This window comes from Carassius auratus, chromosome 14 (genome assembly GCF_003368295.1).
Source record: "Carassius auratus strain Wakin chromosome 14, ASM336829v1, whole genome shotgun sequence".
NCBI classification, from domain to species: Eukaryota; Metazoa; Chordata; class Actinopteri; order Cypriniformes; family Cyprinidae; genus Carassius; species Carassius auratus.
The window spans coordinates 2672741-2739931 of NC_039256.1; the positions used below are offsets into that span (position 1 = coordinate 2672741).

The window sequence follows — 67191 nt, forward strand, 5'->3', positions numbered from 1 at the left end:
ATGATCTTGGTGATTTAGCTAATTTATTAGATACGGATCGCAGAGGAATGTTACTGGTAGAAAGCCACACTTTTTGACCCACGACGTAAACGGGAGGCTTTGACCGGTGGCGATCCGGTAGATCAAGGCCAACGCAACTAAGGCCAACGCACTAAGGCGTTGGCCTTAGTGCGCTCCCTCATCCAGAGCAGAGTCTCGCGGGCTCTGATCCAGGTGCGGTGGCACCTCTGGACAAACGCATGAGCGGAGGGAACCGCGACTTCAGATTCCAGACTGGGAAAAACTGGTGGCCTGTAACCTAAACTGCACTGGACCAGAGAAAGGCCTGTAGCTGATAACTGGTAACGAATTGTGAGCGTACTCCACCATACAGAGTTGTTGACTCCAGGAAGAAGGATTCTTGGAGACCAAACATCGCAACGTCCTCTCTTAATCTTGGTTGGCTCGCTCAGACTTTCCGTTACTTTGGGGATGATAACCCGAAAACAAGCTAACTGACGCTCCTAGCAATTTACAAAACTTTTTCCAAAATTTGGATATAAATTGAGATCCCCTATCAGAAACCACGTCTACCGTGAGGCCATGAAGCCAAAAGACGTGATCGTGGACAGTGATCGCTGTCTCCTTGGCTGTCGGTAATTTGGGCAAGGGAATGAAATGTGCCGCCTTCGAGGATCGGTCCACTACTGTCAAAACGACCGTCATGCCATTAGAGGGCGGGAGGGCGGTAACAAAATCTAGTGCGATGTGGGACCAGGGTCTCGAAGGGACAGAGGTTGGAGGAGCCCATCAGGAGGTCGGTTAGATGACTTACCACTGGCGCAAACAGAGCAAGCCAAAACTAAATTGCGGCCGTCACGAGCCATACGTGGCCACCAGAATCGTTGTTTAACTAACCCATTAGTTCGATTATCCCTGGGTGACAAGCCACGTTAGAGCAATGACCCCACTGGACGACTTCGGACCTTAGCTCCTCCGGCACAAATAAATGGTTCGGTGGACAACCGGGCGGAGGCGTTACCCCTTTGTAAGGCCGTCTTGACCTTCGACTCGACCTCCCATATGAGTGTTGAGACCACCATTTTCTCAGGTAAAATACACTCGGGAGTCACCGGGCGGGCGGAGGGATCAAAAAGACGTGATAAAGAATCGGGTTTGACATTTTTGGAACCCGGGCGGTACAATAAAGTAAAATCAAAGCAGCCGAAAAAAAAGTGCCCACCGAGCCTGCCTGGAATTGAGTCTTTTGGCAGTTCTAATGTACTCTAAATTCTTATGATCAGTACAAACCAAAACACTAGAGTTTGTTTTGGTTGCTACAGTAACAGCCGTGACACGGAAGTCTTAACCTACTTCCAGAGCAATTTTAAATTAATGTTGAATTAGGTGTTGATTTTGAAAAGTTAATCAACCTTGATAACATGACCTTTCACCGTCGTACCTTGCACCATTTCTAATGGAAACCCCTCTAGACTGTGTCTTTTTACCATGGGGAACGCAAAATGAGATTTCTACCAAAGGGGACTCTAAAATGTTAGAACCAGCAGTCTTGTGTATATAGTGTGGTTGTGCTTCGGGTGATCCTTGAAAGTGTCCCAGCTCTGGGTCCTTTCTGACACCATCCCCTTGTAGCCGCACTGGGTTGTACATAATTATTAACTCAAATGATATATAGGGAATTTGAATAATTAATCAGGAATATGATTCATATATATATATATCTCATATGACAGTTACATTTGTATCATTGATTATGAAAAATAGCTCAATTGCATTTATCAATAACTCATTACAGGGAACTGTAATTTACTCATTAATATGTCAATATTCCATTCTTCATATCAATTATAGTGATATCTCTTACTGTAAATTAAAGCAAATCAAACAGTGGTTTGTCCAGCAAACGGCCGTAAGATTAACTTATCAATTTTCAATAAAGCTATCACTTATAATTCAAGGAAAAATATTATCTGGCCATGAAAACATTATCCTATCATTATGATGAATTTAGTTGCTCAAAGTAAACCGCGTGTAGCTAAAGATCAGACACTTCATTGACTCGTAATGTGAGCGGTTCAGAGGCAATCATGAATATATATTGGTTTTTAATAATTGAACTAATAATACATCAAACTACAAATCACACAGAGTAAATACGCCTACGACAATACAGACAGTAAACTTTGTACAAGACATAACGGAATCCAAATGAGGTAGAGAGAGAGAGAGAGAGAGAGAGAGAATGAATGAGAGAGGAAGGATGAGAGAGAGGTGAGATAGAGCGTGATCACAGACTAAGCTCAGTTATGCAAACTCATAGACAGTAACCCTTTGAAAGACAACAACAAATCAAATCATAGACAACTGACAACTCTAAGCAGCATTTAAATCTCCATAGAAAATTATACTTGCAGGGTCCAGCCTCTGTGGCGTGTGTGGTCTTTTGAGACCAGCGTGCGTGTGTCTTCCGGGGGTTGCTGCGGAATCGCGCGGTATTTGAAAGGTCCAACAAACAATGTTTCAGAATTCGTCTTCCTTGTGTGGAGAGGCGAATAGTTGAATAAACTTAGTAAAGAAAAGAAACAAAACAACAGAAACGAAAGCTTCTGAAGGAGCCATGGGAACGGCTGTCCTCTCAGCCTCCGTGCTGAGAGGGACGGCGATAGGAGAGCGGCCCGAGGCCGCTCAGAGGGACGAGCGTCGAAGCAGGAGAGAAGAGAGTAAGAAGGAGGAGGACCTTCCTGGGTCAGCTCTTATGGCCTGAAATGGTTCATGTCGGGTCTCGGGGCTAATCACCTGCCTTTCTGGTGTGTGTGTTTATCACTTGTCAGCTCACCGTGTCTACCTGTTTGAGTTTTCCCCGCCCTCCTTGTTTCTGTGTTGTGAACCTTAATTGCTCGCCACCTGTTTTCTATGTTCTTCTAATTTTACACCTTTATCATTCCCTGTGTTTCTCTGCCTATTGTCAGACTGTTGTTACTCGTTTCAATAGCTCGGATCTTCTAGCTGTTCTTAGCACTCACCTTTGTCGTGTCTTGTCCTCAGGCTCCAGTGTGTTTAGCTGTTTTCTCTGCCCCCTGTTCCCCAGCGCAGAGCTCTTGGAAGCTTCAGTGTCATCCCTCCGGTCTCAGTGGTCGTACAAATAACTGTGGAACGTTACTCATCGGTTTGATTCATCTGCTTCGACTATTCTTCCAGTCACTACGAGTAATCCTGTGAACGTGACTCATCTGATCTGCCTCCTCTGCTTTAAATAAAGCCTTGCGTAAACCCGCATCTGAATCCTGCCCATTTCTCCTGACATAACAGTCTGACCAGATCATGGATTCAGCGGGATCTGATCCACTCCGCTCGGCTCTCGTTCAGCAGGGAGTTTTGTTGGGACAGCATGCCACCCAGCTCGGCACCACGGCGCGGAAAGTGGACACTCTCACTGCCCGGGTCTCCGAGCTCATCGCACGGGTGGACGGTCTTCGGCGAGAGGCAACGAGCGGATCCGTTCTTCACACCGGTATGTTCCACGAGCCCGAACCTCATGCCAACAATCCGCCGGTCTATGATGGCGATCCTAACGCCTGTCAAGCGTTCCTCTCCCAATGCTCGCTGGTGTTCGCTCTGCAGCCCCGGCGTTACGCAAAAGAAGAGGCCAAAGTTGCGTACGTACTTACACTTCTTTCGGGCCGTGCCCGCGAATGGGGGATTGCCGTGTGGAGATCGCGGGCTTCCTGTTGTGCAACCTTCGCGGACTTCAGTCATGAGATGGCAAAATTATTTGATCGCTCAGCTCAGGGAGACGAGGCGGCGGCCCAGTTATCGCGTCTGTTTCAGGGGAGGAGCTCTGTCACGGACTACGCCATCCAGTTCCAGACTTTAGCGGCGGCCTGTGGCTGGAATGAGAGCGCGCTGCGCGCCCGCTTTCTTGAGGGGTTGGATTTCGCCATTTCATACGAACTCGCGGCCATAGAGCTCCCGCGGGAATTGGATAACCTCATTAATCTCGCGCTCCGTATTGAGGGCCGTCTCAGCCGCCGCCGCAAGCAACGGCAAACTCCCGCCCCGTGGCGCCACCTAGAGTCCTCTTCAGCCAGTTCAGCCGACCGACAGCCCTCGGAGGAGGAGCCCATGCAGTTGGGTCGTTTACGGCTTACACCACAACAGAAGCAGGAGCGTCTGTCGTCGGGGGCGTGTCTATACTGCGGCGGGGGAGGTCACTTCGCTCTGCACTGTTCGTTAAAGGGCCAGGGGCCACCAGTGAGGCGGAGCGTCCTGGTGGGCACGGTTCTTAGTTCAAGCTCTCCTGCAGCACGGACTCAGCTGCCGTTCCAACTCTCCGTCCAGAGTCAATCTCACGCTGGACTCGCCCTTGTGGATTCAGGGGCTGAGGGGAACTGCTGCTTCTGCCCAACGATGGAGAATACCACTTATCCCCTTAGTTAGTCCCGTATCAGCATGGTCATTAGCTGGCCGTCCCCTTACCACCATCACTCACATCACCCCCAAGTTAAACCTTCACATTGCTGATAGCCATAGCGAGCTGATTGAGTTGTTTATTACTGATTCCCCTAAGGCCCCTTTAATTCTGGGACACCCATGGCTGCACAAACACAATCCTCACATTGACTGGGTCAACAATTCCGTGTTAGCCTGGAGTCAGTCTTGTCACGTGTCATGTTTGGGTGCTGTTTTTCCTCCTGTCTCTGTGTCTTGTCTTCCTCAGGAGGATCCCTCTGACCTGTCCGGTGTTCCTGCGGAGTACCATGATCTTCGGGCGGTCTTCAGTAAGGCCCGGGCCACCTCGCTACCCCCGCATCGCCCCTACGACTGTGCCATTGATCTTCTCCCGGGCTCTTCTCCGCCTAAGGGTCGTTTATATTCCCTTTCGGGTCCTGAAAGAGAGGCCATGGACAAATATATACGTGAGTCACTTCAAGCTGGGCTCATCCGCCATTCCTCCTCTCCCGCTGGTGCAGGTTTTTTCTTTGTTCAGAAGAAGAACGGCTCCCTGCGCCCCTGTATTGATTACAGAGGTTTGAATGACATTACTATTAAGAACAGGTACCCCCTACCTTTAATGTCTTCTGCTTTTGAGTTATTACAGGGAGCTCGCGTCTTCACCAAGTTAGACCTGCGCAACGCCTACCACTTGGTGCGCATTCGGGAGGGGGATGAGTGGAAGACGGCGTTTAACACTCCTTCGGGACACTACGAGTACTTGGTTCTTCCGTTTGGTCTTACCAATGCTCCAGCCGTTTTCCAGGGACTCGTCAACAGCGTGTTGGGTGACATGATCAATCAATTTGTCTTCGTGTATTTGGATGATATCTTGATTTTCTCCCCTTCTCTCCAATTACACACCCAGCATGTCCGACGGGTTCTCCAGCGCTTACTAGAGAATCAGTTGTTTGTCAAGGCGGAGAAGTGCGAATTCCACGCTGAGTCAGTTACGTTCCTTGGCCACATTATTTCCACGGAGGGGATCAAGCCAGATCCCGCTAAGATTGAAGCTGTCGCCCAGTGGCCGGTCCCTGACTCCCGGAAGGCTCTGCAGCGATTCCTGGGTTTTGCCAACTTCTACCGGCGATTCATCAGAAATTTTGGTCAGATCGCTGCACCACTCACAGCCTTAACCTCCACCAAGGTGTCCTTCAGATGGAACCGGGAGGCGCAGGTAGCCTTTGACATTTTAAAGTCCCGTTTTGTCTCTGCACCTGTTCTGTTAGTTCCAGATCCTGAGGCCCAGTTCATTGTGGAGGTTGATGCTTCGGACGTCGGGGTTGGCGCAGTTCTATCTCAGCGTTCCCTCCACGATGGGAAGCTCCACCCTTGTGCATTCTTCTCTCGTCGTCTCAGCCCTGCAGAACGTAACTACGACATCGGCAATAGAGAACTGTTGGCGGTACGATTGGCCTTGGGTGAGTGGCGTCACTGGTTGGAGGGGTCAGAGCAGCCCTTCTTGGTCTGGACGGATCACAAGAACCTGGAATACGTCCGTTCGGCCAAGAGGCTGAGCTCGCGCCAGGCCCGTTGGGCACTCTTCTTTGCCAGGTTCAACTTCACCCTCTCGTACCGGCCGGGCTCTAAGAACACCAAACCTGATGCCCTCTCTCGTCTGTTCGATGCTCCAGGGGGGGAGGTTGCGGCCGAGGCCATCCTTCCTGAGGGGGTGGTGGTCGGGGCTCTTTCATGGGGTATCGAGCAGCGAGTTGAGGAGGCCGGTCGAGGGGTGCAGGTGCCGGGAGAGTGCCCGGCGGGCAGGTTGTCGGTGCCGGCTGCGCTGCGCTCTGAGGTCCTTGAGTGGGGTCACTCATCCAGGTTAGTCTGCCATCCAGGTATTCGGAGAACGTTGTCTGCCATCCGACAGCGTTTCTGGTGGCCTACTATGGCTGCCGATGTTAGACAGTTTGTGTTGGCCTGCCCCACATGTGCCCAAAGTAAGCCGGTCAATCGTCCTCCTGATGGTCTGCTAACCCCTCTCCCTATCCCTTCCCGTCCTTGGTCACACATTGCCCTTGATTTCGTCTCTGGGCTTCCTCCGTCGAAGGGTAACACTGTGGTTCTCACGGTGGTGGATCGCTTTTCCAAAGCTGTTCATTTTATCCCCCTGCCCAAGCTGCCCTCCGCCCGGGAGACCGCCCAACTGGTGGTGGACCACGTCTTCCGTCTCCATGGATTTCCGGTGGATGTGGTTTCTGATAGGGGTCCCCAGTTCGTCTCCCGGTTCTGGAGGGAATTTTGTAGACAGATTGGGGCCTCCGCAAGTCTGTCTTCAGGGTTTCATCCCCAGACCAATGGGCAGTGTGAGCGGGCCAACCAGGATCTAGGAAGAATGCTCCGCTGTCTAGCATCCAACAATCCGAGTTCCTGGTGCCAGCAGCTCTCATGGGCAGAATACGCTCATAACACACTTCCGGTGGCTGCGTCAGGTATGTCCCCTTTTGAGTGTTCTGTTGGTTATAACCCACCTTTGTTCCCCTCACAGGAACCCGACGCAGCGGTTCCATCTTCCCTGGCTTTCGTCCAGCGCTACCGTCGCACCTGGGAGAAAGCCAGGAGGATTCTGATCCAAACCTCTGGCCGAACCAAGACCGCAGCTGATCGTCGCCGGTCCTCTCCTCCTGCCTATGTGTGTGGTCAGCGGGTTTGGCTTTCTACCAAGGATCTGCCTCTCCGGGCGGGGTACTGTCGGGTCTCGGGGCTAATCACCTGCCTTTCTGGTGTGTGTGTTTATCACTTGTCAGCTCACCGTGTCTACCTGTTTGAGTTTTCCCCGCCCTCCTTGTTTCTGTGTTGTGAACCTTAATTGCTCGCCACCTGTTTTCTATGTTCTTCTAATTTTACACCTTTATCATTCCCTGTGTTTCTCTGCCTATTGTCAGACTGTTGTTACTCGTTTCAATAGCTCGGATCTTCTAGCTGTTCTTAGCACTCACCTTTGTCGTGTCTTGTCCTCAGGCTCCAGTGTGTTTAGCTGTTTTCTCTGCCCCCTGTTCCCCAGCGCAGAGCTCTTGGAAGCTTCAGTGTCATCCCTCCGGTCTCAGTGGTCGTACAAATAACTGTGGAACGTTACTCATCGGTTTGATTCATCTGCTTCGACTATTCTTCCAGTCACTACGAGTAATCCTGTGAACGTGACTCATCTGATCTGCCTCCTCTGCTTTAAATAAAGCCTTGCGTAAACCCGCATCTGAATCCTGCCCATTTCTCCTGACAGGTTCATGCCTCTGTTCGCGTGAACAACCAATGAACATCCGCGATCTGAAGCAGGAAAAAGTTCCTTTGTCTCTGTGGAAACACCCATCCTAATAACTTAAGGCTTGTCAGATTTCAGCAGTGATATTCCAGCAAGTTCGTAATTCCAGATTAATAAATTTTACACACCTTTTATACAGGTGGATAGTTCCAAAAACACCAAACAGTACATATATAACTGATAGAAACACGAAATTACATTCAAATGCAGAAATACACACATTTAATCATTTTATTAACACATGATAAAACTGCAGATAATCCAATTTATATGGGAAACATCTAATGCACCAAAAAAGCAATACTCTATACATTTAGACTACATTTGAGTACATTTTACCATTCTTTTTCTAAGAGTTAGCTTTCCTGTCCTGTTTCCCAGTGGGATCATAAAGTTTTACGACCTGGTCAGGAGTAGGGTTACAGAATCATGACTCTATTTGAGAACAATAAAATTAGGAGAAACATTTCCAATTTACAAGTCAGTAAAATTATAATCCTCGCATAACAAGGATTAACCATTGTACGCACAAACATATTCAAAATACGTATTAATAAAATGACTTTAGGAAAACTTTAAGAAAGGTTTGTTTGTGTGTGTGTGCTTATGTGTGTGTGTTGTGGAATGTGGGGGGTTTCGTGTCTCCTTTGAGGCTCGCCCACGTGACTCTGGAATTTCTTGTCATAAATAATTTAAATCCAGCCAGGCATTTAGTGTAAAATTGTTTCATTTTATATGCCTGAATTCAACCCATGAATTGATGACCTGCATGTCCGTTACACCCTCCATGCTCTCCCACATGTGCACGTTCTGTACTGTCCTGTATAAACAAAAACACCAAATATAAATCCTCATAAAGTATCAACTTTGATATTGTGAAATCTTTTTAACTGAAAACTGAATACAAAATAAATCACATTTTCACTTTACAGTTCAGTAAAAGTGTGGTTGGAAACAAAGTGCACAACACTATTCATTAAACACTTAATGTATTCAGATGAAAGTTTACTTATTCACAAGCAGTGTTTTCAGAGCCCCCAGTTAAACCATTTTAATCAGAACACTAGCAATACAGTGGACTAAAACATGTAAAATCTAATTCAGTAAATTTTAATTAAACTAAGTAAAATCAAAACCTATACAAAAGGTCAATGAATCTCTACCAGAAGTGACAGTGCAATGTAGCAAATGAACAATTTCTTACCAATGTTTCAAGAATAAGCTGGATCCTTGATGACTCTACATGGGGAAAGAAGAAATGGTTTACTGAAAAGTTCTTAAACATCAGGATTTCATTTTATACAATTTCTTTAAACCAGTGGTTCTCAAACAAATGTATACCAAGTACCACTTCAGAAATTTTTTTTTTATTAAATATTAGTTATTTAATAATAGTTCCACCATAATGACCAACATTAAATTTCAGCAGGGTAGTAGTCCTAACTATTAAGCTACAGCTCTACAGTTAAAAATTAGGCAGTTTTATTTTAATAAGAATATTTATTGTTGTCAGCCACTTTACCATTGCAAATGCAGTTTGAACATGAACACTGCACTGTGCTTACATACAGGTAAATGAAAACTTAGTTTACTTTTAAAATGTGTTATAACAAAAGTTACATAACTGTACTGTAAAAACCTTACTCAAAGATTAGATGTATTAACATGAATTAATGTTTAATTTAGTGATTCCTCTGTGTAACCACTAGAGGGAACTGGACACATTGAGAACCACTGCTTTAAACAATCAGAACTCTTTAAAAAATAATTTTAAACCGTTAATTCATTACAATTGTACTGACATTTGCACTTATGTTTCAGAAAACACTTTATAGATAAAATATAATAATAAAAACATATATAACACACCTAATGCATGGTATACATACAAGGAAAATGTGGAATATATCTAAAAGAGATGAACACATAACTTACCAGCAACACATTAGGTGAGCATGTAACTTGAGCATCTGTGATAAAGCAATACAAAAATACACACACAGGTTTTTACTAATCTTCTGCAGGTTACATGTCCTTTAAGCTACCCATTTGTAAACTCTGGTAACGTTATACTTTACTATTTTCAAAATATAAATGATAGCGATTTTCTTACCTCATTTTGCCAGTATGTTGGTAGGAAAAAAACATTTCGGTGCATTGTAATACGCACTGGGAACGCCAGAGCGTACTTTGTGGTTTTGAACTTCTGCCCGCCTGCCCGCTCTGCTGCTCTCAGAGGCAATTTACGAACGCACCCACAATAGCCTAGTTTATGTACCTGTTCGTTTTTTTTTTTTTTTTTTTTTTATAAAAATGACTAAATTCACACTTTTACGATGTTTTTGGGACTCAAACTGTTGGACAGCTAATTCAGAAAAAAATACTTTCAAAATTTAAGACTTTATAAAGCTGTGATAATTCTTTTTAATACTTTTTAAGGGTCTTAATTTTCCAAAAATTGATTTATCACCTTTTAATACTTTTCAAGACCCCGCGGATACCCTGTGTAAGGTCTTATATAGACAGGTGTGTGGCTTTCCTAATCAAGTCCAATCAGTATAATCAATCACAGCTGGACTCAAATTAAGGTTTAGAACCATCTCAAGTATGATCAGAAGAAATGGACAGCACCTGAGTTAAATAAATTAGTGTCAAAGCAAAGGGTCTGAATACTTAGGTCCATGTGATATTTCAGTTTTTCTTTTTTAATAAAGCAGCAACACTTTCGACTTTTTTTGTGTGTTTTTCTGTCAATATTGGGGTTCTGTGTGTACATTGTGGAAAAAAAAAATAATGAAAGGATCTTAGAAAATGGCTGCAATATAAAAAAGACTGAAAAATTTTGGGTTCTAAATAATTTCCATACCAACTGTATAAACTTGTGTTAACACAGCCCTAAATAACTGTGTTCATAAGCAGGAGGGAAAAGAAAAACATGTAAAAGAATATAAAGATTTAGGTGGAAACTTTATTAGATCATCATATAAAAATATATAAATACAGTGAAACCTTTACAGTGATTTTCTGGTAGATACATTTACAGTATCAATCTCATCAGTAATCAGACTCTTGATTTCTCAAACTAAATCTTGTAAAAACTTATTTAAAAAGTTTATATTTAAGTTAAGCAAATTTAATAATGATACATTAATCTCGTTCTCCCAATATAATCAAAGCTGGGGTGCCCAAAATCTGTCCTAGAGGGCATATGTCCTGCAGAGTTCACCTCCAACTTGATTGAAATCAAAGAAGCACAAATCACTTTCACTGACTTTTTCATTAACTGTTCCCGCCTGGTGGAATGACCTGCCCAACTCAATCCGAGCAGCTTAGTCCTTAGCCATCTTCAAGAAATGACTATCAACACATCTGTTCCATCTTTATTTGACCCTCTAACTCAAGCACTTTTTAATTATATTTTATTTCTATTTTATTTATTTATCTTCTTAAAAAAAAAAAAAAAACCTTTTTACCAAATGTAAATGTAAACGTAGTTGGTCCAGGTGTGTTTAATTAGGGTTGGAGCTAAACTCTTTAGGAAAGTGACCTTCTAGTTTAGACACCCCTGATCAAAGTTGTCCATATTGCACAATGAATTTGCATTGTTTGCAGTATGTATTGGGTTTCACAGGATCTACAATATAGTCATTATTTAGTAAATCCAACATGATTCCAAATTGCCCATTTTCTGCACTTTTCATGTTTTCATGAGCCATTACTTATAAAACAAGACAGTGAAAGATGACACACATAACAGTGTGATGCTGTGTGTCTCTGTGTCTTCAGTCTCTGGTAATTGTGTGACTGTGACGTCTCTGTAGCGGTTCTTTATTCACCAGCAGCTGATCCTGAGGAAACTGTACTGAAGTCTGAATACTGAGAGTCCTACAATAAATCACACAGACAGTTACATTTGAGTATGAGACATTACTGCTGTCACATCAGCACATCCAGCTAAATACACATTATATTCATATTAAAGCCAGAGATATGACTGAACAACTGATCATAGATTAATAACAGTAATTGATCAATGACTCCCCTTTTCATGACTTACACACAGAAATACTGGAAGAGATGAAAATGTTAATATATTCATAGATCAATCACATTACATAATTAAAAAATGTACAGTGACTAAAGTGGAGCTGAATTATTATTCTATATTCTCCAATTACACACATGAGATCTTTTATTAAACTTAGTTCAATTTAGAAGCTCAATTTAGAATAAACTTACAATAGTATAATGTCTCCAGTTTAAAATGTGGATCATCCTTCAGTTCAGAGAGTGACTTCACTCCTGATTTTCCTAGTTTATTCTCAGACAGATCCAGTTCTCTCAGGTGTGAGGGATTTGATCTCAGAGCTGAAGCCAAAGCAGCACAACCTTCATCTGTGATGCCACAATATAACAACCTGTAGAGAAAAATGACACAATCTGAGTCATTTTTCAAGTTTTTGTAGTTTGTTATTGACTCTAGTTTCATAGCAGGAGAGGCATTATAATGACAATCATTGACACAAACTGCTGTTGACAGAAGGAGATTTATGCATGTTGATGTTCAGTGGTTCTGTTTGAAACTGTCATGTGCTTCATGATTGAACAGACAAATGTTCAAAAAGAAAAGTCAAATGTTAGATATTGTTCCATATTGATATAAGGACGGATCTGTCTGGAGAAACAGTCATTTGCTTCTCTAATAAACACCTATAGGAGGCCATTTACTTCACAGGAGCCACGTGTTCCCCATTACAGATTATTTATTAACTCTTGCAATATTATTTGGTCTCATCTAGCAGCTTATATACTGAACAGAAATGTGGTGAAATCAAAGATATTGAAGTGTACCATGAGCAGGTGTGCCAAGTAAAACGTTTGATGAAGGAGATAACAAATAAAGCTTTTAATGATCATGGGAGAAACGGGCACATCCAAACACAATTCTGGAACTAAACAGACAGGGTATTTAAACACAAGGAAAATAATGAGAAGAAAAGGAACAGGTGGGGCGTAATCAATTAAATAAACTAGGAATGGAACATGACCAAATAGAATCATAGTGCCCAGATGGCACTGACTGAGGTTGAGCTGCGGGACTGACTGGCACCTGCGGAGATGGGGTTGAGGGACTGTCTGGTTTGAGAGGAGGCGGGAGAGGGAGGCTAGGAAGGAACACAGATAGACACAAGAGATTCAGGGCTGGGCGGAACCAGCAGAGATGCAGGAGATTCAGGGCTGGATGAAACCAGTTTATATGCAGGAGACTCAGGGCTGGACGGGAGTGGGGCTGGAGATATCATCCTCAGTGGGGCAGACAGTGAACAGGGATCCATTAATCTCCAGCACCCCCTCCACGAAAACGGTGAAATCCTCTCTGGGACGGTTCGCTGTTAGGTGTGCCTTACACCGCTTGCTCAGGCTGGTGTAATAATAAGTACAGAGCAAGTGGCAAAGCACGCCAGATCAAGAAACTCTCTGGTGTGGTCCTCCAGCGAACGGTCTGACTGCTCCAGGCATAGGAGATGGACAGCTGGTAAGGCCATTCAGGGAGAGGCGGAAAACAAACCAAAAAAGAAAGAAAAACGCTGTGAAATGTATTCTCAGTTTCGGTTCGCTATTCTGAATGATCAATTAAAAACAATTGTCTACACATGCACAAGATGATAATGCGCTTTTTTTTGTCTGGATAATCACTCATTTACTTCCAGCTTTATGGTCTTTGGTGCTTTTAGTCCACTTTGAGCCTTTAAATAATGCTTTGCCCTGGTTATTATACATTATGCAAGTTCATTTTACAAAATTTAAGCGTAAATCAATAAACATCTCTGTTTTAAATATTTTGAGGGTCTGATAATGTTTGAAGCTCTAGTAAATGTTTGTTGGGCTAAAAATCTGGAGCTTCGGGTCATATAATGTGATGGAAATTAATTGTAACGACTGGGACACAGGAGACGAGAGATCCAAGAGCTGTGAAGTTTATTGGATAATCCAAAAATCTGAATCAAACAAGCAGCGTGTCATATCCAAAACTCAGTCCAAAAACAAACAAACAAACAAACAAACAAACAAACAGGAACATGAACTTTGAAATACAAGGACCGCGAGGAAACCAGGTGACGGAAAATAAGGACTCCATGAAACAAACAGAAACAGACCGGTTTAAATAGGCAGGGTAATGACTATGAAGTGAAGACACCTGAGTGCAATTAACAGGAGTGCAATTACTGTGATGAAGGGACAAGGTTTTGTGGGAATTGTAGTGCCTGTGGTGAGGTGCCTATGGGGAAGTGAGACCACTAGTGGAGACCCAGGGAAACACAGAACAGACACCGTGACATGAATTAAATGAACCAGTCCAGTCCTCAGAGTCATTTGTGCTGTGATTTAGTGTATTTATTGAAAATTTATTTTAAAAGTAAATTTTAGTCTTATAATTTACATCCACGTCTTACTGATGACAAAGACATGCAACCAGAGAGATGATCTTACCTCAGTCTTTCCAGTTTACAGTGAGGATCCTCCAGTACAGCAGACAGCAGATTTACTGAATCTCCTAGTTTATTCCCAGTCAGAACCAGCTGTCTCAGGTGTGAGGGGTTTGATCTCAGAGCTGAAGCCAGAGCAGCACAACCTTCATCTGTGATGCCACAATAACTCAACCTGTACAAAACAATGACACACTCTTCAGTCTCTCAGATCAGATCAGATCAGTTTAGCTGTGAATCCATTATTACTGAGAAAGTCACAGTGCACAAAACATCATTATAAAACATCTGAAGGTTGTCTGACCAGAGCATGTGAGCAAAGAAGAGCGGTAATATTTCTTGCGTAGAGTGCCTTTCTGAAAATTCCACTCCGGTCGCTCAATACGTTCAGTGTCGCTAGCTCAACTCTATGCTAGGGATCGACCGATATGCATTTTTCAGGGCCGATACCGATCATTACAGATCAAGGAGACCAATAACCGATATTTTGAACCGATATGTGTCTAGTGTAAAAATGAAAATTTATATCAAAATTAAGAATAAAAAGGCCTCTGACAAAGACTCTCTTTAAATTATTTTAACACATCTTTAATTCTGAGAACTGTTCATAATAACAACATTAATATTAATAATAACAACAAACATAAAAAGTGCTGGGAGCATCCATCAGCAGCATTCTGTAAACTAAGTAAAACTTGCATCCATCAGCAGCATTCTATAAACAAAGTAAAACTTAAAGCAAATTTAAACAGCAACAAATGAACAAATAATGGAAAACGTAATTTCTCTGAAGTTTTATAAAGTAAATTAAAATGGGTAACAATTAGTAGTCCCAATTCAGCAGCACCAGGTTGTGGTGCAGGAAGCAGAGCTGCTCCGCATGCTCTCCAGTGAGCCTATGGGTATTTTACTACAGCTAAACAGCTTAGGGAAAGGGAGGTATTGGCATCAATAATTTACATGTTAGAAATGTGCAATAGCTTTACCTCTCATAATTATTTTCTGATGACTAAAACATAGCCTAAAATAATAGAGGTGACTTCTCAATTAATAGTCTAATGCACATCAATGGATTAACTAAAAAAGCACACACGCACACACACACACACACGTGTGTATATATATATGTGTGTGTGTGTGTATATGTGTGTTATATTTAGCATTTTATTTGTAACCCAGAATTGCGTTAAAATCACACACAACCCATATTGTAATAGTGTTTCTTTTTATTTTTGATGTGTAAAATGTTTGTTTGGCTGTTTATCAAGGTGATACAAACTAAGTATACAGGACAGTGTCATCCAGAAACGTGCAATGTGAGATTATTGACAATTTACATTTTTAGCATAGGGTTATTAGTCAACTGAGATCTGCGGCCGCGGAGATAACTAAATCAGGAATAGGGAGCTCGCGTCGCGTCAGGGCGTCAGAGCTCGCGCTTGATGCCCTTTCAGCTTTTCAAAATTGCATAATGGTAATTCTGAATCTGTATGATAAATTATTTTGCAATCATGTTAGAATAAAGCAATATTTCTCCAAATATACGCAATTTTTTTTACTAAGAGCACTAACGGAACGGACGCTGTTCAGTGAAGCTATGTGAAGCTATCTGGGTCTTAGTCTAGGCCACAGAGCGGTGCGCTCTGACTGAGGTGGCTGGATCAGTGCCAGATCGCGCATTTCAAAATAAAATGGTTTTATCGGCAAAGCGATTTTGAAAATGGACGATGCCGATAACAAAAAAAAAAAGCTTAATATCGTCGCCGATAATTGGCCACGCCGATAATCGGTCGACCCCTACTCTATGCCCCATGATGATTTGCAAGTTCGAGAATCTTTGAAATAGGCTAAGCAATAGCTGAGCGAGTGTTTTCCGCTGCTGGATTACTGTACTATGCACACTGCATGAGCCTGAAGCCTGAGACTTTGTCCAAACTAATGTTTATAAAAGTAAATTCTGAAATGCTGTAAAGACTGAGAGACGTTTTAATCAATTGCATTTCTCCATGTTTTTGGTCTACTTTATCTTTAGAAAGTATTTATTTTAAAACCAGTTTGTTTTTATAGTAATGTTTTGAATGTTCTTAATGCACAAAAGTGGCAGCTATGTTCACGAAAATAAAGTAATAAAAAAAATATATATGCTTTTTAAGTTAATGCATTTTAGTCCACTCTTGCTGAGGGGGTTGTGAGCGGAAGCATTTACTTGGTGCATTTTTTTTTTTTTTTTTTTTTTTTTTGGAAATGAAGGGGATTTCTATGTTTTATTCATTCAATAGCCTACACACATAAACATAGTGCAATATATAATAATAATCTTTGTTCCCAAATGAATCAACTGTTTGAACGAATCGACTGAATTAATGATAGAAAGACAGTTACTTGACCCCACCTATTTAAATAATTTAATTCTATATTCAGAACTTATTTTAAAACATTCATTAAATAAAACTGTTATTATGAATTTAAATGCTTTAATGCCACCTCTGAGCCACATTAAACAGTCCATAAATATACCCAAATGGCACATTTGTGCTCTTCTGTGCAAGCCGTTCTATTCGCCGCGGGAGTTTCACTCGTTCATTCTGGTGAGTGTTACATTCCTCCTAGGGCTGTGCAAAAAATCGAATGCGATTTTCATGCACATCTCATCAGTAAAAACGCTCCTTTAATTAGAAGTATATCTCCAGCATGTGTGTGTGTGTGTTCAGATCAGGGTTGCCAGGTTTTCACAACAAATCCTGCCCGGTTGCTTCTCAAAACTAGTCCAAAACTAATCGCTACTCCAGGAGGTTCCCAGATAAAAAAAAAAAAAAAATGCTAAAATATACGTTTTGTTTTTTGGCATGGTTGTCTTGGTAAAATTTGCATTTTAGGGGCTAAATATCACGTTATTGGTATTGGGGTTTCTTCAAACCGCGGACATGAAAAACAACCGCAGACTTGGCAACACTGGTTCAGGTGGAGCGGCAGTTACTACACAGAGCCGTAGTCTACCGAAAACTAACACAAATAAAATTGATTTTGTGTAGATTGTCAGTGAATTACAGCTCGTTTTGAGAAGCAACTGGGCAAGATTTGTTGTGAAAACCTGGCAACCATGATCTGAACACACGTGCTTCTAATTACAGGAGCGTCTTTACTGATGAGATGTGCATGAAAATCGCATTTGATTTTTTGCACAGCCCTAATTCCTCCACAAGGGCACATAAGTCTGGCTTTACAGAAACCCGCTGATCAGATCACAGAGACAGAACAACAACTGCCAAAATACAGACCGCACATTACATGTTACACAACAATAAAGGAGGCATATCGCTCTGTTCCACGAGAAGCTTTGGGACATTCTGATCACCTTCTGGTTCATCTTATACCGACCTACAGGCAGAAACAAACTATCTGCTAAACCTGTATTAAGGACTGTAAAAAGATGGACTAATGAAGCAGAGCAGGATTTATAATCTTGTTTTGAGCTCACTGACTGGAGTATTTTTGAAGCTGCTGCCACTGCACTGGGTGAACTCTCAGAGATGGTAATATCTTATATCAGTTTCTGTGAGGATATATGCATCCCTACCAGGACTAAACTAAATTATAACAATGAACTATAAACAGGATAAATACACACTGGAAAATGAGATCAAAGTGGCACAGAGGAATTATTCTGGAAAAATAAGGACTCCGTTCACTTCCAACGACTCCGCATCAGATTATTCTTGTGTCTTGCCCTCTATATACCTGTTTGCCAGTATCTGACCCATGCCTGTTCAGACCACGTCTCTGTACAATAAAAGCTTGGATATGGATCCCCACGTCTCATCAGCTCCCACGTTGCACCGCTATTATTACTGTACTATAAATGTTAACTGCATGCATTTTAAACTTTTTTAACATTTTTGGGTCCTTTAAATAAATTAAATGCATACCGTTCACAAAATGAAAGTTAAACATGGTGTGTACAAACAGCTACCCAATGTATTTTTCCCTTACCAATTATGCAAATGTACAAATGACTTACTTCTCATAAATGTTTGTGTTCAAATATTTTTTAAATGAAATATTTACCTTGTGTTGTGAGACATGGGCTGCGATTGATCTTCATAAATACCCATTTCTCAATTGTGCACATACCCAACATATTTTATCATCTTACTCAGTTAACTTTGCATAAAAAAATAATAATAACAGACTGTAAAGAATGACTAATTCAAAGAATTGTTTTATCTGATAATTAATGAAAAATAATTTGTAAAAGTATTCATGCACTGCTTAAAGACAATTATTTATGCAACAGATCTTTCACAAAACAGATAATGCAAACACCGATCTTTAATGAATGCAAACCTATCATAATTACATTGTTAAATTGTACAGTTAGTTATAAATTATGTTATTAAATAAAGTTAATAAAACATACATGCAGAAATCTCTGAGCAACTCGAAACGATCGTTTGACAGTTGTAAAACATAATCTTATAAATAGCATTCGGAACAAAATCAACTCTCCAAAAATGTCCCACAAATCCCCATTGACTGACTAAGCACTGACGCTGAGCCTCAAAATCAACAGAAGAAAGAATGAATTTGCATCGTATATTAATGAATTTCCACACAGATGTATGCAATAATGTAATGAGGATGTTTCCTCTTGTCTGTGATTTACCACTATCCACTTTTTAATATGAAAAACATTAATCATTTATGTCTAGTCAAGTTTGTATGTACGTTTTCCCTTACAGTAAATGAGAATGTCACAAGACCGGAATTATGCACATACTTGTGTCGCTGAAGCTTACCAGTGACATTTTGTGCACCAAGCCTATTTACTGTGAGTTTTTCAAATTGCGATAATCAAATAAGGGTTTAAAGATCATTAAAATAAATAACGGAATCATTAAAATAACCTCATGGCCTATATGTCAATACATCTTCGCAGGGAAGATTCTAGGATAATTTTAGGGTTGCTCAGCACCCAAATTTATATACCAAAAATAGCAGTATCCCACTTTATAGCATAGATGGGTATAACATATAACTGAATAAGACAAAAGTCTTCATGATCTCTCTCTCTCTCTCTCTCTCTCTCTCTCTCACACACACACACACACACGAATACACTTGTTTACTGTACACACAAAATTTTACTGTTTGCATTTCTAGTTTAAACCTCCCTCAGCTCAATTATGCAAACTGGGTTTCTCTCTCTGCACTGCCGCGGTCTGCGGGTTGAAAAAGAATGAGCTGAAAGACGTGGAGGAGCCGATCGAAGTCTGCCACCATTTTCATTATAAAATTTAAAGCAGACTGAGGCGATCACCAATTCGTGTACAGTTTATTGATCTAATCGCAAAATTTTATGGGGGCTGAGTAGTCAGGCTAAAGCTATAGCCACCCTAAAAATGGCCCAGTGACGCCCATGTTTCTTGGCGAGCGACCTCCAATCAGGCTGCGAGCTACTGGTGAGCGACGTGTTGGAGCCCCCTGTTATAGATTATAAAGGTTTTTTTATTTAAAAAAAATCTGAAATGTCATCTAAAAGTTACCCCAACTTAGAGTTCCCCCAGTGAATTTTGGCCATTTCCACCACTGACATTAACCATAGTCTAACTATATATTTTTTTTTTGTAAAACTCTGGTTATACAAATAGTAGTCAATATGCTAAAAATAAAACAGTTACTACACTTTTACTATATTAAAACCATGTAAAACTATAAATTATTACTGTAAACAACTATTAATTAAATTTATTTTGCTGTCTTAATTGTTAAAATTTTATAATTCATTATCTTTTTGTTGATTCACCAACTCTGCGTGTTAGCATTGTAAAAAACATGGGTTGATTTTCACATTAGTCCGATCAAAAACAGAAGCTCTACCAGCAGGAGGTGCTTTTGAAGTGGCAGAAATAGTGTGGTTTCCCCTGTAATGGCAGAACGCAAAGCAGTGTAGCAGTGGACTTTCAAATGTGCAGCACTCATGTTTATTTAATAAATTCATAGCCTTTTGAAATGTAATCGTTACATTCAGCCATATCAATTTTTGTCTTTTCCTCCCAAAATTTAAGACCTGACAGTCACTGACTGTGCTGAGCTTAAGTCTGTTTAAAGTCAAGAGACTGAAATGTTGATTTTTTGTCAAAGTGTGTATTTCAGTGTGATTCTCAGCCCTGCAGTTTCATGTTACTGAGGAGCAGCTCATGTGTGCAAACATATACAGCTCAATCAACTCACAGCAGCAGAAAGAGACTTCAAACATACTTTAAATTGTGTTTCATGTGTGAAGGTCAAATATGATCTTACCACAGTATCTCCAGTTTACAGCGAGGATCCAGCAGTATAGCAGACAAAGGCTTGAATCCAGAATCTCCTAGTTTATTCCCAGACAGACTCAGTTGTCTCAAGTGTGAGGGATTTGATTTCATAGCTGAAGTCAAAGCAGCACAACCTTCATCTGTGATGCCACAATCACTCAACCTGTAGAGAACAATGACACGATTTATTGATAATAAAAAAAAAAAAAAAAAAAAAAAAAAAAAAATATATATATATATATATATATATATATATATATATATATATATATATATATATATATATATATATATATATATATATATAAGTTTATGGGTAGTTTCAATTATACCTGATGTGGTTATGGTTTAGAATTATTTAATATAATAAAAGAGAGAGGACCAGGCCTGGGTTTTAGTTGTGTTTGGATTTTATTTGTGTTTTGTCTAGTGCTGTCAAAATTAGCGCGCTAACGCATTCGATTAATTTGAAATATTTAATGCGTAAAAAAAAAATAACGCAATTAACGCGGTTGCAGTTTTTTTTTTTATTTCCAGTTGTGGCCTATGTGTGTTCAACGTGCAAAGAAATATGGATAAGACCAAGGAAGGACTTTTAGACGGAAAGTTTCAGTATAAAACTCTGCCGGATTACTCTTCAGTCTGCCACAAGAAACATTACTCTTCATTCAGTCTGCCACAAGAAACAGCAACATTAAAATCATGAACTCAAATGTCATTGTTTAAAAAAAGACAAAAAAACAATGACTGTAACAGTGCGTAAATCAGACCTTTCTGTAACGCTAACGTTAATAAGCTTAAACGAAAATAACGAAAATAATTGTGTGGCGGAGTATTTTTTGTACACAGTGCCGTGAACTGTCAATCACTCCTGTACGCGTGCATCACTGTCCTCCTCAGCTGCAGCAACTTGCGCTCTCTCTCTTCATGAAGCTTTAAAACAAAAAGGGGACAAAAAGATCATATTGTCTTTGTGCATAGGCTATAGATTAATTAGATAAATGAATATCTAAATTTGAGCCTTGCCGTCTACGGTATTTTTTTAGAACTTAGAAAAAAGATGCTGCAGCCAATGAGCAGCCAGCGGGGGCTGCAGGACGACTCAACCTCCGCAGACAGTTTTTAATGTTTATCAGACAATAAATACTCAAGATTTTGCTTTAGTATAACTCACAACGAGTTTCACACAACTTCTCCGGCCACGTTGAGTTGTTGACACTTAACAGTGGGAAAAGCGACACATGCGCTAATCACTTGTATAACTGAAGGGTGAATGGGTAATGTAGTTTCTGCTCTGGGTGGGATGAATTAGGAAGCTTGCATTGTGAAGGGTGCTCTGAAAATCGGCAGTGCAGGTAAAAGATTAAAACCTCTATTAAAACAGATGTCCAAATGAGCGTACCGGTATGCTAAAAGCACGTTCTGGGTGCACGGAGAGGTGGCGGTACGCTCAATAGCTATATTTGGAAGTGGCGGTACTGAGTACTGGTGCGTACTGGCCCACTTAAAGCACTGGCAATGACTATACTTTGGAATTTTTTTGCAGTCCACTTAGAATTCAACATGGAAATCATTTTTGTTTTTTATTGGCATTGATTGTTTTGAAATTCAAATGGTACTTACATGCCTGTGTTTTTATTTCTGTAATAAATATGGCTTTCAAGCCAACAGTTAATTTGGAGGATATTGATGGTTTATTGCAGGTATGTTGTTTACATGAGAAAATCTGTGTTACAAGTTAAACAAAAATTCCAATAAACAATCATATTTTGAATTTAAATAGTTTCTTTGTCTTGAGTTTACATTAATTATTAACATTTCACATTTACATATCCAAAAAGTTTCAGTCTTTTAATTGCGATTACTCGTGATTAATCGCGATTAATTTAAAAAAATTATGCGATTAATTAATTATTTTTTTTTTAATCAATTGACAGCACTAGTTTTGTCTTTATTTCCCTCCCGCCTTCTTCTTCAGGATGATTGTGAAGTTTGTACATTGTTACAGAAGGCTACACAAGGACAGATGGACACACCTATTTCTGAGTTACAGGAGCTGCTGTCACTAGCAAAAGAGATCTTTGAACAAAAACAACTGAGAAGTACTGTCTGGGAAGGACACACTTCTGACTCCTTTCCTGATGCAACACAGCATCAGACCCCTCCAAGGGAGGAGCATCCCTTAAAACCAGTCGGCACCCATCAGAATTGATCGGTCTTGCTGGAGGTGTTCCCCATTGCAACCACTAGAGTATACAGAGTCTCATTCCCTCCGAAGGAACCACTGTTACATGCATAATCTGAGAGGTTATTCACTCTGGTCTCAGAGCAGGAAAGGAATTGCGCCTGTTACACTCTGCAAGCATGAGCGGCGTGTGAGCGTAACTACAGCATCACTGCAGATGCAGATGTGCCAGAGTATTCACACTGGGAGTGTTTCTTTAAAGGTTGGTCAGTCATAAACCTGAACTTTTTGAAGTCTTGAAAGTTTGTAAAAATAGGGATTTGCGTGTAAATGGTAAACAACAAAAATCGCTCCTGTTGTTTCAGTCAGAGTCAAATATAGAACGTGCTGTTTATAATTTTTTTTTTAATGCATACTTTTACCTAGGTGCTTAAACAGATATGTGCTATAAACCAAGTTATATCTCAGTTTATGTCCATAATCTCCATATCCATTATAGAAGCTGTCAATATGCTTTGTAAATTACTTGTGATTAAGTGCCGTTTTTGTAAGTGATCAGGAGAAATGTGAATTAATAGTTGGATTTTAACTAATCATGAGGCTAAGAGGCTAAAAATAATTTCTTATTTATGTAGAGCTGAATGAAAAAATTAGGCTATGCGTTTCTAGCCAATCGCAATTTAAAGCTTAATATTTTTCTTAGAAGTTGTAAATATGGTTTTGAACTGTGGAACTGAAAATAAATAAAACTTGCATGTCTGTCACGTCAATCGTAAATGAACACATGTACAGAATATAATATTTACAGAAGCTGTCAATATTGAATGAATAATACATTACTTATGTTTATAGCCTACTCCATTGCAACTAAAGATATTGAGCCAGATGAATTGTTCTTTGTGAGTTTGATTAAAATGTTTTAAGTTATAATGCTCATGGCAATTTAACATTAAAAGAAAAATGGCTAAATGTTCTATACATATTTTTTATTCTTTATTTTCTTTCATGACATACTCCAATTCATGTTAAAACACATTAGGCATTGTTATTCTATGCATTTTTAGCACATTTTGTGTGCAATCATAGTTATTTTGTCCATCAAAAGTGTGCTGTCACTTTAATTACTTTTATAATTTAAAATAGACCTGGCTCCGAATATGGCACATAATTAGCATGTCTAGTGTGTTTTATCATGAATTGGATTATGTCAGGGAAGAAAATGAAGAATAAAAAATATGTATAGAACATTTAGCCATTTTTCTTTTAATGTTAAATTGCCATGAGCATTATATATTTACCCATTTTAACTTGTTTAATTGCCATATAAGCCATATTCAATATTCGGCCTAATAAAAATATTATGAACGCTCAGCGTGTTCGCCTAGGTTAGAACAAACCCTTAAATATTTTTTTTAGGAATTTCTCTATGAATTCTTACTTAACAACTAGTTTAAATAGAATAAATAATTATATCGCTCCAGGTCTTCAGTTACAAAAGCAGACAACAAGGCAAAAGGCAAAAATTACAAACAAGAACACTAGATGAACCCAAGCAAAAAACAATCGTATAAATCATATTGACAGCTTCTAAGAAAACTATTCATGTTTAAATTAGGGTTGGCTAAAAACGCGTAGCAATTTTTTTTTTCTTTTTATTCAGCTCTACATAAATAGAATACATTTTGAGATTCTTACTTAGCCTAATGAGTAGTTAAAATCCAACGATATCAACTACAAAAACAGACCTTAATCACAAGTAATTTACGAAGCCTAAAATCATATTGACAGCTTATAAGAAATGGATGTGAATATTATGGACACGCAATGAACTTGGTTAATACCACATATTTGGGTAAGAGCCTATGGTAAAAGTTTGTATTATTAAAAAAATAAGGATAAATAATAATAAAAATATAAACAGCATGTTTTATATTTGAGTAGGCCTATGACTGAAACGAGTAGTTTTCCCTCACGCGAATTCCCGTGTTATAACTTTCAAGACTTCAAAACATTCAAGTTTATAATTGACCAACCACTAAAAACATATTTAAAGCTCTCCTTGTAGAGAAATATGTAGCTTTGGAGCCGCTGCGGTGATGTTGTACAAACACTTCCAGTGTGAATACCCTGGCACATCTGCAGCGGCAGTGACAATGCAGTTACGCTCACGCACTGCTCACGGACAGCTCAAGCTTGCAGTGTGAAACAGGCATGAAACTGGCATTATAATGACAAGGATTGCCGCAAACTGATGCTGATAGAATAATATTTATGCATGTTGATGCTCAATGATATCGTTTTAATCTGTCATGTACTTCAGGACAGAACAGACACACAAAGCCGTGTGAGATATTATTTCATAGTGATATAAGGACGGAGAAACAGTCAATTGCTCCTCTAACACCTACAGGAGGCCATTTACTTCACAGGAGCCAAGTGTTCCCATTACATATAATTTATGTAAACAAAAAAAAGTCATGTTTGGTCTCATCTGGCAGCATATAAACATAATAGATCACTAAATCACACATTAGAATCTGAGCATTCACGTAAAATTTGTATGACATCTATGAGCACAATGAGCCCATGGGATTTCAGAACAAGTGGCAAAAAAGAGGAAATAAACTCTTACACAGAGATGAGCAGGTGGAAGGAGCATTAAACAAACTAGCAGAAGGAACCGAAGCTCCAGTAAATGTTTGGTGGGTCAAAGACAGGAGGGTCATGCGATGTGATGGAGATGAAGGAAATTAACTTCATTTTCAGTCTTTTGTGATTAATTTGTTTGTGTTTACCTAACATTTATTTTACAAGCTGGTTATAGCTGATTACAACCATAATTATTTGATTATATTTGGGGAACACGCCTTTCTGAGGACAAATACTATCAGAGAGATGATCTTACCACAGTCTTTCCAGTTTACAGTGAGGATCCTCCAGTACAGCAGAAAGCAGCTTCACTGAATCTCCTAGTTTATTCCCAGTCAGATCCAGCTGTCTCAGGTGTGAGGGGTTTGATCTCAGAGCTGAAGCCAGAGCAGTACAACCTCCATCTTTGACACCACAATAACTCAACCTGTGGAGAAAAATCACACAATCTTCACTCTCTCAGATCAGATCACCAGTTTACTCATTAGGAAAGAGAGTACAAAATTAGAGCACATTTTTTATTCTTTGAAACTGTTATTGTGTGGAGTGTGGTATTATTGTGTATGTGTGTGCATGTGTGAGGGGAAAAAGTTATTTGTCTGTATATGTCCAATTGAAGTAGAGATAATAGCAGTGTATTCTTTATCTTCCTCTGTTGTGCCGCCATTAAATCTGTGGAGAGCCACATTACATTGGGACTATGAACTGCTTACCATTGAAAACACACCACTAAAGAACCTTTTGTGGATTGGGCTTCTTTTTATGGACTTGATCCCTTTTCTAATGTGCTTTTTTTATATACAAGTTTTACTTTTTATATATTTATTGTAATAAAGTGTGACTGTGAGTTGATCTAGCTATTGAGTGTCTGAGCTATTGATGTCCATCCTTCAAGTGGAACAATTTAGTGAACTTGAAATTGCAATGGGTCCATCTGAGTTTCCTGGGTCTCGGTTGGCTAATCACTACCTCCTTGTAGTGCCATTATGTTTTTGTAGTTTATTATTTATCACTAGCAGTTTTTACATCTGGGTCCTTTCTTTGTACCTTGCTTAATACATCTGAAATGATTTGAAAGATTCCAGATCTAGTAATCGTGATGACTGATACTGGTTATTCAAAAAAAAAATTATTTCATTGCTGTGATTAGCTAAGCAGATTTGTTATGCGACAGTGTTAATTAAAGCTTCTTAAGGATCAAGATCATCTGGTCAAGGTTATCAGCATCTCCTGTGCTCCATCAAGCCTCTCCCACAATAGCGGTCATCACTCATATTAATGCACTGCTCAGATTGCCTTTAAAGCATGTTTGTAAGACTTCAATAATTATAAAGTTTTTTTTTTTTTGTAAAGTACTCTTCTAATAAAGTAACACCTTTTTTCATCATAGATGCCCTGTAATGTGGTATGTTGTTTGAATTCTGTTCTTGCATTTCTTTAATAAAAAAAGGCGGTGAAGCTCTGAAGTACTGTATATACACACACAACAGTCTTCTGTGCACCCCGTTAAAGCTCCAATATGGAGGAATTTTGTAATAAAATTTCCGAAAATAACTTGCACAGTGTGATATATTTCCTCCAGTTGTGTACTTACAATATCTCAAAAGTCTCCAAAGATTTTTTATTTCAGAGAAATTCCGATTTTAAATAACTGGCCGTCCCGGAAAAGAAATGTCGCCTCTCAGTGACGCAATGTCCGCTCTATACATTGTTTCCGGTGTAGACCATGTGATGTTCCACCACACCGGAATATCACATGGTCAAATGCGGAAGTGGTGGTTATGTTATAGCCGCTCGTATGGTTTGGTTGTCATTGTTATGGTTCACGATTACTCTTTGGCGAGTATTGAAGTGCCAGTAAATGTAAGCGTCCATATTCGGATACACGCAGACTGTGTGACAAACGGAGGAATAAAACCAGGATAAATATCGGCCAGGCATTTACAAGATGGAGAGAGCTGCGCGAAAATCTTGGACTTGACAGAGACTCTGCTCTCGCGAGTGTATTGATAGACAGGTAAGCAAATCAATTATTTATTTTGTTATTGTACAAGTAACGTAATAGTTACAGTAAAGATGATTTTAATAGATATGAATTACACCACATGCCTGTACATTCTGTCACTGTAGCATTTTTTTTTATCAATAACGTTACCTGTGAGAAAATAACATAACGTGGCAAATGGACTGTTTCAGTTTCAGTAATAGCACTTATAAACAAAGTTATATTGCTCTTTGTACTAAGGTAAGGATTTTTATCACGTGTGGTGACTGAGATTTTGGCAGTACAATTAAATACAATCGCATATGTGTTGTTAAAAATATATTTAGTCATTACTTGCAAATGTTCGTTCAAATTTACTTTTAGAACGATTGGTTTGAGCACGTTAAACAACACAGCATTAACCATAAACACGTAACACTGCACAACATTAACCCAGCAAATCATTTAACATATAGCTGTAAGCTGTCACGGGATAATATATGTCTCCTTATTAGTGCGTCCGCCTCCCATGCCGAAGACCCGGGTTTGAGCCCCACTCGAAGCGAGTTCAAGGAGCGTCAGAGAGGACCCGGGAGAGAGGGGTATTACATAAAATAATACGATCAGATATACAGGTAATACAAAAACGAATAAATTACCTCATCCGTGATCATGATTCGTTTATCCAATTTAGATACATTGCTATGGTGAAAACGCATTAAAAACGACATCTCCCATCGTCACCTGCTTCATAGCATCATCAAGCTTCGCCTTTGTTATTGTTGGTTTTTTATTGCCCTCTTGTGGTCAATTACAAAAATCCCATATTGCAGCTTTAAATCAGGATATATGCATCAGAATAACATGACAGCATTTTCCTTAAATCAAAATGAAAACAAATAAAAAGAAAATAGGCAGAAGTTGCGATTGTCATGCATATCTTTCAGTGTAGCATGGTTTTGTAATCAGCAGTAAATCTCCATCTGAATGTAATGGGGCACCGTTGAGTGGAAATTTTAAATACGCCCAGAAGAACAAATCTAGGAAAACCCTATACACTAAAACAAATGTTATGTTGACTTAAGTTAATTTTATTATGTCAAGAGGTTGCACGAAATAAATGTATCTAAATCCAGATATAAATATATTTTTTTAAGTTGAGTGTTCTTATATTTTATAAGTTGAGTTTATTCATCTCTTTCAGTAATGTCAAATTAATTATATTCATAATTTTAGTAGAATTTACTATAATTATGTACACCAGATCAATTTAATCATTTAATTTCTACATACAATTTTTTTTTTAATCCAATAGATTTTTAATCTCTTATTATATGTTTCATTAATATTCAGACAAATAAAGCAAACCCAATAACAGTGAAAATACAACTCGAAAACAGTGAAAAATGTAACATTTTCAAATTATTCATGCCCCAGTGCATGATGGGAAATATGGGATCAAAACTTTGATATTTACTTAAAGAATCCTTGTAATATAACAAACTGTTCCAAGTAAAATATACGAATGAGTTCCAACTTTAATTTCTACAAGCTTAAATTGAGTACTTACATAGAATTTACTCAATGTTTTTCGATTCTTGACTTAACTAAATTATTTAATGTAGAAATTACTTTTGTTTTTATGTAGTATTTACTTCACCACAAAATCCTTTTTATCAGTGAACGAGCCGCCACTACTAGCACTAACTTATCTTACCCACCGCCCAAAAAATGCTCTAGAACAAATAATTAAGAAGATTAAAGATTAACCGTCCAAAACAATTTAGATCTCATGTTTAACCATAAGGCAGATTCCCGAAGGACTGGCTGTGGTAAAGCTAAAGTTAGACGGAAACAGCTGAAGCGCCCTGGAGCTAACGTCAACACAGAATTCGTACATAGAATAAGGCATGCAACATATTTCATAGTATTCTAAGCAGAGATTAGCATTGCACTATATATATACCTTATTATAATGAAAATTCTAATAATAAGAACTCAAATAAAACATATATTGCTGTAGTCTTATGTTTATTAGTCACGTTGAATCAATGACAGCAGTGAAATCTTCTGTTTTTTCAACAACTTCTACATTGAAAAAAATTATTATGGCTCCAATTAAATTAAGCGTAATTCAATTTTGCTAGTTTGATCCATTTAAATTTAGTTTTTGATTTTAATTAATAATTATTAATTGGTTTTATACGAATTTCAGTTTTGTGCAATAGAATTTTAAATGTGTTCACATTTTTGATTTACGCTTATTATTTTCCGATCCATGACTGCGTTTTTTGTTATTTAAAAAAAAAACTGCATTTGTTTCATCGGTTTTGTGCATTATTATTTTACACGTGTTTTTAATATTTGATCTTTGCTTGTTATTTTTCGCTCTGTGACTGCAATACATTTGGCGGGATTATAATCCCATAGTTTTCTGCTATATGTACACAGTTTTGCAAAAAGGACTTTAACACTGCATTATGCATGCCAGGGCAGTAGATGGAGATGTCACAAAGAAACAATACACAAACAGGTAATATGCATGAGCGTGTGTTTCATTGTGTGTTTAATAAAGTTCTGTGTATCTCTCACTCTGCACTCAGATCCTGACAAATACCTAATTTTAACTTTGTCTGTCTTGTCATTTAGTTTTCTGACTTTTTAGATATGCCACTGTGTTTATATTGTTTTGTGTTTGGATTTATTTATTTTTAGAATTTTTATGTTTGTACTTCACAAATATTTTACATTGTGTCGTATATGACCTTACCACAGTCTCTCCAGTTTACAGTGAAGACTTTGTAGTATAGGGTAGAGCAGATTCAATGAATCTCCTAGTTTATTCCAAGACATATCCAGTTCTCTCAGGTGTGAGTGGTTTGATCTTAGAGCTGAAGCCAGAGCACCACAACCTTCATCTGTGATGCCACAATCATTCAACCTGTGGAGAAAAATCACAGAATCTTCAGTTTACCAATTCAGATCAGTTTTATCAGTGAATCCTTTAAGGGGTGGTTGATTGCGATCTCACTTTTTTTAGTGTTACTATGTAATGTTGCTGTTTGAGAAAAAATATCTGCAAAGTTATGAAGCTGAAAGTTCAATGCAAACGTAGAAAACAACTTTTACAATTCTGGCAGTTTGATGCCTAAAAAAAGGGCTGGTAAGGACTACAACACTACAAACCCAGATAAACTCCATCCTTGGGAAAAGGCAGCAAAGGGGCCGAGGCCATGTTGTGCTGTTTTAGAGAAGAGGAAGAGAAAACTATGGGTGCACGTAGAAATCTATTCATATATGAATCATGATGAATGGTCTTCGAATGATTCTAATGATCTAAAGCAGAGTTTCTTGATACTGTTCCTTGCGACCGCTGCTCTGCACACGTTCTGCCTCTCTCTCTCTCTCTCTCTCTCTAATTCAGCTCTACTCCAAAAATGAAGAGTTTCATTTATACTCTTATTTTCACATAGTCATGAGAAGCGTTAAACATGGGCGCGCATACAGTTGCCATACTGTATTAAAGCTTTAATCGGGATAAAACCATATATTAAGAGATAACAGAAGCAGCAATAACAGCGTATCTAAAAGTATGAGAGAACAACAAACAAAAAAACATAGGCTTACCATTAAAAGCCACACTTGTACTGATTCTGCATGATCCTTTTCAATAACATCCTCTGCTTCTCAATCGGGCTCAAACTGATAAGTTGATATTAACATGCTGTTGTTTACGTTACAACTGAAGCACATGCTGCTGAGGTGAGAGACAGGACATTTAGACATGCACTAGAGGCGGTTTAGCCAATCACAACAAACTGGGCTGGCTGACCAATCAGAGCCCATTGCCTATTTCTGAGGAAGGTGCTTCATGAAAGCCGGAATTATCCGCATCTTTATCAGAGAAGGGACAGAGCGGTGTGGAATAAAGGTAAATGATGTTTGACCCCAAAGAACTTTTTAATTATAGACCAATCTCGAATCTCCCTTTTCTGTCCAAGATACTAGAAAAGTTGGTATCCTCACAATTATATTCCTTCTTAGAGTAAAATGGTATATGTGAGGATTTCCAGTCAGGATTTAGACCGTATCATAGTACTGAGACTGCTCTCCTTAGAGTTAAAAATGATCTGCTCTTATCATCTGATCGTGGGTGTATCTCTCTATTAGTTTTATTGGATCTTAGTGCTGCGTTTGACACAATTGACCACAGCATTCTTTTGCATAGACTTGAACACTTTGTTGGCATCAGTGGAAGTGCATTAGCATGGTTTAAATCGTACTTATATGACCGCCATCAGTTCGTAGCAGTGAATGAAGATGTATCATATCGATCACAAGTGCAGTATGGAGTACCTCAAGGCTCAGTACTAGGGCCGCTACTCTTCACGCTTTATATGTTACCCTTGGGAGATATCATCAGGAAACATGGTGTTAGCTTTCACTGTTATGCTGATGATACGCAGCTCTATATTTCTTCACGGTCCGGTGAAACACACCAATTTGAAAAACTAATGGAATGCATAGTCGATATAAAAAATTGGATGACGAGTAATTTCTTACTGCTAAATTCAGAAAAAACAGAGGTGTTAATCATAGGGCCTAAAAACCCTGCTTGTAATAACCTAGAACACTGTCTAAGACTTGATGGTTGCTCTGTCAATTCTTCGTCATCAGTTAGGAAACTAGGTGTGCTACTTGATCGCAATCTTTCCTTAGAAAGCCACGTTTCTAGCATTTGTAAAACTACATTTTTCCATCTCAAAAATATATCTAAATTACAGCCTATGCTCTCAATGTCAAATGCAGAAATGTTAATCCATGCATTTATGACTTCAAGGTTAGATTATTGTAATGCTTTATTGGGTGGTTGTTCTGCACGCTTAGTAAACAAACTACAGCTAGTCCAAAATGCAGCAGCAAGAGTTCTTACTAGAACCAGGAAGTATGACCATATTAGCCAGGTCCTGTCATCGCTGCACTGGCTCCCTATCAAACATCGAATAGATTTTAAAATATTGCTTATTACTTATAAAGCCCTGAATGGTTTAGCACCTCAGTATTTGAATGAGCTCCTTTTACATTATACTCCTCTACGTCCACTACGTTCTCAAAACTCAGGCAATTTGATAATACCTAGAATATCAAAATCACCTGCGGGCAGTAGATCCTTTTCCTACTTGGCGCCTAAACTCTGGAATAACCTACCTAACATTGTTCGGGAGGCAGACACACTATTGCAGTTTAAATCTAGATTAAAGACCCATCTCTTTAACCTGGCATAGACATAACATACTAATATGCTTTTAATATCCAAATCCATTAAATGATTTTTTAGGCTGCATTAATTAGGTAAACCGGAACCGGAAACACTTCACATGACACCCTATGTACTTGCTACATCATTAAAAGAATGGCATCTACGCTAATATTTGTCTGTTTCTCTCTTGTTCCGAGGTCACCGTAGCCACCAGATCCAGTCTGTATCCAGATCAGAGGGTCACTGCAGTCACCCGGATCCGGTACGTATCCAGACCAGATGGTGGATCAGCACCTAGAAAGGACCTCTACTGCCCAGAAAGACAGCGGAGACCAGGACAACTAGAGCCCCAGATACAGATCCCCTGTAAAGAACTTGTCTCAGAGGACCACCAGGACAAGACCACAGGAAACAGATGATGCTTCTGCACAATCTGACTTTGCTGCAGCCTGGAATTGAACTACTGGTTTCGTCTGGTCAGAGGAGAACTGGCCCCCAACTGAGCCTGGTTTCTCCCAAGGTTTTTTTCTCCATTCTGTCACCGATGGAGTTTCGGTTCCTTGCCGCTGTCGCCTCTGGCTTGCTTAGTTGGGGTCACTTCATCTACAGTGATATCATTGACTTGATTGCAAATAAATGCACAGACACTATTTAAACTGAACAGAGATGACATCACTGAATTCAATGACGAACTGCCTTTAACTATCATTTTGCATTATTGAGGCACTGTTTTCCAAATGAATGTTGTTCAGTGCTTCGACGCAATGTATTTAGTTTAAAGCACTACATAAATAAAGGTGATTGATGTGAAAATATTTTTGAATAAAACATTTTGTTTTTTGTTTTTTTAAACAAAGCATTAACACGTTAGTCTGCACCTGATAAACACAATGAAAGCTTAGAGAAAAAACACCCTTTAAAGATGATCTATTTATTGAGTTAAATTAACATAAAAATTGATGTATAATAGGTGATAATCTTATCAACCATTTGATGTTTGCTGATGAGTTTGTTATTCTGTCATTTATAGTGCTGGGTTACAACAGTTGCTTAGTGTATATCCAAACTATGGTGTGCAGCATGATATTAAATTAAATACCAAAAAGAGTGCAGTTATGATTGTTAAAAGGATCATAAGCAAAAGTTATTCTCTTTTATATTTAAGTATTCAATGTGGTAAATAAAATAACTGTATCACATTATTAGAAATTATTTAAATGATGATGATGATGTGCAGCGCCCGTGCTGTAAGCTATACAGACAGGTAAATTGTTGGCTCGTAAATTTTATATGTGCACTGATGATATTAATATAGCATGTTTTAGAGCTAAACTGTACTTCCTTTTAAACTGCACATTTATGGTGCAGTTAGAGTAAAGCTAATACTAAAAAGATTCAGGTTGCATTTAATGGTGGATTAAGAATATTGCTTAAGCTCCCAAGGTGCATAAGTGCAAACCAATTGTTTGTATCTTGTGATGTTCCTACTTTGCATGCTGTGTTAAAGGAATATGTATAGTTTCCTTTCAGTCTGTCACTTCAAATGTTGTGTCGAACTGACATTAGAAGTCACATTTGGGAGCCAAGACACCTCTGCCATCACTAAGAAAAGGCCAGTGACAACTGGCAAACAAAATCTGCATAGCTGGCCACTCCCCAGGAATCTGGGTATAAAAAGGCCATCTTTGGCATTTGCACACTCGTTCTGTTCTTTGGAGCAGATGCTGCGTCTCTTTGTGAGAGTTAACAGCATTCATTCATCTCTTGAGCTCTTGTCGTTGGATCTACAGCACAGGCAGCAGTCTCTAATTGTCACGTGGGTACCCCTGGGTGCTTCAACTGCAATCTTTGAGAGCTATTTTTAAAAGAGCAAACTCTCTTAAAGAGCAAATCACCAGGTGGATTTGTGTGTATTATATCATACCTTTTCCATCCATGTCTTTCTGGTTGTGGGCTCTACCTCTCACTTTCTGACGAGTATGTTCACTGTGTTCAGTGTTTGGGCTGTGCCCATGCGTTTGACTCCCCCCAGATTGCTCGATCCTCAATCCCACATGTTGTGCACCCTGGTAGAGCTTCTGGATGAGTTTGAGTGCAATGCCAGATGTGCTTGCCATACTTGCATAGGAGGCTCCTGTGCAGCTATAGTGCACCAGAACGCACACCACACACCACACACCAGCTTACTGGTGGAGAGGAGACAGCGTGATGAAGCCAATCAGAAGATATGGGGATTGTTAGCAGGCCATGATGGTCAGAGGCCAATGAGCGAATTTAACCAGGATGCCGAGGTCACACCTCTACTCTTTTCGAATGACATCCTGGGATTTTTAAAGGGATAGTTCACTCTCAAATTAAATTTTTGTATGTTTTAGCTTACCTCAAGGACATCCAAGATGTAGGTTTCTTTGTTTCCGCAGTGTTTCCCATTTTAATATTTTTAGGTCCAACCGTTCTATTCTGTGACTCACATAATGGAGGTCTATGGTCACCACCACCACCTTAGTCTGCGCAAGCGTGGAAAGCACCGGAAGTGATCTCTCACGCATGTACATCACGTTTTCTTACACAAACTGCTAGTTTCGTGTCTTAGGTCATCAATGTGTATTTACAATGGGGAATTGTTTAATTTGGACTTCTCTGTGCAGAACATACCAATTTTGTAAACATACCAAAATTTAATTTGAGAGTGAACTATCCCTTTAATGACCACAGAGAGTCAGGACCTCGGTTTAACGTCTCATCCGAAGGAGGGTGCTTGTTGACAGTATAGTGTCCCCATCACTACACTGGGGTGCTAGGACCCACACAGACCACAGGGTGAGCGCCCCCTGCTGGCCTCACTAGCACCTCTTACAGCAGCAACCTAGTGTTCCCAGGAGGTCTCCCATCCAGGTACTGTCACAGAGTCTGGGTTGTGTTCCCTGGGTGTCCACTAGATATCCTCTTTTCCCACGGTGTCTGTCACTTCATTAATCACATTCCTCACGTCCCTGTTTAATTATTGCACCCAGCTGTCACTGATTAATAATCATCACACTCTGTCAGTTTCCCATTAGTGTTTGCCTCTCCTTGTGTATTTAACCCGGTCTGTCTTAGTATGTGTCACAGAGTCCTTGTTTATTCACGTCCGTCTCTATTTATGCTCTTGTTTTGTGTCCTAGTCTGTTTATGTTTTGGGTTGATGTTTTGGTTTTGACCCCTGCCTGGACTGTTTCTCTTCTGGATTTACCCAAATAAACGACATACCCGCACTTGGTTCTCTCACCGTGTTTCCTTGTATCCCGGCCGTGACAGAAGGACTCCGTCACACAGAGAACTAGCGGTATGTCTGCTTATGTCTCCTCCCCAGCCACAGAGCGGGAGAGGAATGGATTTGAGGGAACTCGCCTGGTGGTTTTCTGGGCGACCAGGGGAGGTGGCCGAGGAGGGAGTGGTCGAGAGGAGATTCAGCACCGCTCTCAACCATGGCCTTCCTTCGACCCGGGGCTCGTGTGGGATGGATCAGAGCCACTGTCTCACCATGGCGGACGGAGAGGAGAGAGGAAGTGCACGTCCGCCACGGTGGCGCCACTGCCCATGATGACCGCTAGTTCAGTGCCACGAGGCAGGATGGACACCAACACAGCACCACAACACAAGGTGATCACCAGTCCAACGCCACGGTGCAAGATGGCCGCCAGCTCAGCGCCAACGCCCAATATGGCCACTGACTCATTCTTGGATTATTTCGCTATGCTGTCAAAGATCTTAGAGATTCCCAAGACTCTTCACATCACAGCTGCTGAGCCAGCGCCACAGCCCAAGATGGTCACCAGCCCAGCACCACAGAACGAGATGGCCGCCAATCCAGTGCCACCGCACAAGATGGCCGCCAGCCCAGCACTACAGCACAAAATGGCCGCTAACCCGGCGCCAAGGCCCAAGATGGCCACTCGTCCAGAGTCATGGCCACAAAGAACTGCACAGATACAAATATTCTAAAAATCTATCTATAAACACACACCTTGTGTCCTCTTTGAGTCCGCTCACGCTGCTCCGCCATGGTCTGGGGATTGAAGAGCACACTGAAAGACGGGGAGGAGACAGATCTGCCACCTTTATCAAATGAAATTTAAAGGAACTGACTCTGATGCGATCACATTTGTCTACAGTTTATGGAGCTAAATGCTGTAGCCCCGCTAAAAAAGCCTAGCGACGCCCGTGCTTCTTTTGTACATTCCGGAGAACCAGGACAAATATTTAAATCAATTTCTCAGTTATTTAAGAGGCGACAAAATGAGGCACCAAAATCTGCGTTCTTATTCGGGTCGGTTTCATACTGGTTCCATAAGTACCGGTGCTGTATTAGCACCGGGTTTCGGTACCCAACCCTAATGATGTGTTTGTGATTTTACACAATGAAAACAATGTTTTAAAAAGAGTCACCGTGTTGAGCTCAAGTCAATCATTGTAATTGAGTTGGGTGCAGTAACATGTTACTGAGGAGCAGCTCATGTGTTCAAGCATTTACAGTTCAATCAGCTGATCTCACAACAGCAGAAAGAGACTCAACACTTCAAGCATACTTTACATTGTGTTTCATGTCTGAGAGACAAATATGAACTTACCGCAGTTTCTCCAGTTTACAGTGAGGATCCTCCAGTCTAGCAGACAGCAGCGTGACTCCAGAATTTCCTAGTTTATTCCAAGACAGATTCAATTGTCTTAGGTTTGAGGGGTTTGATCTCAGAGCTGAAGTCAGAGCAGCACATCCTTCATCTGTGATGCCACAATTCCTCAACCTGTAGAAAACAATGACACATTCTTCACTATCTTAGTTCAAATCAGATCAGTTTAGCAGTGAATCCATTATTAAAGAGAAAGTAACAACTTAAAGCACAAATCAATGTTTGATGGATCATTGGACTGATATCTAAAATGTCATAGATCACCAAACATGATTCTCATATAAGAACTATTAATAATGTTACTTTGTTGCAAAATATCAGTGATTTAAAAATTACAAGTATTTAAATTTCCTTTTAACTAAAACAGTTTTCATTAATGATAAGCCTGAATAATTTTATTAATATATAAGGTCTTCCGGAAACAGAAGAGAAAGAAAGCACCAGGCCCAGACAGTGTTACACCAGCCTGTTTTAAAACCTAGTCAATACAATTATCCCAAAACTCAGTTATTCTCAGTGATACTTACTGAACTGATCTGTATTCTTTAATCACAGGCAGCAGCTTCTGAAGAATGTTAAGTTTCTCAGCTTTATTGCTTTCTCCAAAAAAATTATGAATATTAAACTCATCAAGCTTCTTCTCTGATGTCAACAACACAAAAACTACAGCTGACCACTGAGATGAAGAGAGTTTGTCTTCCTTAATTGTTCCAGATTTCAGATACTGTTGTATTTCCTCCACTAGTGAATAATCACCAAGTTCATTCAGACAGTGGAACAGATTGATGGATTTCTCTGGAGAATAAGTGGCCCTGATCAACTTCTTGATGTACTCAACTGTTTTCTCGTTGTCAGATCTACTTTTCGTCTGTTTCATTAGTCCTTGTAGGAGAATCTGATGAGACTCCACTGACAAACCAAGAAGGAACCGCAGGAAAAGATCCAGATGTCCGTTTTTACTCTGTAGAGCCTCATCCACAACACTCTGATGCAGGTCAGATAATGAAACATCTTCTGATGAATTGAATTGAAACGTGTCCTTAACTTTAGACTGTAGACTCTGTTTGGTGATTTGGTCAAACACATTTATGTTGTGGTTTGTCCAGGAGAGGTGCACATATAGAGCTGCTAGATGTTCCTGAATGCTCAGATGAACAAAGCAGAAGACTTTCCCCTGATAGCCCAACTCCTCTCTGAAGATCTGAGTGCACAATCCTGAGTACACTGATGCTTCTGTCACATCAATTCCACATTCTCTCAGGTCTTCCTCGTAGAAGATCAGGTTGCCTTCCACAAGCTGCTGAAAAGCCAGTTTCCCAAGTTTGAGGATCATATCTTCATCTGTCACTTTCTTCTCATAGTCCTTCTCATGTTTGATGTCGGTCTGAAGGATCAGGAAGTGTGTGTACATCTGAGTGAGAGTCTTGGGAATCTCTTCACTTTCTGCTTCACTCAACATCTTCTCCAGAACAGCGGCAGAGATCCAGCAGTACACTGGGATGTGGCACATGATGTAAAGGCTCCTTGATGACTTCAGGTGTGAGATGATCCTGTCGGCCAGACTCTGATCACTGATTCTCTTCCTGAAGTATTCCTCCTTCTGTGGCTCATTGAAGCCTCGTACCTCTGTCACTCGATGGACACACTCAGAGGGGATGAGATCAGCTGCTGCTGGTCTGGAGGTGATCCAGATGAGAGCAGAGGGAAGCAGATTCCCCTCAATGAGGTTCATCAGCAGCACGTCCACTGAGGCTGATTCAGATATATTACACAGTTTCACTTTGCTTTTAAAGTTCAGTGAAAGACGACACTCATCCAGACCATCAAAGATGAACAACACTTTATATTCATCACTGGATATATGTAATTCTTTAGTTTCAGGGGAAAAAAAATGCAAAAAATCTGAAAAGCTGAGTGTTTTTTCCTTCATAAAGTTGATTTCTCTGAAAGGAAGTGGAAATATGAGCTGGATGTCCTGATTCTCTTTCCCTTCAGCCCAGTCCAGGATCAACTTCTGCACAGAAACTGTTTTTCCAATGCCAGCGACTCCCTTTGTCAGCACAGTTCTGATGGCTTTGTCTTGTCCAGGTAGAGGTCTAAAGATGTCACTGCATTTGATGGCTGTGTCCTCTGTTGCTGCTCTCCTGGATTGTGTCTCAATCTGTCTCACCTCATGCTCATTACTGATCTGTCCACTATCACTCTCTGTGATGTAGAGCTCTGTGTAGATATCGTTCAGGAGTGTTGAGTTTCTCTGCGTCGCTGTTCCCTCATAAAGACACTCAAACTTCTTCAACAGATTTGATCTAAATGTCTTGAGGACTTCATGCCTGTAAAATTAAAATATCACGTTATTACATTAGTTAATGAGCACAATGGATTTTATCTATTCTGTATCATAATTGGGATGCATTAATTAACTGATTTGACTATTAACCCCGCTAAACCCTCACAGTTAAATAATCGTAAAGGCTTCGTTACACTGAGTGTTTTGGTTGCACGACACAGAACTGTTGCAACTTGCACAAAACGAAAACAGATGTGCACCACATAAGCAGTGCCATGCTTATCAGAGACACAAAGGCTACAACACACACTAGATTAAATATGACAGAGCGAAGCTTTATTTCCACCAAAGAAATGCGATAGTGTGGGAGCACTTTGGGTACACCAAAAATGACAAGAGCCACACTTAAATATATTACTTCTAGGTGAATTAATACTTTAGGGAAAATTTGATTGGATTCAACTTTATTGTTATTTCATAAATTAAAAGAAAATAGAATTAAAAAAGATAAGAAAGGTAGTTTGAATTTTTTTTAAAAAGAATAAAATTAGAATAGTGAGTGTAAGAGGGTCAAATAAAGATGGAAGAGATGTGTTTTAAGCCGATTCTTGAAGATGGCTAAGGACTCAGCTGCTCGGATTGAGTTGGGGAGGTCATTCCACCAGGAGGGAACATTTAATTTAAAAGTCAGTAAAAGTGACTTTGTGCTTCTTTGGGATGGCACAATCAAGCGACGTTCACTTGCAGAACACAAGCTTCTAGAGGGCACATAAGTCTGAAGTAACACATTTAGGTAAATGGGTGCAGAGCCAGTGGTACTTTTGTAGGCAAACATCAATGCCTTGAATTTTATGCGAGCAGCTATTGGAAGCCAGTGCAAATTGATAAACAGAGGTGTGACATGTATTCTTTTTGGCTCATTTAAAAATTAATCTGGTCCCACTTTATATTAGGTGGCCTTAACTACTATGTACTTACATAGAAAAATAAGTACAATGTACTTATTGTGTTCATATTGTATTGTAAAACACTTTTGCTGTGATTGAGGTGGGATGGGGTAAGGTTAGGGAGAGGGTTGGAGGTATGGGTAAGTTTAAGGGTGGGTTAAGGTGTAAAGTATGGGTCAACAGTGTAATCATAAATGTAATTACAGAAATTAAATACAGATGTAAAAAAAAAGTCAGCTGATCATCAATCATAACATGGCATAAATTCACTGACGTTCAATCAAGACGGGCCAAGATGGATCTGCCGAATCGACGATTTCAGGTAACCAGTTTGATTTGTTTTGGTGTTAAATATGTCAAATGTATCGTCTTGTTCGAACTTCAGTGAACTTATTCATTGTGTTCCATGTGCGGTTCAGTATCAACCAATAAGATTCCATGTACGATGTCGCGTTTAATGGTCAGTCGTTGAAGCCTATTTCTGATTGTTTGTTGCAGTTTTGACAGCATTTATGCCAAGAGCAAAGAGAAAGAAATCGAAGAGAAAGAGAAGTGTACTTGGCCCTGCGCGAACACACGGGACGCAGTCTAAGCACATACATTTCTGAGCGAGCCCAGAGAAAATTCTTACAAAAGCAACATGTATCTGAGAGTGCACGTCCAGTTCCCACGCACGAGCAGATAGATTTACGCTCCGCACATTATATTCCACGCGCGAGCAGAGAGATTCATGCTCGCGCATTATATTAATGTACTTTCGCGCTAAAATTATGCGCTCTCTACATTTGACAGGGAAATTACGCCATATATAGAGGGTGTAGAGGAATGGGCTCAGCACACAGCCCAGTGTGATGGTGGTGGAGCAGGTTTGGCCTGAGTTTACATGCATAGGTCTGTTGGTCAGAGAGTCCATAATCCAGTTGCAGAGGGAAGTTTTAATGTCCAGGTCTCCAAGTTTTGTGGTCAGCTTGGAGGGAATGATAGTGTTAAATGCTGAACCGAAGTCAACAAACAACTTCTGTACATATTTGTTGTTATTGTCCAAGTGTGTGAGTAGAGTACAGAGTGCAGCACTGTGCATACTGCATCCTCTGTGCTCCTATTGCTACGGTAGGCAAATTGAGGGGGGTCCAGTGTGAGTTGGAGGCAGTTCTTGAGGTGTGCTAGGACCAGTCGCTCAAAGCACTTCATAACAAAAGTGAAGTGAAAAACTGAAGTGACATTCAGCCAAGTATGGTGACCCATACTCAGAATTTGTGCTCTGCATTTAACCCATCCGAAATGCACACACACAGAGCAGTGAACACACACACTGTGAACACACACCCGGAGCAGTGGGCAGCCATTTATGCTGCGGCGCCCGGGGAGCAGTTGGGGGTTCGATGCCTTGCTCAAGGGCACCTAAGTCATGGTATTGAAGGTGGAGAGAGAGCTGTTCATGCACTTCCCCCACCCACAATTCCATCCGGCCCGAGACTCGAACTCACAACCCTTCGATTGGGAGTCCAACCCTCTAACCATTAGGCCACGACTTCTGTTGTCAGATCCTCATTCATGTATCCGCTTCCTAGTTGGATTACCGTCTCCCGTGTTCGTGTGCTGGATTGTGTTCGTGTTGTCGTCTTCGTGTCAGTGTTCCGGTCTGTTCCTGGTTTCATCCATTGACCGTCTTCACCTTCACCATCGACTTCACCATCCAGCTCTTCTCACGCCACCGTAGACCTTCTTTTCCATTGCCTACATTCTGGACTCTGATATCAATAAACTTCTTCTGATTGCCTGCAATTGCTTCCTCCTCTTTTACAAGCCGTCACAGTAGGATCTGACCATCATGGAAGCAGCAGGCGATCGCTCCCCATCTCATCTGGAGGAATTTCTGCAGAGAGCCGTTGGTCGTATGGATCGCCAAGACAAGGCGATAGATGAGATGGGTCGAGCTTTCCAAGCAATGGTGACGAAGGTGTCCGAGCTCGCTCTCCAGGCTCAACATCAACAACAACCGCCACCCGCTGCGCCTCCCACGCCATCCACACCGCCGATCGTCTCCGGGGGGATTTCCCGGTCCGAACCACGCCTCCCCATCCCTGAGAAATATGCGGGTGAGCCAGAGTTTTGTCGATCATTTCTGTCTCATTGTTGTCTGCACTTCGCCCTGCAGCCCCGCACGTTCTACACCGAGGAAATGAAGGTGGCATTCGTTTTGTCACTACTGACGGGGAGGGCTGCCCTCTGGGGGACGGCGGTGTGGGAGAACCAAGACAGCTGCTGTGCCTCGTTCCACGCCCTTTCGGAGGAGATGAGACGGGTCTTCGACCGCTCCGTCGCCCGGGAGGGAGGCGGCTAGACTTCTCACGGACCTATGTCAGGAAGACAGGTCCGTATCCGATTATTCTATTGAGTTCCGCACCCTGGCGGCGGAGTGTAAGTGGAACGAAGAGGCGCAGTGGGATCACTTCCTGCATGGGTTGGCTGACCGCATCCAACAGGAGATCTGCGCCGTTGAGCTCCCCACTTCTCTCAATGGCCTGATTGACCTCACCATCAGAGTAGACAACCGACTCGACCAAGCCGCCAGACGGAGGGGGAGAGCAGTTCTCGCGACCAGACCGGAGGCTCAGCGTCAACGCTCAGAGGTTGCGGTCAGCCCACCTGGAGATCTTGAACCCATGCAGGTGGGGCGAGCTCGGCTCTCCCGGGAGGAGAGGATCAGGCGGAGATCCCTGGGACTGTGTTTATACTGCGGCAGCCAAGAACATCACATCCAGCGCTGTCCGGTAAAAGACCAAGCCCGATAGTAAAACGGAGGCTACTATCGGGTGGGATGAACAGATCGACACTCCTTCCGGTGAGTCTACGGTAGTCCACCCACGCACTCGATCATCACGCTTTGTTGGATTCTGGGGCCGAGGGTAGTTTCATGGACTTTAAGTTTGCTAGTAAGCTCAACATTCCTCTCACCTCCCTCAAACACCCCATTGCACCTTTTGCACTCAACGGACACAGACTGCCAGTCATCACACAGACCACTTTACCTGTTTCTCTCATCACATCTGGCAACCATACGGAGGAGATTTCATTCTTCATCATGGACTCACCTCAATCTCCCATTGTTCTCGGCCACACCTGGCTCCAGAAACACAACCCCAGGATCGATTGGCGCCTCGGATCTGTGGTTAGCTGGAGCGAGGAGTGTCATTTGTCTTGTCTTTTGTCTGCTGGTGTTAATGTTTCTGAGTCTGTGTTTCAGGGGGAAGCAGTGGATTTGGCTAACGTGCCCGCGGAGTACCACGACCTGAAGGAGGTGTTCAGTAAGTCTCGTGCTGATTCTCTTCCTCCTCATCGTCCCTATGACTGTGCGATAGAGTTATTGCCAGGTACTTCTCCGCCTAAGGGCAAGTTATATTCTTTGTCTATTCCAGAGACGGCGGCCATGGAGAAATATATATCCAGTTCTCTAGCAACGGGTTTATCCGCCCTTCTTCTTCTCCAGCGGGGGCGGGGTTCTTTTTTGTGGGAAAGAAGGACGGATCCTTGCGACCTTGCATTGACTACCGAGGGCTGAACAACATAACGGTAAAGAATACCTATCCTTTGCCGCTTATGTCTTCAGCTTTTGAGAGGTTGCAGGGAGCGTCCGTTTTCACTAAATTGGACTTACGTAATGCTTATCATTTGGTCCGCATCAGGGAGGGGGATGAGTGGAAGACTGCCTTTAACACCCCTAGAGGCCATTTTGAGTACTGCATGATGCCTTTCGGGCTAACGAACTCGCCGGCAGTCTTCCAAGCACTCGTTAATGACGTGTTGCGAGACATGGTCGATCTGTTCATATATGTTTACCTGGATGACATATTGATTTTTTCTTCATCTCTCCAGGAACACATGCAACACGTACGACGAGTGCTTCTGCGGTTGCTAGAGAATGGATTGTTTGTCAAGGCAGAGAAATGCGTTTTTCATGCACAGTCTGTTTCTTTTCTAGGACACATCATTTCGACTGAGGGTGTTCGCATGGATCCTGAGAAAGTTAAGGCTGTGGTAAATTGGCCATCCCCAGAGTCTCGCAAGGCCCTGCAGAGATTTCTGGGGTTCGCCAAATTTTACCGGCGTTTCATTCGCAATTTCAGCCAACTAGCCGCTCCTCTGACCGCCTTGACCTCCCCTAGTTTGACGTTCAGGTGGTCAGACGCAGCCGAGGCTGCGTTTGCCAAACTGAGAAGCTGCTTTGTTTCAGCTCCCATTCTCGTCACTCCTGATCGCTCACGTCAATTCATAGTGGAGGTCGACGCGTCAGAGGTGGGGGTAGGAGCAGTGTTGTCCCAACGCGCATCCTCAGACGGAAAGGTGCATCCTTGCGCGTATTATTCTCACCGTTTATCTCCTGCGGAAGTTAATTATGACATTGGCAATCGAGAGTTGTTGGCAGTCAAACTTGCACTGGAAGAATGGCGTCACTGGCTTGAAGGGTCGGGTGTACCTTTCATTGTATGGACGGACCATAAGAATCTCGAATACATTAGAACCGCCAAAAGACTTAACTCCAGGCAGGCTCGGTGGGCATTGTTTTTCGGTCGTTTCGATTTTACACTTTCTTACCGGCCGGGTTCCAAAAACATCAAACCCGATGCTTTATCCCGTCTTTTTGAGCGTTCCGATCGTACTGCTACTCCCGAGCCCATTTTACCGGGGACCATCATTATCTCCGCGCTCAGATGGGAGGTCGAATCGAAGGTGTTGACTGCCTTAGAAGGGGTAACGCCCCCGGCTCGTTGCCCACCGAACCGATTGTTTGTGCCGGAGGGGTTACGGTCAGACGTTCTCCAGTGGGGTCATTGTTCCAGTGTTGCTTGTCACCCAGGGGTTAGTAGAACTAGGTTTCTAGTCAAGCAACGATTTTGGTGGCCTGGTATGGCTCGTGACGTCCACGACTTCGTCTTGGCTTGTTCAATTTGCGCTATTGGTAAGACTTCCAATCGACCTCCAGATGGTTTACTCTTACCGCTATCTGTCCCTTCGAGACACTGGTCCCACATTTCGCTAGATTTCATTACCGCCCTCCCGCCCTCTAAGGGCAATACGGTGATTTTAACCGTAGTGGACCGGTTCTCGAAGGCGACTCATTTTATTCCCTTGCCCAAATTACCATCAGCCAAGGAAACAGCGGTAGCTGTCATTGACCACGTCTTCCGTATACATGGCCTTCCGACAGACGTGGTTTCTGACAGGGGTCCCCAATTTGTGTCCAAATTTTGGCGAGAGTTTTGTAAATTGTTAGGAGCGACTGTTAGTCTTTCTTCCGGGTTCCATCCCCAGAGCAATGGTCAAACCGAGTGAGCCAATCAGGATGTCGAAAGGGTTTTGCGATGTTTGGCTTCCAATAATCCTTCATCCTGGTGTCAGCAACTCTCAATTGTGGAGTACACACACAATTCTTTGCCAGTGTCATCTACGGGCATGTCTCCATTTAAGTGTAGTTTAGGGTACCAACCACCTAATTTTGTCAGTGCGGAATCCGAGGTTTCGGTCCCCTCCGCACACGCACTAGTCCAGAGGTGTCACCGCACCTGGACCAGAGCTCGCAGAGCTCTGCTCCAGGCTAGGTCGCGCACCAAGGCTAAGGCCGATCGCCACCGGTCGAAGCCTCCCCGTTACGTCGTCGGTCAAAGAGTGTGGCTTTCAACCCAGAATATTCCTATGCGTTCCGTTTCGAATAAGCTTGCTCCTAAATTTATTGGCCCGTTTTTTGTTACCAAAATCATTAATCCGGTAACAGTGCGTCTTAGCCTTCCTCCGGTGTACAGGAGGGTTCATCCCGTGTTCCATGTGTCCAAAATTAAACCGGTGATTTTTTCCCGTCTTAACCCGCCTGCCCCGGTCCCCCCCCCGCCTCGTATCGTTAATAGGGAAACCACATATTTGGTTAATCGTATTCTGGACTCTAGACGGAGGGGACGCGGATTTCAGTACTTGGTGGATTGGGAAGGTTACGGTCCGGAGGAGAGAAGGTGGGTTCCTGCTCGGGACATACTGGATCACCGCCTTATTGATGATTACAATCTACAGGTAAAGCAGGCTGAGAACGTCAGGTGACGTCCTAGGGGAGGGGGTACTGTCACGGTAGGAAATCCATTGTTTCCTCCGTGTCATGTTTTGTGTTTGTATTTGTACTCCCTTAGTCTCCATGTGCTCGTTTGGGTTATTGTTGTCACCTGTGCGTTGATTGTCTCGCTCCAGCTGATCCTCATCTCCAATCAGCTACATATACTCACTCATCTCTCTGTCTGTTGTCAGATCCTCATTCATGTCTCCGCTTCCTAGTTGGATTACCGTCTCCCGTGTTCGTGTGCTGGATTGTGTTCGTGTTGTCGTCTTCGTGTCAGTGTTCCGGTCTGTTCCTGGTTTCATCCATTGACCGTCTTCACCTTCACCATCGACTTCACCATCCAGCTCTTCTCACGCCACCATAGAGCTTCTTTTCCATTGCCTGCATTCTGGACTCTGATATCAATAAACTTCTTCTGATTGCCTGCAATTGCTTCCTCCTCTTTTACAAGCCGTCACACTGATGGCCTGGATGCCCAGCCACATGCGTTGGGGATCAATCAACATGAGGAGCAAAATACACACAAGACGTGGGACAGAGTCTGATATTATCCATGTTATAGTGTTATTTATTTTTAAGTCAAAAACCAGTAAGATATTTTGTCACTATATTTCCTGAGGTCCAAAAAGAAATGCACAAGTTGAAAATACGAAATAATTTTGTGATCTATTTCCATTTGTTTGGACTGACTGTTGTTGTTCTTTATTATTATTTTGACCTGTATCATTTGGATACTGTGTTATTTCTGTTTTAAAAAAACAACAATAAATAACACTTTAAAATTTAAAAAGTGATTTTGTGATTTTATACATAGTGTTGTGAAATTAATGAATGCATAATAAGCGTGAAAACCATGAAACCTTGATTATTCCTCAGACTATAATCATACAAACAATATCTATAATCGTTGCATCCTTATATCATAATCAAATAATCTTGTACAGAAATATCAGACCTGAGATCAGTCTTTGTATCTTCACTCTTATAATTTAATGTCTGGTTCACAGATGCGTCACCCCTCATAGACACACAGCTGGGCTCTAGTTCTAAACTCTTCTGCTGAAATGAACTATAACAGAAAGAGATTACAGTGAATCCTTTGAATTCTAATATTTAACAAAGTATAAATATATTTTTAAACATTCAGTTTAAAAAGCACTTCATATTTTTTTGTTTACACTATTATTACAAAAATGTTAAAGTGAACTGAGTGCTTTCACTAATCTGTCTCTCTGTGTGAGCAAAATTATGTATGTTAATCAAATAAAGATACATTTCTCATACATTAAAAAAAATACTACGTATACTTTTCTGATAATATGAAATGCCATACTATAATCATATTTTTACGTAACAATTATACCTGAGATCAGTCTGTGTATCTCCACTCTTAAACTCTATTTTTCGATGCATAGACACGTCACTCCTCATAGACACACAGCTGGGCTCTGCTTCTGATCTCATCTGTTGAAATGAACTGCAAGAAAACAAAATCAATCCTTTATGATGATAATTTTCTTTTAAGGTCTTGATGTTTTTTTTTTTTTTTTATAAAAAAATCTCCTATCCTACTGAGGAGACATAAAAAAAAAAAATACTTACAGACACAAAAAACATGATGGAGTTTGCTATCTACTATCATTTAAAGTGATTTAATTCAGTGTTTATACAGTATAATTTAAATCCACTGCCTCTTGTCTTGCCAGAGTCATCTGCTGTCCTATCTGCCCGGAGCATGTAGCTAGCTCAATAGCATTATTGGGTACGTCGCTGTGTAGCCATGTTTCTGTGAAAGCCATGACATTGCAATTCAAAAGTATCTTACTGGGGGTAATGCAATGTTGTAACTCATTAAACAATTTTAATGTATGATGTGAAGGCAAGAACCACCCAACGCAAAGCTACGGCTCATTATCATGCTTCAAATCAGACAGAGATGAAATATTGCGGTAAGATCACATTTATTTAAAAGAGTTAATTATAACATTAACTTGAATTAATTATTCGATCGAGAGCGAGAGACAGAGAGGTGACAGTTGCGTGTATGAATGACCTGTGTCTGCACTTCTCTCTCTGCAGCCAATTAAGTTATTAAGCTACTTCAAAAACAGTTGCTGACGAGTGATGAATATAATGCAGCGATCCAGTATCTAAGCTATTTTATTTAGCTTAACAGGACGAGGGGATGATGAAACACACCAGGGATTAATCAACATGAGGAGCAAAACACACACAAGACGCGGGACAGAGTCTGACATTATCCATGTTATAGTGTTATTTATGTTAAAGTCAAAAACCAATAAGATATTTTTTCACCATATTTCCTTAGGTCCAAAAATAGATATAGAAAGAATGCACACGCTGAAAGCACACAAAACAAATTGTGATCCATTTCCAATTGTTATTTTTTAAAACTGACTGTTGTTGGTCTTTATTATTATTTTGACCTGTATCATTTGGTTACCGTGTTATTTCTGTTTTTAAAAAAAATCATACCAACAATATCTATAATTGTTGCATCCTTATATCATAATCAAATAATCTTTTACAGAAATATCAGACCTGAGATCAGTCTTTGTATCTTCACTCTTATAATTTAATGTCTGGTTCACAGATGCGTCACCCCTCATAGACACACAGCTGGGCTCTAGTTCTAAACTCTTCTGCTGAAATGAACTATAACAGAAAGAGATTACAGTGGATCCTTTGAATTCTTATATTTAACAAAGTATAAATATATTTTTTAAACAATTACTTTAAAAAGCACTTAGTGCATTTTTGTTTACAGTATTATTACAAAAATGTGAAAGTGAACTGAGTGCTTTCACTAATGTGTCTCTGTGTGTGAGCAAAATTATATATGTTAAATAATCAAATAAAGATACATTTTTCATACATTAAAATAAATACCACATATACTTTTCACTTTTCTGATAATATGAAATGCCATACTATAATAATTTTAAATAATCAAATAAAGATACATTTCTCATACATTAAAAAAAAAAAAAAATACTACATATACTTTTCTGATGATATGAAATGCCATACTATAATCATATTTTTACGTAACAATTATACCTGAGATCAGTCTGTGTATCTCCACTCTTAAACTCTATTTTTCGATGCATAGACACGTCACTCCTCATAGACACACAGCTGGGCTCTGCTTCTGATCTCATCTGTTGAAATGAACTGCAAGAAAACAAAATCAATCCTTTATGATGATAATCATTTTCTTTTAAAGTCTTGAAGTATTTTTCCTTAAGCTCCTAATGAGGAGACATTAAAAATAAATAAATAAATAAATAAATAAATACTTATAGACACAAAAAACATGATGGAGTCTGCCATCTACTATCATTTAAAGTGATTTAATACAGTGTTTAAACAGTATAATTACCTGCATCCAGGAGAAACATCTTCATCTCTGGATGTCCGTGTGTCATTCATGATGGAACAGAATCTGATCTCCAGCACTGACTCTGAATGGAAATGACAAACACAATAATTCAGCCATAGGCAGAGTTTAGGGGGTGCTGGTGTGGGAGGGGGAGTCTTTTCTCTGAGCTATGAATAAAATATAAATGTGGCGAGTGGGGCGGGGCCGAGAGCCATGGGAACGGAGCGAGGCCGGTGGAGTGATTGGAAATGAGCGACACCTGCTTGACTCACCGGTCTCGAGTCCCACGGAGGAGATGGAAGGATATAAAACAGGAGCGACGACAGTGAAGGACGAGAGAGGACCAGGCCAGGATTTATTTTGTGTTTTGATTTTGTTTGTTTGCTGTCGCGCTGTTTTGTGTTTATTTAGATTATTAAAGTCTTATTTGATTGTCCGCCGGTTCCCACCTCCTTCTTCCCGTAATTAGGAAGTTTGTACTGCATTACAATAAAAATGTAAGAAATTCACATTTTCTCATTTTATTTGTATTTTCTTATTGTTTTGGGCTAAATTAATAATTTGAACCCCATATCCTCGCGAGTCGCGAATGATTCTCAACTTGAGACAATCACGAGAAGACTCTATCTTCGCTGTTTTCCCATTTTATTACCGGTTACCCGGCTAAAACTAAAAATAAATCTGATCTTGTAGCCAGTAACAGCCAGCTGCCTCGGGTTCTTTTTAATGTATTTAATTATCTTGTTAACCCACATGATTCAGATTGTACTGTGCCATCTTTAATATTATGTGAAAACCTTCTGAAACATTTTGTGGACAAAATTGCTGGTGTCAGTCTTCCACCCTTTATGGTATACATGCCATTATATAACCACTACTAAAAAAGAAAAAACCTGGCTATGCGTTCTGTACTAGACTAAATGAGACTTGACATGGCACTTGTATCTGATTGCTTCTATTGTTCTCATTTGTAAGTCGCTTTTGGATAAAAGCGTCAGATAAATGATTAAATGTAAATTTAAAATGTAAAAAAATGCTCTCTGCTCTCCTTGCTCTCCACTAACCATCATGAACAGCACTGTGACTGCAGTGGATTCATTCAGGTTCCTGGGCACCACCATCTCTCAGGACCTGAAGTGGGACATTCACATTGACTCCATTGTGAAAAAGGCCCAGCAGAGGTTGTACTTCCTTCGCCAGCTGAGGAAGTTTAACCTGCCACAGGAGCTGCTGAAACAGTTCTACTCCACCATCATTGAATCCATCCTCTGCACTTCAGTAACTGTCTGGTTCAGCTCAGCTTCTAAATCTGACCTCAGAAGACTACAGAGAGTAGTCCGGACTGCTGAGAGAATCATCGGTACAACTCTCCCTTCTATTCAAGAACTGTACTTATCCAGAGTGAGAAAAAAGGCTGTCAAAATCACTCTGGACCCCTCACATCCAGCACACTCCCTCTCTGAACTGTTGCCATCTGGTCGACGCTACAGAGCACTGAGCACTAGAACGACCAGACACAGGACCAGTTTCTTCCCCCAAGTAATCCATCTAATGAACACTTGATAATAACTGTGGAATACATTACACTATTTATATTTTTATACACACATACTTAGTGTACACTTAAATTTTGCACATAATATACCTGTACATACATAACTGCTTTGTGTAATATACCTGCCATAGAATTGTCAATTTATATATTGTCATTCCTTACCTATGTATTTATATTTTTTAAAAATGTATATTCTTTTATTATGTGCTTTTTGTTCTGTCACTGTCATTCTGTTGCACTGCTTCTGTCATGAAAACAAATTCCTTGTATGTGTAAACGTACCTGGCAATAAAGTTCATGAGTCAGCCACAGCAGCTCAAAATCATTTGTCAATGTCAAAATGTTTTAGCCAATCAAATCTATAAAGGCAGGATTTACTGTCCACACTTCACAGAAGGTGAACTGAGCTAAAATGTAGGCTAAACAGGCATGGTGGCTCAACCCTCAGCCTTTTTTCAAAATTATACAAAAGTGCCCCTCTTAAAGATATAGCAATGATATTGTGGTCAATAAAACAAAGCACATTTGATTTATAATTAACCTGACAATGTGGACAAAACAGTAACTAATTGCTCAAAAGTCTGAAAATTCCTGCTCAGACTCAGCATCAGCAAGTTTTATGCGGGCCAAGTGTGGCCCACAGCTCGCTCTAACACGTGTTTGTGATGTGGCTGTAAAACACTGGCCTGAGTCTGGCTGTAGAGTTCAGGCCACTTCTGGCAATGACTCGACTTGGTTCAGTCAGATGGTAACATTAATATAGCAATAATTAGTATAAAAATTTTAAACTTGACTTAAGACGTTTACAGTATCATATAATGTTAACTACACGTTTAATGTCTGAATTTGTCACAAACAAAATATCTAAAAATTTAAAACAATCAAAAAACAATATTAAAATTACTTTAATTTTCTCTAATATTTATAACAACAGCAAATTTATATTTAGAATTTTTTTTACAATTTTTATTTAAAATTATATTTTCAGACAGCAAGCATTTTCGGCCCAGATTTAAGTGTTGTTTTCAAATAACCTAAACTAAATACATAAGCTAGTTTCAGTTATTTTTATGATGAAAATGTACTGCAGTCATATATTTTAATTAGTCTGATGATCAATGTGGGTTTGGTTGGATTTTTTTTCTTTTATCATTTTTTTAAAGTGAAACTGGTTAGTTATTTTATAGCTTTAAAAGCTTGATAAAATAAAAAAAAGCTTTGAATGCATAATAAAAAGCAGTACTTAACCAGATTTGTTGAAATAACGAGTCATAAACATATCCACAGCTGTAAATCCTGGTTTAGTTAGAAAGGTAAGGGTCCACTGAACGACATCTCATACTGCACTTTTATTCGAAGCAATAAGGTTGTAATATGGATGGAAACTCTTTTGTTTACATCTCATTTATTCAGGGACAGTATTGTTTGTATCCATTATAGAATGAACTACGATCCAAAAAAAAAAATCACTGTAGTAAAAAACACTGAATGGTTTTGTAGCATTCAGTGTCACTGGCAGGATAAAGTGACGTGACATTCAACCAAGTATGGTGACCCATACTCCAAATTTTGCTCTGCATTTAACCCATTCACAATGCACAAACACAGCAGTGAACACATACACACCGTGAACACACAACCGGAGCAGTGGGCAGCCATTTATGCTGCGGCGCCCGGGGAGCTGTTGGGGGTTCTTGCTCAAGGGCACCTCAGTCGTGGTATTGCCGGCCCGAGACTTGAACCCACAACCTTAGGGTTAGGAGTCAAACCCTCTAACCATTAGGCCATAACTGCTACCCCCCCATAAGACCTTCCATTAAAAAGTCAAAGATAAGCGAAATATAGTTTATTTGAATTCTGATGCTCTCTCCTGACGCACTCTGACCTCTCTCTTGATGCACTCTGTGACGCACTGTTCATCCAATGGGGGCATAACTTAGTGATCACTTTTTTGCACAAAATACAATTATTTCTTTAATTTTCAATGTATGTGTGTGTATTTTATGGGGAATGTGGCTTTATCTGCATGATTACCATCTCTGTGAGTGCACACCATTGTGCGATTACTGTGTGTATGACAGCTATCAGTGTAAATGCGTCTATATGAATAGACTGTGGTTATTATATATATATATATATATATATATATATATATATATATATATATATATATATATATATGGCAACTTTTAAAACTTATCAGATGTTAAAACAGACATGAAATTTCCACTTGACCACACAAAGTAGAAAGTATTGAAAAACTAACCAAAGCCGCACATTGGCTATAGACTTGATCAATAATCGTTTCCTTTATGATAAACATTAGTAGTTAGTTAGTAGTTAGTAGTTGTGCCTATAATTTATGTTATTATAATGTTATTCATTTAGGTACATAGTAGAAATCATTTTGTCGCAAATCAATCTTTTTCATCCATTTGTCTGAATGAAGTGTAATTTTAAATACAGAAAAAAATGCGAGCAAAAATTAAGAAAATCTGAATAATTTATTTGTATTCTATGCCATTTGCGACGTGGCTAAAAATGTAAGTCAACATCCTTTTGTGTCACAATGTTGTTTAACAACTTTCAGCAAAAAAACAACCTACCTTTTAGTGACTTTACCTAAAAATGTATTTGCAACACGGCCTGTGCCACTAGCGCAAGAGCTTGAGGCCTGGTTGTAGAGCGAGGTTAAGCCTCTGCGTCGTGGAGAGCGTGTAACTGGTTGAGCAGAGCAGTGGTCGCGATGAAGCCTGGAGCTCTGCAGCGGTGTCTGGCAGAGATCCCCTCTATAGATCTTGTCATCTAAATGGGAGAATCTGAGTCTGATATATAATGGCAAAAGGTGCGAACCGAATGCTGATAAACTGTAAAGGGATAGAGGTAAGTCTGTATTTATACTATAGTGTTGAAAAACTTGATTGTGCTCAACTGGAGTTGATTAGGCTACAGACACGAACCTTGTTAATAAAACATCATATATTTTCTGTATAATTGGTTTTGTTTTTGTTTGTTTTTTGGTGTAATTTGGTGTAATTGTAAATCAGTTTTTCTCATGCCAACTTAAGTGTGTTCTTTACTTTTATAGTGCATGTATCTTAATGAGATGTTTATATATTCATAATTACAATGAAAGTTAACATTTTGGCTGTGTATCAATTTTAAATGAAAGATTAGTGAACAGTAAAGTAGATATAAAAAATTATTTTGGGCCACGTCTGGCACGCTATGCACTTGCTCGCACTATGCTCGGATGCGGCTGTGACGACTCGTTGACAGCCGTCGCATCTGGCCCGATTGACTGATTGATTGATTCGGGCCGGAATTGGGCAGTGAGTCCTCAGGCATCCAGCCTGAGTGAAAAAAAAAATAAAACCCTTTAAATGATTGAAACAGTTTAACTGTGTTACAATAATAAAATGTTCAGAAAAACATCCCTGTTATTGCACATAGCTCCATTTCTGGAATTACCATTTTGTTTTATAATACTTTTACAACTTGTAATGTATGCAATAATATAAATCCATTAAACGACAACACTATTTCAGATAAAGGTATTAAACCAACTATAAAATATTCAGAATATTATTCCCTATGATGCACAAGGCTTGGTTTTTTAGAATATGCCTTTATTGTTTTTATATACAGAACTAAATCCATATTTTTCATAGGTTTTATATACTTTATCCACTTTAATTAAACTCTGACACTGTTTGAGATAAAGGAATCAACCCGAACTTAAAAAGTACCAACATATTGCAAATATAAATTATATATATATATATATATATATATATATATATATATATATATATATATATATATATATAATTACAACAATAAAAATGGAAGGTAAATATTGGAAGTACATGACAGGTATAGTTACAAATATACTAATATGGATATGGAAAGTGCCTGACTTATGTTTAAATGTGTTACAAATATGTGAACAATATCCCCTCCAAACATGATATATGCTCAAAAATTAATAAAATATACTTAAATATAAGCTGGAGAAACAAACCTGACAAGAATGGGACAAGTACTGACAAGAATGGGCAATTATATACTTAACCTAATTTTATTACAAAATATGTTTTTCCAACTTTTTGTAATTGGTCTCTCTTTTTCTGACAAGCAGTTTTAATGACAGTTTTTTAAAGAAATTCCTTTAATGTTAGATCCAATCCTCAATATGAATCAGTATATCTTAAACTTATTTGTATGCCTTGGCATAGCATTTGGATATTAGCATATACCTTTTTTTAATAATCAAGTAAAATAAGAACTTTACAAAAGTATGTCATCCTATAAATGCCACTGTTAGCAGAAATACTCAATGTTTGTGATAAGTATTCCTTTTGTAACATGTCAGTTAAGATATTTAACAATTATTTTTATATTGGTGATTTTCTATTTCATTTAGGATTGAATTTAAAATAGACGTAAAAATAAATAAAGCCCTCAATTTACAACTTCATGATATTTCAAATGGTTTTTAAATCCCATAATTTTACTGATAATCTAAATTATTATGCTGTTAATTATCCTAGCAAAGCTTTATTTACAGGTTAAAAAAATAAATAAATAAATAAACCATCATATATTACCTTTTGTAACACTGGTCTTAAAATATTTTTTGAAACTCTGGCTAACATGACATCACAAAAATAAGACGATTATAAAAACAATAACAATTCTAAAGCTTTTTCTATATTTATGAAACTCCCCTAATGTTATGTAGTGATTTTTTTTATACAGCTTTTTTTATTTTAGGGTACATCCAAAGTGAAAACATTGTACCTTTCTCCCCCTGAGATTATGGATTATATAATATATAAATATAACAAAGCCATTTCACAAAGAAAATAACATTGATTGCCATTAAAGTGATTAATGGTTAAAGTTAAAGTTAAAGTTAAAGAAGAACATTTCAGATGGAATTTAAAGGCTTTTGCATCTCTACTTGTCATATTCTTGCAATGAACAATAATACAATAATATTAAAGGCATAATCTTTAAAAGCAAGCCTTGTGCATTATAGAGAATTATATTTCGATATTTTTACAGTTTGTTTTATAACCTTATTTCAAAGGGTGTTAGAGTTTAATTAAATTAAGTGGGTACAGTTTATAAAAGGTACAAAAAATATGGATTCAGTACTGTATATAAAAACAATAAAGACATAATCTAAAAAAACTTAGCCTCATGCATTATAGGGAATAATATTTAGTTTTTTTATTATTTTATTTTATTATAATAATTTTTTATACCTTTATCTCATGGTGTTAGAGTTTGATTTAATTGGATACAGTATATAAAACATATAATAGGCATAATTAAAAAAAAAAAAACAAGTATTGTGCATTATATGGAATAATATTCTGAATATTTTACAGTTGGTTTGATACCTTTATCTCAAACAGTGTCAGTTTAATTAATTTTAAGTGGGTAAATAACACACGAAAAATATGGATTCAGTACTATATATAAAAACATTAAATACATAATCTGAAAAAACCTAGTCTTGTGCATCGTAGGGAATAATATTCTGAATATTTTTATATTATCAATAACAGGGATGTTTTTCCTGAACATTTTATTACTGATTAAGACTTGTGCAAGTAAAGGGCATACATTTATGTCTATCTGAGTTAGTTTGGGCTCAAAACATAACAGCCGCAAAGAGTTTAATTGGCAAAAAAAAAAAAAAAAACCTTCAAACTAACTTTAACTTTATCAGATATTTCTCAAGCAGTTTCTCAATATGTCTGTACTTGTACTTGTCTGTTCTTGTGGATTTATGGACTTGTGAAACGTCATCAGTCACTGCCAAAGTATTGTTCCAATTCAAAGTTCACATCTAGCCAAGTCCAGTTCAAATCCCCGGATGTGTTCTTGATCCGCCCCTTTTACTGAGGTAGAGGTGACTTGATACGGGCCATAAACCCAGAATTCAGTTCGAACCAGGTTTGCATCAATGGCGGAGGGGAGAACTCACAACTTTAAGTAATACAAAGTACAATTGTTGTTTTATCACAAAATGTAACACATTTCTAAGAGTTTTGGGCAATTGTTTTGCCTGAGGGAAAAGTTTCCTAACTAACATTTAAATTGTAGCTGAGATTGTTTACTGCTAGATTGTTCTTAATGAAAAGAGGCAGTTGTTTCCACATATTTTATTTTATTTTAAACGATGTAAATATAATCACAGTAGTAATGTTAACTGAAGCACGTTAATATATTTAATAGTTTTTAAAATAAAAAAGAGTCAGTTGTTTAATATTATATTCAATTACTTTGTATATATAAAGTGAAAATAATTAGTTTTTTAAAACTAATATATTTAATATATTGAAAATAAAAAAGAAGTTAAAGTAACGCATGCAGGACTATTGCATGCTGAGTGACGCTATCAAGTAAGCTGCCGTTCCATTTGTAGAATGACTGCGATCGCGTCCTCCTGTCCTCGAGAGTTTGATCTTGGCAAGGACGGAAGTCCAGACTTCGCGAACTTGATATTGAGAACGGCCTTCAGTTATGAGGATGATTTGGCTCCGATCTTTAGTGGCACAGGACAGATTATCATATCTTTATTTTCTTGACATAGATAACGATTTGACTGAAAAACTATCATAAAAGAAGATATAGTGAAAGTATTTTTTTATGTTGAATATATGTTATTTAAATATATAAAATGTAGAACATATAAAAATGCTCCCTCAGGCATAAAAGTGAAAGTTGAACAGACAGAAACAGGATTAAGACGCAGCGTTCACTCAAATACATGTTAGTCGGGTGTGGACGAATGAGAAAATAAACCAGAGACAACACCAATCACCAATTAAACTACGTTAATTTGCTCACAATGAAAAATATCAAACACATACCAAAGAACTACTACGATGTTCAGAAAAAAAAAATATATATATGAATGCGGAAGTCACCTGTAAAGACCTGAACACTCACCTTGATCAGTGTTCAATTACATACAGACTCACAAAATCCACCGCTTTTCTATCAGGTTACCACGCGATGTTCCAACGAAATGTATGACTTTGCTTTATAAAGTGTTTTTATGAAACACCTTTATCCTCCGTATGGTAGTATAGAATCGATTCTGGCTGTTTAAATAGCGAAATGTCAATCTGAACATTTACTTTCACTTTTTATTTGTGCCGCGAGCGATGATGACGTCACGCCATTCGATCGCTCATTCTCAAGCCAGACACTTCAAATTCAACAGGAGTTATGGTTTTGTAGAACAGATTTGAAGCAGACGATCTTAACTATGTTACATGCAGGAACAGATTGCGAAGAATTGGTGCCCTGGGTAATTGATCCTTTTATTCGAAATATTTCCAGACGTGTTAACAATCTCGATTCTCAAATATGTGCAAGTACATGCATTTTGCACCTTTATAGATCACGTTAGTTGAACTACAGTATAATGGGCGATGGGCAAAGTAGCCAAATAGCCTAAAGTCAGTTTAAAGATAGGGATACTGCAATAACACCATTTATTTATAATGTTAAATAATTTTATTTTTGGCCACCACTTAATAAGTGCATTCATTTAATTTAGATGCCGCTCATCACCATGTGCATTATCAATGTATATGGCACTGTCAGTCCCCTATAGTGCAGTTAGTTCTATATTTGAATGTATGCTTTAGAATCTTTCATTATATATATTATTATTTAGGAAAACGTTGCCATATGGCAACAGTGTACCACAATGGAAAATGGCCAAAAATGTAGTTTTTCTATTAGATTATGATTATCTTTTCTATTTAAATTGACATTTCTTTTAGATATTGATAGATTTTTATACTTGGAACTCATGCAAACAAAAAGTAAGTAGGTTCCTATGATTTAACCTTCAAACAGTACTTAAAAGTACTATAATAATGCTTGCATACAGACAAAAAAATGCGCTTTTGTACCATATATGCATACCAATTCATCAAATGTTTATTGTTTTACATCCACAAAGTTTCCAACAACAAAAACAAGTCTTTTTGAAAGGATTTTATACAAGTTAAGTAAATGTATGGTAGCTTGAAACATGCACTAATACCATGTAGAACATGAGAACATAAAATACAGGTATTACGAAATAATATAAAGGCTCCCTGAAATAAAGTAAAAAGTGAATGTTGTGACATTTGCCAAGTATGGTAACCCATACTCGGAATTGGTGCTCTGAACACACCATGAACACACACCCGGAGCAGTGGGCAGCTATAGATCCAACGCCCGGGGAGCAACTGGGGGTTCAGTGCCTTGCTCAAGTGCACTTCAGCAGTGTTGGGAACGTTACTTTAAAAAAGTAATTAGTTATAGTTACTCACTACTTGTTCCAAAAAGTAACTGAGTTAGTAACTGAATTACTCTATAATAAAAGTAACTCGTTACCAGGGAAAGTAACTATTTGCGTTACTGTAAAAAAAAAAAAATAAATAAATAAAAAAAGTTGCTACATGTCAGAGAATTTGTACTTTTTTTTTCAGTTTTCACAAGTCAGTTGAAATGAGTAGAACAGACAAGTACATAACTTTCAATATTTATTGCACGTCAACAGAAAGCAAGAGTTTTATCCTGCACTTCCAAGTATTATCTTTTTAAGAAAAGTGTTTTTGGCCACTAGCTTAGTAGATGCGTGTCACACATTATATGTCACACATTATATTTTTTCAGAATAACAAATAAATGGGTATAAATTAATTGTTGCCATATGGCAACTCCGTACCATAGAGGGATATATATATATACATATATAATTATTTTTTTATTTTTATTATATTTTTTTGTTACTGATTCTGTTCAGTAGTACATTCTTTACTTAGTATACAGTATTTATGACCCAGTGGAACGAAATTGCATGTAGAGTTAAATGACAATAAAGCTACCGACCTGCCTATTAATTATGTATAAAACGTCTTTTCAGTGAAGTCTTTTCAGTGAAGTACCAGATGTGGGTGTCATGCCATAAAATATTTTTAAAGGTCCCGTTTTAGGCACTTTTTTGAAGCTTTGATTGTGTTTACAGTGTACAATATAACATGTGTTCATGTTTAGCGTGTAAAAAAACACAGTATTTTTCACACAATTCACCTATCTGTATACCTCTGTTTTCACTGTAATAAAACGGGCGGATGACTTCCTTGTTTTATGAAGCCTCTCCTTCAGAAATACGTAACAAGTTCTGATTGGGCCAGCGGTTCCTGTGCTGTGATTCGACAGCAGCTGAGCACAGGCTGCCCTCAGGGTAACGTGATTGGACTACAACACACGTGCTGGAGATGTATTTATAGTAACAGGAGCGTTTTTACTGACGAGATGCGCATGAACATCGCATTCGTTTTTGCGCAGCCCCAACATCTAGTTAACAAAGCTAAACAGCGTTGCCCTTTGTGTAATAAGTTACAGAAACTGTTAAACGCACCAACTTAAATAATAAAATACACTTACCGGTTGTGGTCCATAAACAACGCCTTCTCCAGACAAAGAGCCCAGCCGGCATTTCAACGTTGATTCAACGTTGAAACAACGTCAGGTACCATGGTTGAATCAACGTTGAAAAACCTTTCGATTTTGCAAATTGGATCAACGTTGAAATCACGACGTTGATTCACCGTTGAAATCGTGACGTTGATGTACGGTTGAAATCACAACGCTGATTCACTGTTGAAATCCCGACGTTGAATCAACGTTGAATAACCTTTCGATTTTGCAAATTGGATCAACGTTGAAATCACGACGTGGATTCACCGTTGAAATCGCGACGCTGTTTCACCGTCTTACCTGCATTATGGGTGAATTAGGGTCGTGCTGCAGCCCTGGGATGAAAGCTGAATGAGGTGTTGATTTTGAAAAGTTGATCAGCGTTGATAACACGACGTTGTTTCCCCGTCGTACCTTGCACCGTGTGTAAATACACCTAGATCCTAGTTGGCATTTAGATCAACAATGTACATGCAAGGCTAAAAATCTAATGACTGGCAGCAATGGCTTTACAAACAACTTCAATAAACGACCACATGCTCAAAATTGTCAAACAGCAGTTAAATTTTGGAAACATACTGAATAAAACAGATGAAAATAATCCCACACTTTATTATGCAGAGTATGCATGGAGGTAATGCTAAAAACAGGTAGTAGAACAATCCAAATACAATAATATTTAAAGGTTTTTGTAAAATAATTCAGCACAAAAATGCATATTTTTTTCAGCACTTACAAGACAAACCCTTGTACCTTTATGACTGAAACCAGTGGATCTTTTATTTTGGTGGAAAACTACAGTTTCTGTCAAAAACATGTTTTAGTAATGTGTCTCATTTCAAGTTGTGCACATTTGTGCAGTGAAAATGTGTTGAACAGTTCGAGCAGGGAACCTTCCACCAGTTGATTTCTAATGGGAACCCCCCCGGACTGTGTCTTCTTTACCGTGGGGAATGCAGAATGAGATTTCTACCGCAGGGCACTCTAAAATGTTAGAAACAGCAGCCTTAGTGTATACAGTGTGGTTGTGCTTCGGGTGATCCTTGAAAGTGTCCCAGCGCTAGATCCATTCTGATGCCGTCCCCTCCACTCTCTCCCACTTGTGCACTTTCTGTACCGTCCTGTATAAACATTTACATTTAATCATTTAACAGACGCTTTTATCCAAAGCCACTTACAAATGAGAATAACAGAAGCAGTCAGGAGTACAAGCGAACAACAACAGTATAGAAGTGCCATAACAAGTCTCAGTTAGTCTAGCACAGAACGCATAGTCAGGTTTTTTTTTTTTTTTTTTAATATGAAAGACAAGAAAAGAAGGAAAAGTGCTAGCATTAGTTGGTTAAGTTCCGGTGAAAAAGATGAGTCTTAAAATGTTTCTTGAAAATGAGTAGAGACTCAGCAGTTCGGATTGAGATTGGGAGGTGATTCCAGCAGCTGGGCACAGTCCAGGAAAAGGACCGTGAGAGTGATTTTGAACCTCTTTGGGATGGCACCACAAGGCGTCGTTCACTTGCAGAGGGCAAACTTCTGGAGGGAACATAAGATTTAACCAGTTTGTTTAGGTATGTCCACAATGTTTCACAATAACTTTGATATTGTGAAATATATTTAACTGAAAACTGAATGCAAAATAAATCACACAATATTTTCACTTTACAGTTCAGTAACAGTGAGGTTGGAAACAAAGTGGACAACACTATTCATTAAACACTTATTTAATGTATTCAGATGAAAATTTACAATATTAACAAATTATTCACAAGCAGTGTTTTCAGAACCCCAAGTTACACTGTTTTAATCAAAACACTAGTAATACAGTGTAGTAAAACAAATAAAATCTAATTCAGTAAATTTTTTATAAACTAAGTACAATCAAAACCTATCACAAAAGGTCAAAGCATCTCTAGCAGAAGTGACAGTGCAATGTAGCAGAAGAACAATTTCTTACCAATGTTTCAAGAATAAACTGGATCCTTGATGACTCTACAAGGGGAAAGAAGAAATGGTTTACTGAAAAGTTCTTAAAAAGCAGGATTTCATATTATAGCATTTCTTTAAACCACTGGTTCTCAAACTTTTTATACCAAGTACCACTTCAGAAAATATTTGTTATTAAATATTAAGTTGCACCATAATGACCAACATTACATTTCAGCAGCGTAGTAGACCAAACTATTCAGCTACAGCTCTACAGTTAAAAAATGAGGCAGTTTTATTCTAATAAGAATATTTATTGTTGTCAGACACTTTACCATGTTTGAACATTAACACTACAACTGTGCTTACATACACAGGTAAATAAAAAAAAGTTTAAATTAAAATGTAATTTTAAATGTAATTATGTAACAAAAGTTACAAAACTGTACTGTACTTTAACTCTAACATACTTAAATGTGCAAAAAAAAAAAACTTACTCAAAGATTAAGTTAAAATATATTAACATTAATTAGTTTAATTTAGTGATTCACCTGCATAACAACTAGAGGGGGCCTGACACTTTGAGAACCATGGCTTTAAACAATCCTTTTATTTATTTATTCATTTTCATTAATTCATTAAAATTATATTATTTAAATACAGACATTTGCACTTATATGTTTCAGAAAACACTTTGAAACTATTATAAGCATACAAACATATATAACACACCTAATGCATGGGATACATATCAGGAAAATATGGGAAAATCTCTAAACCATCTCTAAATCTCTTACCAGCAACACATTAGGTGAACACCTAACTTGATCAGCTGTGATAAAGCAATGCAAAAATAGACACACGGGTATTTATTCATCTGCAGATATCATGTCCTTTAAACTACCCATTTGTAAACTCTGGTAATACTTTACTATTTTCAAAAGATAATAAAGATAACGTTAGCGATTTTCTTACCTCATTTTGCCAGGATGTTTTCAGGACCTCGCAGAACACCTGACCCTTCTTGTGTTCACAGTTTTTGTTCTCCATTGACATGTCACGACTCAAATTCGCTCAAAATAAATAAAAAATGTACAGGCAAATATGAAATAATTCGGGACCGATAGAGCAGTCAGTTATAACGAGCAGCAGCTCACAGTTAGCCGCCTCACTCACAGAAAGACGACAATAACGGTCATATTTTTAAATGTAGAAAGGCGCGAACCGATTCATTGTCCAGTTTCCTGAATGACAGCCAGATTAACCAATCATGATAGAAGTAATAAAATACAACTACCAATGGGAGTTGTTTCAGTGTGATAAAGCAGCGAAATGTATATAGTTTTATTGTTGTTAATGATGATAATATTTAACATATACCTTTAGATTTTAGAATAGGTATCATGACTAAAATATTTTAAAATGCTATTAAAATAATTAATTAATTTAAATAATTTAATATAAATAATTTAAAAGCTTGTTAACCTTTAACTACCATTTAGCATTAAACATTTTTAACGTTGTTTCATTAAAACAACTGACCTTATTTCAGCCATATTTCAATGTTGAAAGTTGGTCATGTGCTGGAAGTTTTTCAACAGTTCATCTTTAAACGTTGAATCAACGTTGTTTCAACGTTGAAACCACAACTGACCTTATTTCAACCATATTTCAACATTGAAAGTTGGTCATGTGCTGGATGTTTTTCAACCATTCAGCTTTAAACGTTGAATCAACGTTGTTTCAACGTTGAAACCACAACTGACCTTATTTCAACCATATTTCAACATTGAAAGTTGGTCATGTGCTGGATGTTTTTCAACCATTCAGCTTTAAACGTTGAATCAACGTTGTTTCAACGTTGAAACCACAACTGACCTTATTTCAACCATATTTCAACGTTGAAGGTCGGTCATGTGCCGGCTGGGAGGGAACTGCTCCATCTTTCAAGAATAATCTTTGTGCGAATCCTGTATTAAACTGATTGAGAAAGTTGTCCTCAGCAAGCTATCCTCAGCTAAATTTGCTGCACATAGTTTTACATGTGGATTATAAATTTCCGGAACCGAGTTATACATAAATTGTAACCATTAATCTCCAAGTACAGCGTCCCTGGGATGCCCAAACAAAGATGATTGGACTCAGAGATGAAAATAACAGCGTTTCAAAGACATGGCAAAAACAAACGCAGCTCTTCCTTCTTCTCCGTCGGAGCACAACAAGACCACGCCCCCCTGTTTGTGAATTCATGTGGGCGGTGGTTAGTCAAAAAACTGTTTTAGTGACGTCATTACTACAGGAACTAGAGGGCTGTAGTCGAAACAGGTCGTTTTTTGTTGGCGAATTCTGTTAAATCAAATATCTCGCTTGGCATTGAACTTTGAGCTTTAGAATTTTACAGATATTAGTTATACTCTAACAACAACATTACACAATAACTAAAGTTTAAAACATGGAATCACGAAGAAGGGGACCTTTAATATGACTGACTTTGTATTTAACGTCCATTCAATAAAATAAGTATACCGAATGGGCTCAAACGCTAATGTGAAGCTCACATTTTTAATATTTCTTTAAATAAATCGTAAATCATTTGGGTAAAAACGAGGCCTTTTTTTTTTTTTTGGCTGTTGACGTTAATAATGAGTTTTAATGTCAGAAAAAAATTTCACCATCACCAACGCATCTACTATTTTCTGTGATTTTCCAGCTTCCTTTATGAAAATTAAGCATAGATTTAACAAGCATAACACCAAAAACCATCGTTCTTCTAGCCATAGTAATTGCAAATTAACCATGGTTTTGTTACTTCAAATAATAATTTATTAAATTTATTATTTTATACTGTAATATTTTTTGTTATTGCTGTTGTTAAAACTACAAACTTAAAATGTATTATATAAAAACAATCAGGTAATAATAATTGGTTAATAAAACTGTTAAGAATACATAATGTGGGCTAATACTTAATTAACAATTTATGTACATAACATGTTATTACAAATACCTGCAAAGGAAGCTAAAGGGTAATTGGCTAAACCCTTACAAAAATAAACCATGGTTTTATCATAATAAAACTACTTAATTTTATGATTTCTGCATGACTTCTGAATGCTTGAGACTATAAAATGACTTAGAAACACTGTAAATTTATAGCCATAGGTAAATGTCAAGGGGTACAATTTTAATTGGTAAACAATACAATTTATACATTTATTTAGATATATTCTTTTATTTTATTAAAGTTCTATTTTCACCCCTATAGTAGGTGCGTTTTTTTTTCCATCATATTTGTGGAAGGGAGGCACAACAATACAGTCCTGCTTAGGGCACCCATTTGTCCAGCAGCAGCCCTGGATGCTAGCATAAAAAATGGATATTAGAAAATGGCTCATCGGTTCTGCTTCTGCAAGGCCTTATTAGCACCCTACCTTCTCATCCAGCACCGCCTACTCCATCTGACAGGGGCGTAGCCATCTTTTCAGAAGTGAGGGGGGCAGAAATACAAGTATTACAATATAAGTATTATAAGTAATATAAGTATTTGTATTTGTATTTGTATTGTGGAAGTCAATGGGACCAGTTAACTGTTTTGTTACTGACATTCTTCAAAATATCATCTTTTGTGTTCAGCAGAAGAAAGAAATTCAAAGAATACAGGTTTGAAACAACATGAGTGTGAGTATATGATGACAGAATTTTCATTTTAAAGTGAACTATCCCTTTATTTCTAACTATGTGGATGGAGTATGTATGAGATTAAATATAGCAGAGGCTATAGTATAGGACAATGTAATATCAGCAGTAGCACTCTTTGCACTGTAATTGTTTCCCTTGGGGACATCTTAAAAATGAATTTTCATGGACTCTCAGTGATAAAACCATTGCATTTGGATGATAATTTATTCACACTGGAGAAGAAAAAAATTATATACAAAAAAAAAAAAAAAATTCACATACTAGCCCTTGTAAATGCTGAAATTTCCTTACATCCCCATGAAAAACAATTACTATCCAAAATAAACTTTATTTAGAGAAATATTAGAGAATAATTTAGAGATATTCTCAAAGTGATTGAAATGAGTATTCAAACACCACTTGTCATGAAGGTAGCACTTAACAATAATACTTATGTTGTGTTTAAGTCTTTGAGCTTCAGTGTTGTATATTTG

The 67191-nt window shown here is 38.9% G+C and overlaps 1 protein-coding gene across 1 annotated transcript; it reads right to left on the reverse strand.

The window, feature by feature from the left end:
* Positions 1-11240: 11240 nt before the first annotated feature.
* On the reverse strand, positions 11241-58750 carry LOC113113426 (NACHT, LRR and PYD domains-containing protein 12-like). The gene is made up of 14 exons (XM_026279606.1): positions 58562-58750; positions 50038-50119; positions 49716-49829; positions 49197-49310; positions 47998-48111; positions 47590-47703; positions 37825-39627; positions 37238-37411; positions 30138-30308; positions 25640-25810; positions 20539-20712; positions 14243-14413; positions 11990-12168; positions 11241-11635 (listed from the first exon to the last, which is right to left on the reverse strand). Coding segments are annotated over exons 2-14 (3351 nt in total). The 5' UTR covers positions 50088-50119; positions 58562-58750; the 3' UTR covers positions 11241-11633.
* Positions 58751-67191: the final 8441 nt, after the last annotated feature.

Excerpts from the sequence above, each read along its gene's own strand:
- LOC113113426 (XM_026279606.1), bottom strand. The coding sequence starts at position 50,087 with ATGAATGACACACGGACATCCAGAGATGAAGATGTTTCTCCTGGATGC. Across the intron at positions 48,112-49,196 it reads GATACAAAGACTGATCTCAG|TTCATTTCAACAGATGAGAT; the intron begins GTCTGATATTTC and ends GTTTTCTTGCAG. Across the intron at positions 47,704-47,997 it reads GATACACAGACTGATCTCAG|TTCATTTCAGCAGAAGAGTT; the intron begins GTATAATTGTTA and ends TTTCTGTTATAG.